The sequence below is a fragment of the Tachysurus vachellii genome, chromosome 1, assembly GCF_030014155.1.
Source record: "Tachysurus vachellii isolate PV-2020 chromosome 1, HZAU_Pvac_v1, whole genome shotgun sequence".
Classification (NCBI taxonomy): domain Eukaryota; kingdom Metazoa; phylum Chordata; class Actinopteri; order Siluriformes; family Bagridae; genus Tachysurus; species Tachysurus vachellii.
In genome coordinates this window covers 26738778-26809239 of record NC_083460.1, presented here as the reverse complement: position 1 = coordinate 26809239, position 70462 = coordinate 26738778, and the positions used below count along the sequence as shown (strand labels likewise).

Genomic DNA, 70462 nt, shown 5'->3' with positions numbered 1-70462 from the left:
ATTAAGCCTATGGTGAATATCAAGCAGCAGGAAAAAGTGGGATTCACGGAGGCTTTGTAATGCAAAACAGAGTCAAATAGTGTGTCATTATTTGTTTTTTAGGTTGTATATTAGAAGGTTAATTTGCAGTGTTTACCCTTCCTTACATACAACAGGTTCAACATTCAAACCTGCTTCATTTATTTATGGTGCTACATAAGCTCTTTATGTCAACTGATATGATATGAATTAACATTTATTAAGACGTATTCCAACAAGATTCACCAAGACCATCAATCTATTTTAGATAGATAGATAGATAGATAGATAGATAGATAGATAGATAGATAGATAGATAGATAGTGCTAGTTGTATATACAGAACAATATGTGTAAAAAAATAAGATAATTATATGCATCTGTGCAAATGTGTGCGTTATGTACATTGTATGTCCAACAGTAACCAAGATAATATACAGTGTATGTACAGACAATATACTGTACATATATGTAAGTAAACTAGTTATATACATTTATAATTTTGAAGAGAAGATGTATTAGTGAGACATCTGTGTCCTAGTGGTGTAGTGTAGAGTTCAGTAGGTTTATGGTTGTGGGGAAAAAACTGGTCCGGGACCTGCTGGTTCTGGTACAGATGGTTCTGTATCTCTTCCGGGATGGAAGGTAGTATTTTATGTACTGCTTTTACTACACAGGGCACAACCAGTGGCCACCTTGGATGAGATGTCAACCTATCTCAGGGCACAAGCACACAGACTTACACTCACTTACACACTCCCATTTACACACTATGAACAATTTAGAGATGAAACTTGGCCTACAATGTATTTTTGTTCTGTGGGACCAAAGTACCCAAAGTACTTTGGGAAAACACCAAAGCACATGCAAGCTCTGTGCATGAAGCCACCAATACCTCCCTCCAATTATTCTTTTCAATTTTGATGTCAAACTGACATAACATAAGGAAGTGCCATTCTGTTACAACATTCTCAAAGCTGATTTCTGCCATGACACCTGACTGTTTAGCTCATTGAACTTCTGCTGTGTCACATAATGGCCAAAATGTGTCACGTTAAACATCAAAATCAAACTCTATTTTGAAACTCTATACCTGTCATTACGGTGTTATTTCTTGACATGAACTGTAAATTTTAAACTTACCCATGGGACAGAAATAAATATAAATTCTGTTGATATAGTGTTGTGATGTCATTGTTACTGTCAGGAGTTATAAGCAAGTAACGACATATGACATGCAGTGCTTTTACAGGAAAATAATCCATGCCTGTGTGATGTGATCCAACACAATCCTGGATCCAACACAATCCTATAACAGCACACAATGTGTTTTATTCCCATAACCCTACATTGATTAACAGTGATAGCATTTGTTTTATTTATTAATGTTTGATGCATCACAATTTTTATCCATTTAGTTACATTGAATGTTTGTGGAAAAACATCACTTACATTATAGCAGGCTTTTAAGAGCCACTTCCTTTCCATCCTTTCACCATCTCTAGAATGTGACTGCTTTGCTGTCCTGTTCACCTAAACTCATCCGACTTGCAGATGTCATGGCAAACTTTGGCATAATAAAGATTCCCTTAGAATTCACAATGTCACTAAAGAAGATAGCTGAATGTAGGAGTAAAATTATTAAAACTGACTATTAAACCATGAACCCTGAGTAAACCACTAAAGGTTTTCTGTCAAACCAAGAATTCCAAGTAAAAGAAAGCTAAAAACCCTTCATCTAAAAAACTCCTAAAGAACATTTTTAGTCTAAAAGTTATATGAGTTATATGAATCACAAATATAGTAAATATGCCCTAATATATAATATTCACAGTTTAAGCATCCATATAGTATTAAGCTTGAGGAATGGGGTAACTTTGGGCATATTTATGTGATGTCTGGAAAAGTTTGGTCCTTTCCCTTCAGTCATGTCAGAACCAGCAAAAAACTTAATTCATAATATATACCCATGACAGTTGTTGTCTCTGCCCTACAACTAAAACAAAATGGTTTATTAACTGGGTGAGTTTTCTGGAATTTCTAAATAGCCTGTGTATATAAGATTACGTAACATTTTGGATGCTATGTGCACATGCCCGAAATGCTAAATGGAAAGAATGTGAAGATGTTGGAATGGTCAGAAATGCAATTCTTCACTCTAACATCATTTCTTGCAAATGAATTTGTGCTAATTGATTTGAAGCACAGCAAAAGTCTAAATGCACCATGATGATAAAATATTCAATAATACATTTATGATGAAGCGGTTTTACATGAAAATCTCATTAGACAGTACGAAAGAGGCACCTATAGATTTACCATCATCAAGAAACCCAGACTCTATGAATATATGAATTGTTCCATATTTGCATATTGGAATTGGATGCTGATGCTTTTGTAACTTATAATATGATAACACATCATATTTCCCCATTTTTTAATATAGACACAGATGAGTTGAGATATTCATCTTCCTCTGTAGCATCAAATTCATCTTCTTGGATGAAAGGAGTGGAACCAGATGCTTTCTTCTGTTGATGTTGCCCGTCCATCTCAAGGTTCAAAGTGTTATGCATTCTGGGATGCTTTTCTGCTCACCACAATTGTAAAGAGTGGTTATTTGTGTTACAGTAGTAAATCCTTCATGTCAGAATGGTGGTTGTCCTCTGATCTCTCTCATTAAAGATGCATGTCTGCTGCCATTTTTTTTGTTTTTCTATGCCATACTGGAAAAGTTCCAGGAGATGTGTATGATAAACTTTTTAATTATTCAGTTTTTTGTTCCTTTTTTTAAATAGAGGGAAGATCTAAAACTCCTCAGTGCAGCGCCACATGGTATTCTTATGGCAAGCCTGCACTTACTACACTGCACCTACGGTTAGGAATCTGTGTGGGCGTGAGAATGGGTGAAACAGGCTTATGCTCATTTTCCACACTGCTGTTTGTATGCATGTGTGTTTGTGTGATTAAGTCGAACTGCTATGAATGTGTTGTCTTAGAATTCGTTGCCACAAAGAACAGTTTTACTTTGTTTATTTTGCACAGGCAGATACTGTGTGTGTGTGTGTGTTCGTGTGTGTGTTTAATGCTTACTATTCATTTTGTGTAAAACATGCACCTGTTTGTTTAAGGACAACTATGTGTGTGTGCATATAGAGTACATGTTTCATGCATGCTTGGATCCAAAGCAGTTGGCCGGCAGCATCTGTGCCCCTGTCACCGATCTTCATTCCACCACACCCAGGACACATGAGGATCTTATGTTATGCCTACTATGCCTTTATTCGGTACGCACCAAACTGGAGTGTGTTTTATTCTACACACTGCCTGACAGACCATCTATGAACACTGGATCTGTTCAGATAAGCATCATACCGCTGTATTGAGTTATATATTTCACAGTATAATATTAATTATGCTATTATCTACATAAGTGTAATTAAAAACACTTAGCCAACTCAGTGTATATATATAAATATATGTATATATATATATATATATATATATATATATATATATATATATATATATAGAATTAGAGATAATTAATTGGCTGTGATTATTACTAAAGTACAAAATAAGTTTAGTTGATATAATAAATATATACAAGTGTACAGGGTCATGACCAGGATCAACATTTTAGTGAGGTCCGTGTTGCACAAAGGTTTCATAGTTTCATAGTAAAAATATGACAGTGTTGAATGTATTCTCCATCACTTACATCCAGCTCAACTACAATAACCATAAGCAAAGTGATCAAAAATAAATAACGAATTAAAACAAAAACAAATTGAGGTCTTTCATCATAACATTATCAAAAAGGTGTTTTTTTTGGAGCAATTTGTAGGAACTAGAGCTAACCCCCCACCCCCACCCCCCACCCCACACACAAACACAAACACACACATAAACCCCACCCACTCCCACTAAAAACAAACTGTGCTTACAAGGAGCAGAAACGCTGTTTCACAAAGACAATTTTCACAAACTTTAGCTATTGACCTTGTTTTTTTTTTAAATAAATAAGTGTTTTAAAGAAGTGTAGAGCAAGAAAAACAGAACAGAATTTGTATGTGTTAGTAATTTCAGAGTTGTGGGGGTTCAACTCCCACAATGCACTGCTGAATTCCTTTAACATATGGCACATCAGGAAAGGGGTGGTTGACCTCTGGCTTCTCAGAGGGTCTCGTGAGATGGTCTTGCCTGGCTATGCCATCATCACTGCAAGTCTGCTTGAGACTGCTAGAGTAATCATTCCGCATCTTCTTTCCCTTTTCCCCCAACAATGTGGACTTCCATTTGCTATCTTCATGACTTTTAAATGGATGTTCTCACTTTTTGTACTCTCTGTGCAGATGCTTTCTGTTCAGGGCCATACATCATTTTCCACACATGCGATCCATTAAGGTAGAGTCAGGAGAAAGCACAGGAAGCGGTCCCACTGAAAATGTGTTAGCCTACTTTCAACTGTTTCCAGAGGCAGTGTATGGCCCTGACTCCCCTCCACTTCCTCCCTGGGTGATTTTCTGAACATTTAGACATGAATACTGTCAGATGTCAATGAGGACTGGGTTTAGCAAGGGGAAGCAGGAAGCAAGAATCATGCAGGAAAGAAGTGACCGAATTCAAAATGGATGAGCGTTATTTTTCTTTACTGCGTCATTTAAAGTAAGCAAATAAGTCGTTTTCTTTTAAGTGATAGAGCCTTGAACTTAAACTAACCTGATCATAGAATTTATTAAAGCACTATAGTAACATACTATAATAATGAATTTGTATACATTGTAAAATCAGTATATTATGTAATGAGTAAGATTTCACATCCACCATACAAGAATTTCTTTCTCAAAGCATTTTGAAAATTTAGTTCTTAAATTAATTATGAGACGCCAATTTACTAGATATATTTACAGCATTTAGCAGACGCCTTATCCAGAGCGACTTCCATTTTTTATCTCATTTTTGTACAACTGAGCAATTGAGGGTTAAGGGCCTTGCTCAGGGGCCCAGCAGTGGCAGCTTGTTGGACGTAGGAATCAAACTCACAACCTTCCGATTGGTAGCCCAACACCTTAACCACTAGGCTACCACATCCCCTGATACATGTACCTAGAAAATGCAGTGGTAACACTTCCAATGATTCTATACTCCTAATGATTTAGAAGTAAATTAATAACATGCTATAAAGCTTAAATGCTATTATATTTACAGTAACCTGCACTCTAAGAAGCATCAGTATTCTAATGACATGACAGCGTCACAATGTCAAGTTACATAACACATGTTTACAAGAACTTTGTTGTATTGCACTAAAATGCAGGCTCGTGTTTAATATATTTACTGCAAGTTATAATACATTATAAGAATGGGAAAAAGCTTCAATTAAAGTGTGTAATGACCTGGCATAATGTGTTATATATGTGGTGCGGTATTTACTGTGTTACGTAAAAAAAAAATACATGATGTTCGGGTGTACTGTTATTGGAAAAAAAAACAGTGAGAGTGGTGCGATATGTTATCTTCCCTAATTACAACATGCAACAAAATGCTTTATTTTTCTTATTCCACTTCTTCCTGAAGTCTTTCATGCACAAAAATTCAAGTAACTTCTGACTTGTGATAAAGGACTGAGCATCCACTATCCAATGAATGCATTAATATAAATCTTGCAGCTGAAACTATGTCAGAGCTGCTGTTATAGTAACTTAATGAATACCTTTTAACCAACTAGAATCAAGCATTCAACAGCATTCTGATATAATTATGTATTTAAGACAAAATATTTTGCACATTAATGCATTTATGAACACGTGATTCATAGGAAATGTTATCAGTATCATATTTATCAAGGTGCAAGGGTGTTAGTAGATAGATGGAATAACCTTAGTGCCTTCTCAGGTTAAACAACTTGGATCAACTTTAACTATTCCCAAATGACCCATGAACTCTTTTCAGGAAGGCCATTCAACCACCAAAATATAATCAAGCCAGCATGACCCTCATCAGTACGAACCATCGATCCAAAAGTAAAGTCCTCCAACAGGTGCATTTCTCTGAGTGACCCAGGACCTCTAATTGATGACTTTGCTAATATCAAAGGCTGTACTAATAACGGCCCAGGGCAGCGTAGTGCGACTGAGGGATCCTAGAGTTGGTAGAAGAAAGGTTTGAGGGTCAGGTCCAGGGGTGGGAAAGCACCCACGGCCTCTGTTGGACAACTGTGTGTGTGTGCACCGCTGTGTGCTCATGAATGGGACAGCTGCATGAGGTTGAATAGGAGATCTCTTTGTGTCCTGAAAGACAGAAAAATCTGTGACCAATTATTTTTGCCTGTCTCCCAAGAGAAATTCTCCAACATTTTTCAAAAAGTGCTGGAAATATGGGTTTAATGCAACTTTATCTGCATTTCTATTCTGATTTAAACCCAGAGTGGGCAGGACCTAATTCTTTCTTTCTTTCTTTCTTTCTTTCTTTCTTTCTTTCTTTCTTTCTTTCTTTCTTTCTTTCTTTCTTTCTTTCATCCTTTCTTTCATCCTTTCTATCTTTCTAGCACAATGGTCCCAGTTACAATGGTAAACCTATTAAATAAATAAATAAATAAATAAATAAATAATGCCAGCACTGTCAGTATGGTCTGTGAATTCTGAACCTGACAGAACTCAAGTTCATAATTTATCTCAACTAATCTGACTAAGACGGTTATTATATTTGCCTGTACTTGATGATAGTTTATTTATGGTTTAGTTTATTTATAATTTACTCACTCACTCATTTTCTACCGCTTATCCGAACTTCTCGGGTCACGGGGAGCCTGTGCCTATCTCAGGCACCATTGGGCATCAAGGCAGGATACACCCTGGACGGAGTGCCAACCCATCGCAGGGCACACACACTCTCATTCACTCACGCAATCACACACTACGGACAATTTTCCAGAGATGCCAATCAACCTACCATGCATGTCTTTGGACTGGAGGAGGAAACCGGAGTACCCGGAGGAAACCCCCGAGGCACAGGGAGAACATGCAAACTCCACACACACAAGGCGGATGCGGGAATCGAACCCCCAACCCTGGAGGTGTGAGGCAAACGTGCTAACCACTAAGCCACCGTGCCCCCTATTTATAATTTAAATTCTGAAAATCAGATTTAAACTATGGATTTATGAATTAAAGAATGTTAAATGCAATGTAAATGCATCACACAGCTAACACACATTCATGCTAATGATCATAGAGTTTGCTAGTCACACAGGCTTCATATATGTCTGCTTGTTCACACTTTCATCTCACACAGCTTTTTTGTTGTGTCTGATGTGATTTCCAGTCCTGGTGCACACCGGTTATATTCCTAGAGTGAAAGACAGGATTTGTTGTATTCCTTATCCAATTTAATTTGATCAAATGAGACAATAAGATCCAATGTTGAGATCCAATGTTGAGAATAATGTGGCACAGTGGTCATGACAACCTAAAGCATGTGCATTCCCAAGAACATGTTGAACATATTTCCCAAAAACCTAATCAGTGAATTGATTGCTACAGAATTTCGAGATCATGTCTGAATTAATAACAGGAATGAAATAATTAGATATTTTATAGACATTTTGACAGAAAACACTCTTTCTCTGAGACTGTAGTAATTTCTGGTCAGTGAGGAGGCCCTAAGATGAGGCAGCTGAAAAAAACATTGTTTTCACTCATGTGCAAAGCATTAAGCGTTAATTGCAGTTGAAAGCACTTCACACACCCTCGTTAAGTCTATTTTACTGTCTCCAAAGAAATTTTTCAACAGTGACAGACACAATTGGCATTATTATCACTGCTAATGAACGTGTCTGAGTGCTCACCTTATTACATCCTTTTAAAGGAGACTTGCATTCATTTGGCACCATTAATCAAAAAATAAGAATTCTATCATGTAGAACTGAAAAAAAAACCCTAATAAACTTGGGCAAGAGGACAGTGTTGTGTTATGTTTTCCTTTGTAGCATTTTCAAGCCGTTGTTTTCATTCACTGTTTTGTGTTATTCAATGTATACACTGTTATTCACCACAATTTGGTGATCCTTAGCTGCTGTTTGGAGAACTTTCCGGAGAGGAAGGTATGTTGTGCATGACCTCTGACCTTGTGGGGGCTGGGCTGTATTATTGAATAGGTATAGAATGACAGAGCTGCTGGTGACCCCCTTCCGACCTCTTCCTTTCAGTCTTACATGGTGGTCAATAGTGATGGCTCCAGTTGATCTTCACCTGTCAAAGCAAAAACTCTGACCAAAGACCTGGAGGTTTGTTGAAGGAAACCAAAACAAAAAAAGAAAAAAAAGAGGGAAAGAAAAACAAAGTGTGTACACTGGCCTCTCAATGGCATGCAGATGCTTCTCTGAATTACAGTCCATGACTTTAAAACAGAAACAAAACAACTTCCAAAAATATTCACTGAATTTTGAATGTTTTCTTAAAATAGTAGGAAAAAATAGCAAAGTAGTTATCTCTCTCACACACACACACACACACACACACACACACACACACACACACACACACACACACACACACACACACACACACACACAGGGCACTATTCTGTATAAAAATGCACAAACAGTATTAAATCCAAATACAGATATGAATATTTAGACTGATAAACAGATACAGATAGTGCTATTGCATTACCCCCATATTCTGAAACCTGAAGCTCTGTGGTGTTAAATCTGAGAACTGTGTCGTATTGCAGTGGTGTTAAACATCTTTCAGTGAGCTCTAACTTGCCTTTGTAAAGGGTCTTGGGGCACCCACATGGACAGTTGAAAGATGACTTAGAGTCTGTCAGCATGGATCAAGCTTCCTCTCACCTCCTTTGTTCCTGTTTCACTGTTTGTCTTGGGGCTTCTCCTGGTCTGAGCGACCTATTTAAAAAAAGGAATAATTCACCCTAGGTAATGTCTTGAAAGCGTTAAAGAGCAGAGACCACATGGGGAATCACTAAACCAGGCAAGCTGGCTGGCAGACTTGAAAGCAACCAAGACTTTCCAACAATATAAAGGTTTAGCAGACAAATTTATCATAATTTCTATCAGACTTTTCAACACTAGTCATTGTTTCCAATCGCTTGAGCTATGGCTAAGTTGACTGTTTTCCGGCATGCTTTATCCTTGTCCCTGTTGGCCTTTCAGGGCGAACAACTTTGAAATGTTAATAGGAATCTTTTTAATAAAGCTAATCCGTTCCGGGATTATAACAATACTTTTTGGAAAAGGTAGACATGGGAAGTGACCACAGTCTTTTGGATAGCATGAGAGGCCACCTTGTAAAAAGCCAATAATCCTACAGTTCAGCTTGACTAGCTTAAGATCTCCACTTGATCAGAGAGAGGATGGTATTCCAACATTCCAATCCTTGCAATCCCAGCTGGCTGAATTATAAGAAAAATGTCAACTGTTTTCCCGTCCACTGAGTTCTGTGTGTCTGCTTGTATTTTGAAGGGATAGTTAAAAACAACTGTTTTTACCTTGGCCAGAAAGTGAATATAGGAGTGGTGTAACACAGTGCAATATGTGCTTCTGCATCTGTATCTGTTTAGTGCTTCAATTATCCATCCATATGTGTATATAAAAACAAAAAGTAGGCATGAACTAACCAAAGTTTCCTTAAATTATTAGTATATATTACATACTGATCTTACCTTAACAATTCTGGTCCAATCTCAGGCAGAATTCTGTCACATTACACAAAGTTTTTTAAATCCTGCTTGTGCAAATCTAACAAATTCAGAATTGTATTTCTCCACATTTTTAAAATCTAGTAACCTAATTTAAACCACCATTTTCATGAGTGAATGAATGAATGAATGTGGCCTTTTTTCCCTGCAAGCTTGGAAATAAAGCTTGAAATTAATCTTGGAAGTAAAAACCTCCCATTTCTGACTTTCTTTGTTGTATCCTACAGGATCTGGGTCCCAATGTACACCTCTCTCAACCAAAAAAAAAAAAAACGTGAGTTTCTCATATCCTTTTTTAAATTCCTAAATCAAAAAAATCTTCTTTGTCTCTTAATGCCAGAAAGTATTATTTGTCTGCAACATTTTAACCATATTTCATCATAGTAAAATATATTATAATCACACTAGTGCAATATCTATTAAAAACAACTAAAAAAATGGGACACCCTTTTTTACAGCACCTTACAGTATGCTTTGTTACTGGTTGTGACTCATCGCTGGTCTTTCTATGTTAAGGAAATGTGGAAGACAACTTTTACAGTGGTACTGTTTCATTTGTAAATTAATAGGTGGCTTGTTACCTACCTACTTGTCATTCATTATTTCTATACAAAACGAACAATACAATCTTAGTTCAGAGGTCATTATTCAACTCCTTATTCCCTGTGTTGGTCTAGCAGTACAACTTTAATTCCTCATCAAAAGGAATAACTTACACTTTCAATATATGGAGCATGTAAATAATTTTGTGTGTAGCCATGTTGTGTCTTGTTTCTGTGATGTATTTTTATTTTTTATTTGTTTTCATGTTAATTGTTGTTGTGCCTTAAATTGTCGTTTCTCTTGTAAAAGCGATTTAATCTAAAAGTTGTAATCCTGGTTAAATAAAGGTTAGAACTACTACTTTAATTAAAACCTATTGAATTTCTTTTTGTCTCCATGGTTCTGTGTTGTTGGAGCTTGAGGAACCTCCAGCTTTCCTATAAGCACTGTGTGTGTGTATGTGTGTGTGTGTGTGTGTGTGTGCGTGTGTGTGTGTGTGTGTGTGTGTGTGTGTGTGTGTGTGTGTGTGTGTGTGTGTGTGTGAGTGTGTGTGTGTGTGTGTGCGTGTGTGTGTGTGTGTGTGTGTGTGTGTGTGTGTGTGTGTGAAGGGGGGAGGTTACCTGTTGCCTGAAACAGTTCTGCTATTATGTGCTTCTCCCCTTGGGAGGCAGCAGTCTTGTTCCGCCGCTGCTAAAAGACTTGGCCACAGAGCCAAAGGCACATCTGGTACATCGGAGGAATGCAGATGCTGCTTCAAGGCTTCTCCTTCAAATACACTATCTGAACAACGTTGCTGTAATGGGAACTGCAATATCTTGATCATGAACAAAAATCTCTCTGAGCATTTTTTCTGTTTGTTTAAGCAGCTTTCTATCATTCAAATACTGTTTCAAAAAGATAATGATTCATATTCATGTTTGTTAGTTTCAGATCAGACCACACTAAGATTAAAAATATTGAAATACACATACAGGCATTTGGGAAGTATATGGAGGAACATAACTAAGCATGGTTAACACTGAAACAAACAAAATACAGTAAAACCAAACAGAACACACTGCATTAAGTGTTGTTTATTTTTATTATTTTTAATGTTTCTGGTGTTTTTCTAGTTTGCAGCCTGATTTGTTGCTTGCAGAAAAGAAAAAACTACTTTCTACAAAGAGATTTTTATACTATCACCCATATAAATCCTTACTTAGCTTATAAAGGCTAGCTAATATTAACTGGCGAAGAGGAAAGTGAATTATTCTTTACAGGAATTTTGGCCTATTCAGAAAACATTACGTTAATAATAAGAATAATTTCTAGAACTCACAGAGAAAGAGAAAACAATTCTACCCAGAAAATATATCCAGAATTTTCAACCTGCATAACATTTTCTAATCCCTGGGCTAATTTTCTCTTTAGGCCTGATGCAACATTGCCTACTTTATATACTTTGCTACTCAAAATATTCCTTGTGTCTAAAATTATGACTTGTAATATTGTCAGTCAGTGTTTTCACATAAAGATAAACTAACTGCCCAAAACATGAAGTGACATTTCTGTAAGCTGCCAATAACATCCTGTTACTGTACTGAGCTTATTTAAGTAAGCTTATTTATAATCCTGGGCAAGCTAGAATGCACAACTCTGTGGCTAGCGTGATTTTACTGACACGATGCTTTATTGCACTGCTTATGTTCATATGACTAAGTTTTCATCAGTCTTCAAACTTAAATAATCAGACCCTAAACAGCAGGTTTCCAGGCGACGGAGCATTGCCTCACTGCCACACAAATACAAATGCACTTTGGAAAACAGAACTGAAGGTACATTCCAATGGCCAGTGACCTGTTCTACAGTCCAGCAAACACAGGCACACTTTGTGTGGTGCAGCCGAAGGAGTGCTGAATGTGGAAGACAGGCTGAGTTCCACTTGACTCAGGAAAGCCATTGCTCTGGGATTTTGGCCTTCTCTTGCTGTTTGAACTCAGTTGGACGATTCTGTGAGGAATGCAGTCTGCTGACCATCTGCAGCAATCTGCCTCAGCCAAACAGACATACAGAATCCAGTGTCTGTTGATGGCAATGGTCCAGTTCTGACCGCTATCCTTCTATCCATACATCCATCCATCCATCCACCCATCCAACCAGCTGTCCATCCATCTGACTCTGTCCATCTGTTCAAAATGGAGGCTAAGAAAAACACTTACATCTATGTACAGTGCGAGATTATGAAGTGGGAAGCATGCAAGCAGATGAAAATTGTTCTCTTTCTTCCTATCGCAGATCTTCTCATCTGCTATTATTGTCTCCTAGACCTTTCCTTTGTGCTCTCCTGAGATGAGGGACGTGGACTACAGAGGGCCTCAGTTTGGCTGTGCTCCAGCTTTCACATCTGCTCCACTGCTGGGCTTTCTCACTCTTATGTTTTCATAATTGCTGAGCCGTTAGCTCTGAATTTGCAGCACACACGTATACACATGCTTTCAGCAAGTTCTATTCATATCCTCAGAACTGTTATGGCACATATTTAATACGTGGCACTTTTGGTTAAGTTTGAAACTGTGAAACACAAAGACACACGCTGCAAGAGTTGCGCTCTATTGAGTGTCTATAGAAGGCAAATCACTGCAATGTACTAAAGCCTTTGGAATTGACTGAGGCCTCTTTTTTGGGGTGGGGAGGTGAGGGGTCATCATATGGCAGCAATTAAACACCAAGTAACATTTTTAAAAAAAATCACACAAAACTGCCACTTTTCACACAAAAGCACAACAAAAGGCAACTGGTTTGTAGACGTATTCATACCACAGGACAGACGAAAGAAGCAGCAAATGAGAGAAGATGAGGCAAAAAAACAAACAAGGCCCTAGCCATTAACTGTGCCTAATCATCGATTGTTTAACCAAGCACATCTTTAACATTCCCTCTTCCTCTTTGTGTCTCACTGCTCCCTCCTCTTACTGCCGGTGCCAGCTATGCACTGTAGATCAGGCCGAACGCTCCTCACTGTGCCGAGCGGGAGAAGGGAGAGAGCTGCAGCCTGAACTGTTGACCTTCTTCACACACTCAGTGTCTGTTGTGGGCTTCATGAGGTGCAGGATGGGTCACTGCAAGCTGTGATGGGGACAGAGAGGAGCAGGACAGCTAGGCCTGGTCCATATGCGCCAGAAAGGGGTGCAAGGCATTCCCAATTACAGTAAACTAGCAGCAGTATGCCAGGTTTTTCAAGGTGGATTATGGTGAAACATGATAGGTGTGCTGTTCTTTGAACAAACAGTAACATCAATGACAGGGTGGTGTGATGAGTAGCTGTTATCACCTGAATAGCAGCATGTCCTGAAGCATTTTATTCCACTTATACCACCGCAATCAGAAAACAAATGAAATTAATTGAACAAACAATAAAGGTCATTTATTAATCACACTATATATACTGTTAATAGTGTTGTTGAAGATCTACAAGACTACAACGTTTACAAGTTCATATTATTGTGTTTTATTGTTTTATTGCGTTCCAATTATTTTCTGTATTTTAAAGCTAAACAGTCTCTTTTTATTCTCTTTATCCTGAAGTTACACAAATACAGTTGTCAAATTAATGAGAAACCATGAAGCATTTAGCGCATAAGGATTCATTTATCACATGAATAATTATTTTGTGTTTACATATTGTTCACATGCTGTCATGTGTTTATGTGTTAATTTGAGCTCAGGATTTAATGTTGAATTATTCATATAATCACATGTAAATTGGATGTGATTTTACATTAAGGGTTACTGTTTATTATTAAATACTTCCAGCAGGAATATGTTATTAATACACTTACTGAGTAATACATGCCATAAGTTTTTACTTTTTTGATCAGTGGTGATATGGAATATGGAAAACACTGCTGTGTTTGGGAAGATGCATGAATAAATGCATGAACACAGAAGGTCAAGGGCCATGAAAACCTGATGTGAATAAAGATAGTGGATTGGCAAATTCCCTGCAATTGCTTTTCACTCTGTCATCTTCATCTGCTTTGAGACTCGTCTTTCAAAGTAATCACTCCCAGATGGAGAATCGGAGATGCAATCACTTCCACTGAGACTGTGTGCGGTGACATTCAATCCCAGCCTCTGCTCCTCCCATACAGGGCAATTTTACCACCATCACATAGACAGGAATACAAAAACCATTGGGTATTAGACCAATAAATACGGTGTTACAAATGTATACAAGTGTCAAATCACCTTATATAGCAGTTCCGCTTGTTCCTTAGTGTGGAGATGATTGAGATGGTTGGGTTGTTGTAGTGATTATTTGGTTCTTGTAGTGATTAGTATTTTGTAGTAGTGATTATTAGGTTGTTGTAGTAAAAAGTATATGGTGGTAGTGATTATTGGATTGTTGTAGTAATTATTAGATGGTCGAACTGATTATTGGGTTGTTGTAGTGGTTAGTATATGGTTATAGTGATAATTAGATGGTTGTGGTGATTATTTGGTTGTTGTTGTGATTAGTATGTGGTGGTAGTGATTATTAGATTGTTGTAGTGATTGCTGGGTTGTTGTGGTGATTATGTTTTGGAAATGATTATTAGCCTGTTGTATCGATCATAGGGTTGTTGTAGTGATGATTATTAAATGGTTGTAGTGGTTATTACATCATTGTAGTGATTATTGGGTTGTTGTAGTGATTAGTATATGGTGGTAGTGACTATTAGATAGCTGTAGTGATTACTGGGTTGTCATGGTGATTAATATATGGTGGAAGTGATTATTAGATTGTTGTAGTTATTATTGGGCTGTTATAGTGATTAGTATATGGTGGTAGTGATTATTAGATGGCTGTAGTGATGACTAGTATATAGTGGTAGTAATTACTAGATGGTTGTAGTGATGATTATTAAATGGTTGTAGTGGTTATTACATCATTGTAGTGATTATTGGGTTGTTGTAGTGATTAGTATATGGTGGAAGTAATTACTAGATGGTTGTTGTGATGATTATTAGATGGCTGTAATGATTATTGGGTTGTTGCAATACAAAAAACTTGTGATATTGTGATATTAACTGATGAAGACAGTTTAAATGTACATTGATTTTTTTTAAACATAGACCATTTATTTGTTAAGTCCTTTTTAAAATGTTAATTAATATTGTGTCCTTAATGTCCTTATCATTAACATGGATGCCACGTTTTGTGTTTAAACCTGTTACTCATTTAGAGTAAAATGCAGTGAGAAGTGAAATATTCAGAAAAAAGGTAAAGAGAGAAATTGTTGCTTGAAATGCCTTGAATTCCATTTTTCATAGATTAGATTTTGAAAAAAAAAATCCAATAATAATTAAGTTTGATTTTTTAAAAGATAAACGGACTAAATGTTACAAAAATCATAGACTATACAGTATACATGTTGTCTTAATGCTTAAAAAAATGAATTATTTGAAAGTAGTTTCAAATGAAGAGACAAAGTGAAGATGTAAAGTGAAGGATGAAGTATTACAAAGATGAAGAAGTAAGATGACCCTCTACAGCTTGAGCTGTCCTCCAACTGACTCATGGTTCACCCCTGAACTTCTGTACTATACAAACTTCATGAATTACAGGCAGTATGTCTCTGATCAGCCTCTCTCTCTCTCTCTCTCTCTCTCTCTCTCTCTCTCTCTCTCTCTCTCTCTCTCTTTCTCTCTCTCTCAGGGCTAAACCTACCAAAGACACCTCAGACTCCAGACAGAAAAGCATTTCTCATCTGGTTTTGCTGCTTCATCCTCAAAAACAAAGAGAGGAAGTTCCAGTCTACAGAAGCAAACCACAACGTCTGGCATTCAATAAACTGCTATGCATCTCTTTTTTATCTTCTAAAAACTCATTTCAGATCCAGATGTGCGACTTTAATCAGTGTAAATTGAATGGTATGCCTTGGGATCCATCTTTAGTCATATGTAGTGTCTCTGTAGCCTTACCAATATGCAAGAGTGAAAACTGTTAAATCTCAGACATATTGTTTTTTATGGATATGAGTGATCCCGGAGCAGCTCTTGACTTGTCGAGAACCTTCAGATTGAAGCAAGTGTGTGGGATGAGGAGGTGTGTGTCTCTTCGAGCATTAACCTCTTTCACCGTCCGTTGCCTTCTCTCTTTTATTCAGCAGACTGATTTATAGGTGCTCACTGGGGAGCAAAACAAGCATGTCACTGCCGGCCCTTTGATGAACGATTCAGACCAGAGTCCCACATTCAGCAGAACCCCTTCAGGAGACAACGCACTTTAGGGTTTGGGTTTATGGGTTTCAAAGTTTGTATGTATGTGTTAGAGGAAAGTATGGATCAAGAAAACTATCATAGGATCAACATTTTGGAAAACTTCTGTATCCCCAAGTAGGTGTGAAGGTATTCTTAAGTGTAGGTATATCTATTTATAAACAAGCTGGTGATTGTGTCCAGTGGAAGGAGCTTAGAGCTTTCAGTAAAATTACTATGATTTTGATCATATAAAAGCAAAGACAAAAACCCAACACACAAATGAGATGGTGTTTAACTAAGAGAAGCATCAGTTTTTCATCTGCACCAAGGTTTATCTGTCTTCTTTCATGCCACTGCCCCACCTTAACCGGTGCAAGCCTCTGCTTCTCTCCAAATGAAAATTCTTTGTAAAGTCATTTTATATCACTCTCTTTGAACGTGCACTGAACTGTAAAACCACCCCATTGGAAACAAAATAAAGGGATTGTGGAGGAGAGGGAATGAATGAGGAAGGGAGGGAGGGAGGGAGAGATGGGGCTGAAGGAGGAGATTTATAATTCTTTGCGGGCTTTTGGTATTAACCCAAACACTATTGCTGTCAGCGGCTCAGGGAGGGAGGTGCGAGGGGCAAACATCTAGTGTTAATTGGCACTTTGTAAGCTCAGAGCCTTCTCTTTGTGCAAGGTGGAGAGGAGAGAGAAAGTGTGTGTGGGAGAGAGAGAGAGAGAGAGAGAGAGAGAGAGAGAGAGAGAGAGAGAGAGAGACAGAGAGACAGAGAGAGAGAAAGCTCTTGTTCTTGTTGGGCCTTGTTGAGTCTATTTACGGTTCACTTCTTATCCTTTGTTAATTGGTCTTTCACTGTTCTATGGAGGAGAGAGAGGAGGAAAAAAAAGAGGGAGAAAGAAGAATTCATCCATCCCCCACTTGGCAACACATTTACGCTGATCCTACTTAGAATAGCGAGAGGCAAGGAGAAGGGATGAATCTAAAAAAGTGCCTTCTAAGTTATTGTAAGAGACATAAAAAACATCTCAAATAGCAAAATAATTATCTTAGGCATGTATGATGTGATGCTATTTAGTCGACACAGTCAACCCTATCGTTTAATCCTTCTTGACTTTTCCTCTTTTTTTCACTTAAGAAAACGTCAGTTAAATCTAATCATTCTCGAAGTATTCAATCATTTACTTTTTTTTTTCTTCATATGCTTTCTAACCACAACTCCATCACAATTATGAACTATTTATTTATTAAGGTATTTTCTTTCATTTTATTCTTCTGTATGATTTTTGCACATGACATGAAGCATTTTGATATGTCACAAATTCAGATTTATTTGAATCATTACAATATAATGACACCGTACCATTCTAGCAAAAGTATTTGTGGCCTTCACAGACCTGGATTGCTTTTAGCAAATAAGTTCAAACTGTGGAGATGACAGAAAAGAGGAAGGATGGCTTAATACAAGATGCACCCGTGGTTTAATTTGGACTCAGGCGATGAAACTTAACTAGAAAGTGTGTGTGTGTGTGTGTTGGGAAGGGGGGGCTGTGAGAGAAAGAGGAAAATAGAAAAAAGAGAAAGAGATGGGGGAGCATGGCTTTGGCCTGCTTCACAGCACCTCTGGCCCTCTTCCTCCCCTCTGCTGAGCACATAAACAATAACAGTGTTCGCTCTGACAGGACACAGGTGTCAACCATTGTGCACTTTCTGAATAGCATCACGGGGGGGAAGAGAGAGAGAGAAAAGGGGGAGGAGAAGAGCCTCCTAACTCACTCCCCTACATCTCCTTGCCCTCGCTCTCAATGCTGATGTGAACCATGTTCCTGCTGAGACCTGAATACAGCTCACATTGTGGGCCTCTATTCAAAATTACTTTAGATGTAGAACAATGATTTATAATGATTTTCTCAAGAGTGAACCATATGAATGGCCCAATTTCTCTAATGAGCATGAAAAGGTTTTAGATATATTTTTAGTTTATTATCTACATAGGAAATAATATCTATCTATCTATCTATCTATCTATCTATCTATCTATCTATCTATCTATCTATCTATTTATGACCATTTCTATCTATCTATCTATCTATGGCCATTTCTATCTATCTATCTATCTATCTATCTATCTATCTATCTATCTATCTATCTATCTATCTATCTATCTATCTATCTATGACCATTTCTATCTATCTATCTATCTATCTATCTATCTATCTATCTATCTATCTATCTATCTATCTAAACCAAGTATATTTTATCACTATTTTTTATCATTTCCTAAAATTAGCAAAATAATTTGCCAGTAAAACAAACAAAAAAAAGTTAAGTTTCTACATAGTAAAATATGTTTAATATTCTTGAATTAGGATTCTTGCAGGGGGGGCACGGTGGCTTAGTGGTTAGCACGTTCGCCTCACACCTCCAGGGTTGGGGGTTCGATTCCTGCCTCCGCCTTGTGTGTGTGGAGTTTGCATGTTCTCCCCGTGCCTCGGGGGTTTCCTCCGGGTACTCCGGTTTCCTCCCCCGGTCCAAAGACATGCATGGTAGGTTGATTGGCATCTCTGGAAAATTGTCTGTAGTGTGTGATTGCGTGAGTGAATGAGTGTGTGTGCCCTGCGATGGGTTGGCACTCCGTCCAGGGTGTATCCTGCCTTGATGCCCGATGACGCCTGAGATAGGCACAGGCTTCCCGTGACCTGAGGTAGTTCGGATAAGCGGTAGAAGATGAGTGAGTGAGTGAGTGAGGATTCTTGCAGTCCTTTAAACAGGTAATAGTTAATACAATACAATATCTTCAGATGTTCAAAATGTCTTAACTTGTCATTTTTAAAATATTTTTTTCAGTGTAATATTTCTTCTTGTTAAATTGTTTTAAACAAATAGTTTGAAATTTCTTTATTCCACTCTTGTATAATTTAGTTTATTTTCAGCATTTATTTCTAGAAAGTGACAAGAAATAATCAAGAAATAGAATGAGACCATTTCAAGCTAGAATAAGAAAGAATGTCTACAAATTGGCTTAGTATTCTTATATTTGCTATATAATAATCCCGTAATGAGAAATATAAGTAAGATAGCATTATTCATGATGTGTGCAGCGCTCTCACAGGTGAACTGACCATACAGGTGCATAGTGTAGGCTTAGTGTTACTGACTATACTGTAGCAGCTCTTTTGCTATACAGTTCGTCTCCCTCCACCTCATTCATCAGCAGAAAGAAACAACCACAATGTTAAACCAGATATCATTTATATTAACACAACAGTACTGTTCAAGTGTTGAATCTGATAGGTAGGTTGAATCCTAATGTGCTCGTTTTAATATGTTATTGTTTCTATAGCAACAAAGTACATACAGACTTGTTGATAAGGATGATTAAAGAAAGGTGAGTAAGGCAGTGATTTTCAACCTTTTTTGAGCCGGGGCACATTTTTTACATTTACAAAATCCTGGGGCACACCACCAACCAAAATGACAGAAAATGACACTCTAACACAGTACATATAATACATATAGTTAATAATATAGTTTTTTAATGTATTTATACTCACTTAGTGTGAAACCTGGGGCTGTTTTGATGAACACAAAATGGACACACAATATTCTGGCAGTAATCGTAGAAAGACACACATGAAGCTCTTGCTCAACAGCTCTCAGTCTCTCTCTCTTTTTAGTTTTTATCGCAGTCAAGCTTGAGAAGCTCAGCTCACACAGAAATGTAGTTGAAAACGGGAGCAATGTCAAAATAGCTTTGTTGGCCAGAATGGGGAACTCCTTGGCAACAGATAACCAAAAACTGTCCAAAGGAAGATCAGCAAAGTTTAGCTTTAAACCACGATCTTGTTTCAGTTCGTTGAGTTCCTCTTGCTCCTTTAAAGTCATGTCCTTTCCAGCAACTGATGCTGAGCTGTATGGGTCCCTAACCCAGTCAAGGCATTCTGTGAAGGCTGAAGAGAAATAAAATGACAACTTCTCCTCAAGAGTTTTCAAATGTCTGCCAATCACCTCGCATATAGCAGCAGTGTTGCCATCATGCAGTTTCTCGGTGAGTGGGAACATCTTAAGGTTGCCACGCTGCAAATGTTGTTGCCAGAGCTGCAACTTTAAACAGAATCCGTTCACTTTATCAGTGCTTGTAAGGAGGTTTTCATTTCGGCCTTGCATCCGTGTGTTCAGTTCATTCAGATGATGAAATATATCAGCCAGGTATGCCCGCTTTGCACACCACTCATCACTTGCAAGCAGCTTTGAGAAATCGGACCTCTCGTTTGTCAGAAAAACTTTAAGTTCCTCTCGCAGCTCATACACACGGGCCAGCACTTTGCCGCACGACAGCCACCGGACCTCCATGTGGAGCAATAAGACTTTATGCTTTTAAGACATTTCCTCACACAAAGAAGCAAATAAACGACATTTCAAAGGTCGCGTCTTCACAAAGTTCACTATGCGCACAACATCATCCAGCACAGGAGCTAGATCTGCTGGTAAGGTCTTTGCAACGAAGGCCTCACGGTGCAAAAAACAGTGCGTAACAATAACATCTGGATTTTTTTTATCTTTGACCCTACTTACGAAGCCTTTGGTGCGCCCGACCATGGCTGCGGCTCCATCAGTGCTGACACCTATGCAGTTTTCCCACGTAAGCCCGCGTTTGTCAAGATATTCCAACGTGACCCGAAATATTTCCTCTCCTGTTGATTTTTCTGGCAGTGTCTTGCAAAATAGGAAGTTTTCTATAATGGCTTCTCCATCCACAAAACGAACGTTGGCCAAGAGCTGACAATGTCCACTAATATCCGTCGACTTATCAAGTTGCAAGGCAAATTTCTTACTGATGCGCATCTTTTCTAAAACAACAGTTTCGATATCCGCAGACATGTCATCAATACGTCTGGCAATTGTGTTATCTGAGAGAGGCACTTTAGCTATCTCTTTGGCCGCGTCAGGGCCGAGCATCTCATTTACAATGGCTTTACAAGCTGGCAGTATTAATGTTTCTGCCACAGTGTGGGACTTTTTTGATTTAGCTACGAGTTCAGCAACAAGGTAGCTAGCTTTGAGGGCTCTCTCGTTTACCTTTGTGGTTTTTCTCAAAAAAATTGCCTGTTTGTCATTGTTTGTACGTAAGCGTAAAACATAGTCCATCGGCTTGTTTTGAACGGAAGGGTGTTTCGTTTGGAAATGCCGTTTAAGCTTGCTTGGCACCATGGCGCTATTGGATAGCTTCTCGCCACACACCAAGCACAGCGGAGTCGGTGCTGTTGCATCCCCGGTGAAAGTGAATCCAAATGAAAGATAGCTTTCGCTGTATTGCCATCGCTGTCTTTTCTTTTTTCTTTTGTCGAGCACTCATACTAGGGCCTTCATCTGGGTCATAATTTTGTCCAGGGCCCTGTTCGGCATTTGCATTTTCCCTTCTCAAAAACTTCTCCATCACTGTCACTCGCTCATCTAGCTGTGACCCCAAACTGCCACTGTCACGTGTCACGCAGCACTAACTAACTAATTAACATTGTTTCTAACTTAGCATCTGAGCGAATCCAAGATGGCGCGACACATGTGTGTGTAACCTGTACATTATCGCGTCACAGACATGATGACGTAGCAAGCGGTGTTCCATTTAGGGACAGATGCGCCTTATAGTTCGGTGCGCTTTATATATGAAAAATAGACCATTCATTGACAGTGCGCCTTATAATACAGTGCGCCCTGATAATTTCCCATGCCACACCTGATGATCTCTTACGGGACACTAGTGTGCCGCAGCACAGTGGTTGAAAATCACTGGAGTAAGGGAATGACTGTTTATAGTGTTGTGAAAAATCTTAGTAAAAATAATTAAAGTATCACTCCTTACAATACTATAGCCACAGTAAAGTATTAAGCCTTGCAAAATATTACAATTGGTGTCATAAGACATACGTAGGCGAGGTTGTAGTTAATGACAGATGTTGTAATAGTTTTAAGGTAATATATGACTAACATATAAATGGCCACACCTGAGTCAAACAAGAAAAGAAGTTTATTGTGATCATAAACTTAGTAAAAGTAACCAGACTCAGTGCTATCAGGCCTAGTCAGTCTGAGCTCTCTGATCAACAATGTGTGAGGAAGTGAAAGTCAAAAGTTCAGCTGAAACAGGCCTCATGTAGGGAGTAGGGAGAGACAGCTGAATCAGGCGACAAGCTGGACGGACCTGCTGATTCTGAGATTGAGGGTCTAAGGGAAACGGGGAACCTGACCTTTAGTAGAAAGAGAGAAGCTAAGGCTTAAAATATGCATGTGCAAGTCCAGTCTGGAAAGTGACAGACTGAGATCATAACAATGGTTTAGTAAGCTTAAGGAGTCAACATAGAACTCACTTATATACAAAGCAACATTATAACACCAAGGGCTTAGCAAAAACAGCAATACAACATAACCAGTATAATCGAGAACTTTTATCATAATTCAAACTCATAAAGATAACATATAATCAATCAATTATATAATCAGGGATGAGGGATGTGATAGCCTGGTGGTTAAGGTGTTGGATTACCAATCGGAAGGTTGCGAGTTCGATTCCTGCGTCCACCAGGCTGCCACTGCTGGGCCCCTGAGCAAGGCCCTTAACCCTCAATTGCTCAGTGGTATAAAAATGAGATAAAATGTAAGTCGCTTTGGATAAGGGCGTCTGCTAAATGCTGCAAATGTAAATATAATCAGTAGAAATCATATACAGTTTAGAATAGCAAGAAATAAAATGAGGAAACTTACTCATTGTAAGCTGTAAAAGAGGATTAATACACAAGACATCTGTGTTATGGAAGATTGAGTTAATGACAAGGAGGGGTAGGGACAAGAAGATCTCTGGAGCCCATTTTAAACAAGATTTTTAACAATGAAGCATATTTTTTAATAACAATGCAGAAGTATGTCTGGAAAAACAACAGAAAAAATTAAGAGGCAGACTTGTTTCTCTTGCATTACGGCAAAATTAAAAGGGCAGACGTGTTTTTTTTAGAAATAAGGGGAAGTCACTTAGAGATTTTGAAGTCAGGAGAATTTGGAAAGGTCAGGCGGATTACGTAATAAGGAGACATTACCTGAATGAATAGAAGGCATCTAGAGGTGCCAGGGTATATATTGAGGAGATTTCATGGGGAGAGGGGCTTTTTTGCTTGCTTTTTTGTGTTCAAACTTTTTGGGTTGCAGGGGGATGCTCGCTTGGTTTTTACATTTGATTGCTTTTGACTTAGAAATTTTTCCTTGAGCTCAATTGAACTGTTGGCTGCAATAAAGAAGTTTGCTCATTCTCATCCAAGTCTGGAAAGTCTTCTCATTGTTTTATTTGTATCAATTATAGTGTTATCAGTAAAGTTTAGTTTAAATAGTTAATATTCGGTTAAAAGTCTAAAAGTGTGGTTCACCCTGCGATGTGTCCACCCGGAGGCAGGCTCTGAGTTCCGACAATAGCTGTTATATCATTAGTGACTCAAAGTAACTGATTATGTGGACATTCTATAACATTAACAAGTTCACGTAATTGTCATTTTTACCAATATAATTTGCAATTATTGTCAAATTGCTGTGATGTTATATGTGCTACAATCTTATGTCTGTAACTGACTCAAATGATTAATAAAGTACTTTTAGGTTGAGTAATATTTTAAACAAATCTAGGAACTTGAATGCTATTTTACACTTGCACACTTACCCTAATTTGCACTCTAATGTTAAGTTAAACCCTTTACACTTTTTTTTTCTTTCTTCATCCCTAAAGCTAAATCTTACACCTCAAAAAATCAAAACAAAGATCACACATTGACTTCACTGCAGTTAGATTACAGTGTTCAGGGTCACATGGGAAAAGACGCATGAGCAGGGCCCACAGTGACATGCGTTTACAGCACAGACAGTGATGTATGAGCCGTAGCATTGCCTCTCCAGCAGCTCCTCTCTTCCTCACGCTCTCACAGGAGATTCATGGGGTTCAACCTCAGAATTGTTTTACCAGCTGCTTCTTTAGAAGTACACAAACCTGCAGTGACCGGGCTAACCTAAAGAGCAGATATAGAATAACCTAACTGCAGAGTAATTGCAGTGGTGTAGTAAATAATGCTAACGTGAAAAAGTCGTACTCAGAAGCACAATCTTACAGTGTTTTGGCCTCAAAGGAGTCAATCAGCTCATACTGACAGACAGACAAAAAAAGCAGCTATAGATACACAAGGACAAGCAGATACTTAAGCAAAGAGACAAATTCTGTATGCATAAAAATATGATTTCAGTGCTTTGGCAAAGCTGGACGGACAGACAGACAGACAGACAGACAAATCTGTATGTTATGCTAGTGGTGATTTTTGAGACAGGGACATCTTGCCCAATATTAGAAGCACTAATCTGTTGCAGGTGTTATGGGCTGCTTGCTGCTGCAATGAGGCCTGCAGTCGTACCCCATGAGGCCCCACCATACATGTGTAAGTGTGAATGAACAAGAGAAAGTTTGTGAAAAAGTTTTTTGGTCATGAATATATCTCCATGAGTTGTGTAAAACGTGCAGATTCTGTTTTTTTTTTTTTCCCTTTGCAAAGCCAAGTGTTTTCAGGTTTCTTTCAAATTTTTTTTTTTATCACATCAGAATGAATACATGTACACGTTCATAAATAATATACACACAGTCCGATTATAATTGCTCTACATTCTACATTCTGGCCTAAAAGGTGGCTGGATGCTTGAGACCATAGACCATGTCACTATTATAATAAACTACTGCCTCCTAGTGGATATATTTAATCATTGCAATTAACTAGGTGATTCATGGTAAAAAAAAAAAAAAAATAGGCTAGCGTCTGACAAAACAAACAAATATTATTTCAGTTGAATATAGTACATGTATCACTAAAGAAAAAATCTCAATTTAATTCCTGATGAAACTCATAAAAAATTAAATCTTAATAAGCGGAAATAGACTATACATCTGTTTGATGTTTTCCTGCTGTCTTGCTGCTAACAAGCTTTTAACTAAAAGCTAAAATTAGCAAAATCAAGCTAAAATAATGAGCTAGCTGAATTTACCTCAGGCTGACCTGTGTACTTCACAAGCATAAGAGATTATAAATACATTTTTTACAGTTTCTAGGATCCACAATATCATGAATTAAGATATGTTTCCTTTGAAAAGAGAATGAACTATGCTAATAATGCTAATGACTAAAGACATCACATTAATTTAATTGACAGATTTATATCTGAAAAAACTGATTGGTACATAGGTGAGAGCGCTTCCTATTTAAGGTGAAAGTCAAAAAAAACTTTCGTCCTTCTGCTACAATATCTAATCAGTAATGTGATAAGAATAACTGGCAATTTGATCATTTCTGTATGGTATCTCAATCAGCACACCTCAGAACTGTGATTCAGTTTGTTTATTCAAAGGCATTGCATTTGTTAATAACACACAAGTGTTACATTTACAGCTTGAATATGTATTTCCTCAGAATTTTCGTAAAGGTTTGATAAATTTTAAGACAGACCAAAGAATAGACAACTAAAGAAAAAAAAAACATGATACAAAGAGCTACAGTGAACATTAAGTCAGCGAGTATATTATGTAAGAAATCATAAATACGTTTACCCTCTGCACCATTAAAACCAACTGCATAAGCAAAAGTATTGCTTATGTGTTGAGCACATCTATCAGATAATCTAGTATGGGAATGATCCCACATTTTTAAGTTATTTCCATTACCAGTGAAATAAACTGTACCATAAACAAGTATACATGCTGACTTTGGGTACCCTTGTTGTCTGGGTACTAAGAGTTCTAAACATTTGGCACAATTCTCTCAAATTACAAAATAAAAGAAATCCAGAGGCCATCCTGAGAACACTGGTCATGTGACAGGTATGCACTCTGAACGGGACACCAGTCCACACTCATTCATACCTACAGGCAATTTAGTGTAGACAATCCTCCAAATGCATGTTTTTCATAGTTGGAAGATGTATCATGCACAACTCGACATAATAACACAATACAACCGTAGGGTAGCACGTGACCCAATGACACCCTTGACAACCCAAAAATTCCTACTACTAATCATGTGTACTGTTATGTGATGGGAAATGAACACAGGTACTCAATCTAGGTACAGCAAGTTCTAATTTTAATTTAAAGCAAATTTTAATTAGAAAAGACATCCATTTCAACTCATATAAGTGGTGGATACAAAGAGCTCAAATACTTTAAAAGTCCATTTAAGATTTCCTTCATGTTGTACTTAATTACATGACTGGACTGTTGTAGGAAAATAATCAGCAGTGGGATGGAGTGAGGCGGCATGCAAGTTACAAGCTGGTATAAAAGCACATACTGAGGTGTTTTAGCTGGTATAAAACAGCTGGTATAAAAGCACAGATACTTCTCACAAATATTTCTCTCAATAAACATCATTTTCCCTTCACATTGTACTATACCACTGTTCTTTCATATTTATCCAGAGCTTAAAAATGAACACTCTATGATGTCTAAGTGACCAGTGGTCATCACCTTATTATGGCTTGTACTTGTAAAATTTCCTAATGACCTGGTCTCTATATGAAGGGAACCAGTCTCTGAAAAATGAGGCGTAGAAAGTGTACCAGGGATAGAAGGCCTCATTCTCACGAAGTGCTCCAGCCTTGATGATCTGATATGCAGCCTCATGGGCAGGGTAGGCAGGCATGTCGATGTAGCCTCTGTATTAAAATACAAAAGATATGGTGTCATTTTGTAGTGTTACAACCAGGAAATTAATCAGACTGAATTTGGACATACTATATGTATTTCATAAAGCATCACAAATTAGCTCATAATTTTAAAGGGGGATGAAAAATCAATATACCTTGCAAAAATATTTTTAAATAAAAAATATATAACATCTTAAAAAGTAGTATTTACTTCGGTTGCTATGAAATGTAAATTAGTTTGTCACAAGCAGTTACCATCAGAAGTGACATAATTTGTTGTATGAAATCTGACTGTGTGTAATTATAGTAGTCTATAAAGAAAGTCCCAAGCTTTGCATATCCTGTTGAGCTTTATTACTTCCATTATTGAAATATCGAAAGAATGGCAGTAGAATGCTACAGAAGGCTGTCCACCAAAAGCCAGTGAAATAGTAGGAAGGTTATAAGTCAGAAGCAACCAAGAGGCCAAGAACAATCCTGAAGGACCTGATCCACAGTTCAAATCGGAAGAGCTGGTAACAGGACAACTATAGCATGGACACTCCATAAAATTAAGCTTTATTGAAGATTGGTTAGTCATAAGAAACCCTGCTTAAAATTTGCCAACAAAAAAACCTCTCTGATACATAAAAATGTGGCAAAATATTTTCAGATCTGCATTGAAGGCTTTGGACTTGCATAAAGCACTATGTTTTTTGGTAGAAACCCAACACTGCTCATTACCCTGAGAAAACCATCCCCAAAGCAAAGCATGGTGCTGGTAGCATTACTGTTACTCCTATTCAGTGCACCAAGTTGATCAGTTTTTTCTAAATAGAATAAAAGGTCTGTATTTAACCAGGGCTCACTTGATTTTCTCCATAGCTGTCTCCGTGTCAATGAGGCCCAGGGTGCAGACAGTGACAGATACGTTGCTTTGCTTCATATATAGCTCATGCTGGAGACTGCCGAAGAAGCCATTCAGGGCAAATTTGGTAGCAGAGTACGGCAGAGCATAAGGCAAACACATTTTACCTGCAAAATTCAACAACATTCAAAAGACTGCTTTGTCAGAACAGACCTCTGACTTAGACTTAAAAAGTTCTTTACTCACCTTGCAAGGAAGAGACAACAATTATTGATCCATTAGTCTTCTCTAAGGCAGGTAAAGCTTTCACAGCCATTTTCACATAACTGTGGAAATTCACCTTCACATGGTACAAATAAAGGAAAAAATGCAATAAATCAAAGCAATAGTTACACATGAAGGTAGATTAATGTCCATTTATTTTCTGTCCCTGGTGTCTTTTTCCAGGGGACTTGGGTCACAAGGCAGGGGACACCCTGGATGGGGTGCCAACTTATTGCAGGGCACAACTGCGATTGTGTAAGAGATTGTGTAATTTGCACACCCCAACATCCATAAAATAACTGACCCCAAGCGATTCAACTTGTGTAGCATGAAACATTGAGAATCGAGTAGAGTGTATTTGGCTTTTTTGTGTTGCAGCTCCACTACTTTGCCTCACCTGCATGAGCCATTGAACATGAGCCACATCACCATCCCACATCCCATACTGACTCGATCCGATATGGTTAAGTACTATGTAGTCCAGCCCGTGAAGCTGCTCTTCAGCAAAGGCCACTACCCTTTCTGCATCAGCCATTTCAGCCATGTCTGCTGCAACATACAGGGCTTTCTGAGCTCCCAGATCCAGACACTTCTTTACAACCTGCAATCAGATAATCTTCAAGAATTATTCTGTTATGACTGTTCAAACTGCCATGTTCAAAGTGCCATGACACTTTTTTGTGGCCCTTATTGTGCTTAAGTGTTTTATTATATGCTATACTAGGTTATATTAGATACATTGTTTGGTATTTTTCCTATCCATTACCTGTTCTGTAAAAGTCAACAATGATATATTTTGTCTGTTTTTGAAATTTGTTAAAAGCAACAACAAAGTTTCTGCAGACTGAGAGCAAGTGAATAATTTGCAATTATTTTAAACATTTCTCAATAATTAAATCACAATAATTTAGGAACAAACATATTCTGAGAAAGTATTTACCCTAAAAATTTCTAGTGAGACAAATATTTGTGTTTGAACAAAGAAAACTGGTTTTCCTGACATTGAAATCAATGACATTGATGTCATGTGGATTTTTACGAAGGGTGCCAATCATTTGAGGGTACTGTTTGTGTTAAACTCATCTCAAATAAGAAATGTTCCGCCCGCTGACCTCTTTTAATACATGTTCTCTTCTTGCTGTGATGACGATCTGAGCACCCATGCGGGCGTAATGATATGCCAGCTGCTCTCCGATGCCAGTGCTCGCACCAGTCACCAGCACTCTCATGCCTTTCAGAGACTCTGAGGAAAGGGGGAGGTGGAAAAGTGGGAGGTTTGAATGCAGGGAACAAAAATGTAAACATTCAGGTTTTCACATTCATGCAACTGTGACTTTACTACAATAAACCAGTGTCATGTCTGAAATAATAGTTACAAGCTGAGCAAAAAAACCTTTTGCCCCCTTCTGTAAACATTTAATATGTATAGATATATTATTAAAACTGGCGAAGGTCAGTTCAAGATTTGTCTATCTGTTTTTTGGTTTGTTTTTAATTTATAGTGTCTCAAATAAAGTAATAAAGCTACTAATGAGTGCATTTGTCATAATATCCTAGTCACAATTTAACTTCTTACATAACATGCACTTCTATCGCTTGCACTCATTGCTCATAAGTGTGATTTATACAGAAATGCATTCATATTCTAAATTGTCCCTAGTGTGTGATTGCGTGAGTGAATGAGAGTGTGTGTGTGCCCTGCGATGGGTTGGCACTCCGTCCAGGGTGAATCCTGCCTTGATGCCCGATGACGCCTGAGATAGGCACAGGCTCCCCGTGACCCGAGGTAGTTCGGATAAGCGGTAGAAGATGAAGATGAATGCATTCATATTCTTAAACACTTCCTGTATTTCTTAAGGCAGTTTAAACCGCGCGACTTGTTTTACAGGAAGTAAAATGCAAGGAAAATGGTTTAAACACAATAAAACCCAAAACTCACCTTCACTAAATGTGGGGCCGCTCAATTGAAGCGCAATTAAAGCTGCGCACAGACTCCCGAATAAAAAGAGTTTCACGGGAAACTTCATTGTGAAGAAGCTGTGATCAGAGCAGAATAAACTCTGAGTGTACTTTCTGCCCTCAGGTCAAAGTGTAACCTGCCTGGATTCTGCTTCAAAGACGGAAGTTGGGACTAACACAACATCTGACATGTCCAACTGGCTTATTATAAAAGCTTATTCGTAATAATAATAACAATAATAATAATAATAATAATAATAATAATAATAATAATAATAATAATAATAATAAAAAATAATAATAATAATAATAATGGGGGGGCACGGTGGCTTAGTGGTTAGCACGTTCGCCTCACACCTCCAGAGTTGGGGGTTTGATTCCCGCCTCCACCTTGTGTGTGTGTGGAGTTTGCATGTTCTCCCCGTGCCTCGAGGGTTTTCTCCGGGTACTCCGGTTTCCTCCCCCGGTCCAAAGACATGCATGGTAGGTTGATTGGCATCTCTGGAAAATTGTCCGTAGTGTGTGATTGCGTGTGTGTGTGTGTGTGTGTGTGTGTGTGTGTGTGTGTGTGCCCTGCGATGGGTTGGCACTCCGTCCAGGGTGTATCCTGCCTTGATGCCCAATGACGCCTGAGATAGGCACAGGCTCCCCGTGACGCGAGGTAGTTCGGATAAGCGGTAGAAAATGAGTGAGTGAATAATAATAATAATAATAATAATAATAATAATAATAATAATTAGTAATACCTGTTGGCAAAATATACAGAACTAGAATAACGATAACTTTTATTAATACTACTTATTGTTTGTTGATTTATTTATTTGTTTATAAATTAGCTGAATTCTATTGGATTTCTATTGCAATACCGTGCAAACAATACTCAGGAAGAATTGTTCCTTCCTGCTGCACAATAAAATGTACATATGGTCGAGCAGACTTTAAAGTCTTTAAATTAAAGTTTGTTAAAGGTTGTTAAATTAAACTAAATTATATCAGTATACAGCAGGGATTAAGTGAGAGTGTGGTGATTGGTTTTATTCCAGAGCTTTAAAAATATATCAATGTCGGTTGCAACACTCTGCATTCACGTGGAATAAATGTACATATTTAAATAAATAAATATGCATGTAGTCTAATGAGAAAAATGACATTTTAAAACGCTTACTTCTTATTCAGACGATGATTTATTAGTTTTGTTTTAATTGCGGATTTTTCTGATGCACTTTTCTTTCTTTTTTCTGGGTCGAAAGAATGAGGCAATCACCATAACTATCTATTTGTCAATTGATATTAAAGTGGGCGGTGCTCTTGAAGTTAGCCACGCCCACATCATGTCTGCAGAGGGACAGACAGACAGAGGGCGCTGCTGCACTGCTCTGAATTTCCAGCACAATCTTGTGTTCTACCATTTCATATATTAAAAACACACACAGATTATATTGAAGATGCGGTGCACGATGTTTCAAAAATGCTTTAGAAAACTGAGTCGGCCGACTAACAAAACAAACGTGTAGCCAATGAGCAGAAAGGGGCGTGTCTTGTCAATATGCGGTGGAGAGAGTGTTCAGTGCGCATGTGTAACATCAGCCGAAAGCGATTGAAAGATTGACATGGCGGATAAAAATGAAAAGTGAAAAAAGGCTTACGATAAGACAAGCAGGTGTTGAACGTCGTCTTCTGCATGAAACGGAGCTAAACCTTTCATGGTACAACACACAGTACTACAAAAACACATTTGTATTACCATAGTATTACTCATTGAGTTCATTTATTGATAAAAATAAATGCCAGCTGCCCCAACAGGTTCCGCCATAACAGTTGCCTGGGTTACGTATGTATGTGTGGGGGAGGAGCTATAAAACAGGGGTGACACCCATTTGGGTTAGGGGCGTGTTTGTTTTGGTGATTTCAAATGTCGATCAACATTGGCTTTCAGAGATCGTGCACCCCGCCTTTAAACAAGCAGTGGACAAAGTGTTCCATGGTTAAATATTCGTGTTTGAAAAAGTTTTCACACAGACACAAACACAGAAACACACTCACACACACTCACACACACACAGAGACTCACAAACACAGACACAAACACAGACACACTCACAAACACACACACAGACACACAAATACAAACACATACAGACATACACACAAATACAAACACACACAGACACACTCACACACAGAGACAAACACAGACACACTCACAAACACACACACAAACACACAGACACACAAACACAGACACAAATACAAACACATACACACACATTCACACACACACACACACACAGACAGACACACAGAACACAAACACACACACAGACACAAACACACACAGACACAAACACACAGACAGACACACACACAATCACACATTACCTGCCGAATCGACCCGATAAATAAATCAGAATCAGATTGTACATTAAATTATACATAATTACTATATTATTATTAATAATCATATTATTATCACAATTTCTATATTATTATTATTATTATTATTATTATTATTATTATTATTATTATTATTATCATTATTATTATTAAAACGTGTAACGAAAAGAAATTGTGACAGAACATATTATTTGTAAGAGCATATTATCTCCGCTATTCTAAATGTGACATAAAACTTTATTCAAACTTCCGTTTCCGGTGTCGCCATCACTGCCCTTCTGGATGGGCTTGCTAGCTTTTCTGGTCGAATTTATCCTGTAGTACCGGCTTCCTTTACATAGATCTATATACATATAACTGTACACATAGCTGGATCCAGGTGTGGACCGTGCGGCGACATGGCAGCTAGGATTTTTCCAGTAGTCAAGTAAGTTTTAATGAAAAGTGGAGGGAACTAAACACTTAGCCTGCTGGCTAATCAGTAAGCAGCTTGTTGTGTGGCGACACAATCTATAGGTGTATTTTATAGACACACAAACTAACAGTCAGTGTTCCATTATGTACCGGAATTATGGTACATTTTTATGTTGAATAATGTAACCTTGTTGTAAAATAAGGCTTTATCCAATAAGGTTTGTTAGGAGACGTTCAAGGACGATGTTTGTGATACTCATTTATACACATATGTAATGCATTCAATTCTATATTTCCTGTAAAGCTACGTGTTACGAAAGCATTATCTTTTATATATCATGACCTCGGCGATCTGTGGTTCTATCTTTTGATTAAGTTAACGCTGTGTGTGTGTGTGTCTGTCTGTGTGTGTGTGTGTCTGTCTGTCTCTGTGTGTGTCTGTCTGTCTCTGTGTGTGTCTGTCTGTCTCTGTGTGTGTCTGTCTGTCTGTGTGTGTCTGTCTGTCTGTGTGTGTCTGTCTGTCTGTCTGTGTGTGTCTGTCTGTCTGTCTGTGTGTGTCTGTCTGTCTGTGTGTGTCTGTGTGTGTCTGTGTGTGTCTGTCTGTCTCTGTGTGTGTGTGTCTGTGTGTGTGTGTCTGTCTGTGTGTGTCTGTCTGTCTGTCTGTCTCTGTGTGTGTCTGTCTGTCTCTGTGTGTGTCTGTTTGTCTCTGTGTGTGTCTGTCTCTGTGTGTGTGTGTGTGTCTGTCTGTGTGTGTGTGTCTGTCTGTCTGTGTGTGTGTGTCTGTCTGTCTGTCTGTGTGTGTGTGTCTGTCTGTCTGTGTGTGTGTGTGTCTGTCTGTCTGTGTGTGTGTGTGTCTGTCTGTCTGTCTGTGTGTGTGTCTGTCTGTCTGTGTGTGTTAGTGTGAGAGAGAAAAAGTAAAACCCCAGATCCACTTTGCAGATATTCTTTAAAGTGTACAGTAGCTAATGCGCTCTAAAAGTCTCCTTCTACTAGTTTGCATATTCAGAAAATCGTCATACTAATTTGCATAGGTACCTGGATGCTACTATTTTCTGTAGATTTTTATATTTTCTATAGATTTTATTTATTTTTTTTTTTCTTGCTTGAGAGAAGTTTTTTTTTTTTGCTTCACTGTATTGTAGAGAGATGTGAATGAAATGTAAAAGTGTAAATGTTCTATTTTCTTTTAAGGTTGGCCACAAAAGTGGGTATTGCTGGAGGGGCAGTGTACGTGGCCTACGATTCAGGACTCCTCAGTGGCAGTGCTGATGGTGCTGAGGCTCTAAGCAAAGCCAAAGCAGTCATTCCACCTGCTGTGGAAGAATGGTCTAAATACTTTGGTTTGGAGGTAAAGTACATCGGACATATAAATGAGCTGCATTCCAATTTGATGTGCCGTACTAGAAGATGGCAAAGTATTTTGTTGTACAGCTCTTAACAGTCTGGTTTTTCATTTCAGCTTCCAGCTGCACCCAAAATCGAGTTTTCCCCAGGTGATGCTTGGAATTCAGGTAAACCTTCATCAGCTCTTCAGCGCTGTGAGATGTCTCAGCTCATAACTGTAGAATATTTTCTTCTGAAGAATTATCTTAGAAATACAAGAAAGAAAGAACAACACGAAATCAGAAATCAAAGTTTATATGAATAAATAAATTTCACAATTATTGGAACCTTTGTAGCAGTATTTAATGGTACATTGAAATGATGTTATAAGGCAGATCTGGCTATAGTTTGGTTTCTTTTACTTCTGTTGTCTCCACTGATGTATTTTAGGCGTATGTCTAAAATCACGTTTGAATCATTAGCTACAGTTCACCTTTTTTTTACAGCATGTACTGATCAGTATACATTTGTGGCCTGAATACAAAACAAACATGCTACATCCACCATGTTAGCGTGGTCATTTTATCACCTTCATAATAATAATAATAAAAAAAAAATAATTTTTTTTCTCGTTTAAACCATTAACATCAATTTACTCTGGTGTTCATTAACAGTTTAACCACAAGGAACAACATATAGAATCTCAGCAGGAGCAGTAGATCATCCAGTGGTTTCTCACATACTGTTTTATTAATACTGAGAATTCATACTACTCATGAAATCCTGCTTTATGTCTACTTTATCGTAGAGTAGTAGGGATATTAGGACAAGCTAAGGTTTCTCAAACTGATAGAAAATGTCTCTTAATAACTGGTCATTTTATGAACACTGAAAATGGTATACATGGAATACAAGTATGCTGAAATATGGCTTTTTACATTTTTCCACACAGGAGTCCGGAAGTCCATCCATGCTTTATCGGTTGCCCCGACTGTGCTGTGCGAGTACAGCAGTCAAGGCATGCAGTATGTTAAAGAACTTTTTAAATGAACATTTGGTTCTTCATGCATATAGTTGACTGTAATTGCGATTCCTGTGTGTAAGCTGAACATCGAATATTGCACATGGAAAATCCCACATGACTAAAGTACAATGCTTTAGTCATGTACTTTAAAAGGCAAAGACTAAAGTCGTGGCTAAATTACAATGCAAGTTGTTTTTCAATTTTGAGAAATACCTGTTCTGAAGGTATTTAAGTTAAATAAATATAGTTTTATGAACATGGCATAGGCTATATTATTATTATTATTATAGTATTTATCTTTTCCCTTTATTTCATGAGACCATCTGCTATGTCAGCTAATGTAATTAAATGTTAATTTAGTTTGTAAAATAAACCCTAAACTTATTTGTTGTGTTTTTTGTGTCTGTGTATATTTGTATGTTAAGTCTATAATCTGGGGTAAAACTAAAGCATCTTTTTTTGCTTGCAGCATGTAAGGCTCTGATGCACAAAGCAGTGAGTGTCCAAACTTTACTCGCATCTGCTCCACTGTTTTTGAAACTAATTACAGTATAGCACATTTGGACAGCACTTATTATATTAGTTGTTGCCATAAATGTGGAATTTCCAACATTTACGTTTTCCCATGCAGAAGGCATGATCACTGTGGTTACACGTGCAACAAGATCCCATGTCGGACCAACTGTTTATATACTATTATATAATGTGTGTGTGAGAGAAATTTTCAATTCGATTTAGTTGTATAGCGTTTTTAACAATTGACATTGTCTCAACGCAGCTTAACCGAAGCATGGTAGCGACAGAATAGTTTAAAATTAAGTTACTATTTATCTCTGATATCTATACCTAATAAGCAAGCCTGAGGTGATGGTTGCAAGGAAAAACTCCCTGAGAAGATATGAGGAAGAAACCTTGAGAGGAACCAGTCTCAGAAGGGAACCCATCCTCATCTGGGTGACATTCTACATACAGTAAATAATGTAACTGTAAATAATGTCTTTTCTACAACAGCTTGTAGTCGAGCGGAAAGTTTGTAACAAATAATTGTCCTTGTGATTGCTTGTTTTGTTTTTCTAATGAACATAACGAACGAGTTTTTTTTTTTTTATGAGCATGCAAAAAAGTAAACAGATTCATCTTTTAGATACAGCAATATTTACAATATTTAAATACAGTAACTATTAACACAGATTCAAGAAATACTCCAGAAGTCGGTCTCTTTATTCTAATTCAAGGATTAAACTTTAATGCAATGATAAAATGACTTCAGGTTAATCAACAAGAAAAAGAAATACACTCTTAGCGATCTGCTTTGATCACACTATTAATCCAGTCGGTGTAAGCTGAAATGTCGGTGTAGACATTCGGCAACTCTGGATAGCTGCAATTGTTACGATGATTGAAGGACACGATGCCCACTGCCACCCCATTACAGACCAGAGGCCCACCGGAATCAAACTGTCAAAACAGGACACATGTTGCCCTCTCATTATTCAAGAAATATCTGAAGCAAGCATACACTTAATGTCTGTCCACTTTAATAGGAACATCTGTAGACTTGCATATTCATGCAGTTATTTATTTCAGCCTTTTATGTGGCAGCAGCACAATACACAAAATTGTGCACATACAGCTCAAGCAAAATAAATGTGATCAATGTGATCTGTGGCCTGGATCTCTGTACCAGATTGGCTGGTTTGGGTTTCTCAGAAACTTCTGCCCTGGCATTTGCACACACAACAGTTTCTAAAGTTTACTCAGAATGTTCCATGAATTGCCACTTTCTTATCAAACCTGGCTCATTGAAGAATAGAAAGAACTTCTTCCAAGTCTTCAACTGCCTAGTTTCTTTTCACCATTCTTCTCTGATATCTCTCAACAAAGTGTTGAGATAGGATGTTTTTTTTCTCTCGCATCATTCTGTGTAAACCACAGAGACTGTTGTGTGTGAAATTCCCAGATTTGCAGTTTCTGAAATACTCAAACTAGTCAAACAGGATAATCATGGAACCACCAACCATACCATGACTATAATAACAGAGAAGACACTTTTCCCCATATATTGACCTGTATCTGCATGATTTTATGTATTGTGTTAATGAGACATAATTGTCTGATGGGATAACTAAATATATGATCAGGACGTTTATCTGCATCATCGTACCTGGCACGCTCCACTTTTAGTTTTATAGCCTCCTGCACACAGAATGTTATCTGGGAGTTTATGCAAGTCCACTTTAAACCACTCCTTCTTACACACTGTGATGTTAATGATGGTCACATAAGTTTCCATGAGGTCATGAGACCAACCGACTTGGTTTTCAGTTTTTCCCCATCCTGCGACTTGGCACGTTATATTGTTATCCAGATGCTTGCTTGAGATTTTGATGGTCTTCACATGTGCATCATTTGGACTGATTTTCGATGAAATCTGCTTTTTACAAGAGAATTCATGTGTTATGTAAAGAGTCAAACAGCTGTGTTGATATACAGCACCACAGCCACATTATAATTAAATGTTATTGATTTTTTTTTTAATTTTATTAACAAGCAGTTAACATTGAGTGACGGAAATTTCTGACACAATTTGGAGACATTTTTTTTTTTCACTAATGGAAATAAATCCCAAAGAAGCCACCGATGGAGAGAACCAGTAACTAGTCCCAAAAATCAATAGAATTATTTTCTTGAAAAGAACAAAACATAAGAGCAACAATATTTGCCCATATTGTGTCTGAAATGCCAGTTACTCAATATTAATTTTGTGTTTCTAGAGCTTCTGTTTATATGGTTACATTCACAGTCACACTGTTATATTGCGTTGATATGAAGTACAGTACAACAGCACCTTTGCGTACCTTCAGGAGCATGATGTCATACCCGAAATCTGGGAATATTTTGTATAAAGGGTGGACGTGCACACTTTCCACTTTGTATCTTCTCAGATCATTTCGTGTCGGATTGATGTTGTGACTCCCAAGGACCACAGTAAGGAATTTATAGAAATGCCTGTATTTAGGATGGGACAAATAATTAATCACATTAAAATGAATAAAACCACACTTCTGCTTATTAAGAAAAACACATCACGAGTAACCTACTTATAATAACAGTGTGCTGCAGAAACCACATAGCTGGGGTTTATGAGAAATCCTCCACATTTATGATTGCTGTGATACTGCACAGATGCCATGTACTGCAGTGAGTTCTTTTTGGCTTTTTGGCCATTGATGATTTCTTCGCCATGAGTGCCTGGAAAAAGTTTTATATAAAAGAAAGTGTTTTATTGGTAAGATTCAGTTTGACTTGATTCAGTTTTACGATTCAGTGACACTTAAGTGAAGATGAGAAGATTAAATAGTTATTGATTTACTATGACAATATCTGAGATTTTTAATTTTAAGATTCGTTATCAACGTATATAGAGCTGAGCATTTAGAAAAGAAAAAAAAAGAATCTGCAGTATTTTTCATTATTCTTCAGAAGTGAGCACTTACCCTTAAAAGTGAGGATGCTGAAAGCTGCAGCAAGCAGCAGGATATGCAACACTTTCATCTTGCCAATAACACACTCACAAAGACTCACCCCTCTTATATCACTGCGTTTCATCACCTGTTGACAGTGGTTTTCTTTATTAGGCAACAAAATGTGTTCATGTTCCTGCCCCTTTGCTTAGAGTAAAGTGCCAAGAATTTATAGATACATATTAGAATAAATATGCTAATAACGTATTTTTTGAACACATAGAAAGAAACAGCCATGAGGTTCGCTTATCCATGTGGTGCTCAAAAATGAAAGAAAACAAAAGAATAGAAATCAAATACTTAAATATTCACAAAGCTTACAATATTTTTTTTGCCTAAATTTTTAAATGAAACATCTGAAGAGGAGGAAAACCCATTCTTTATTATTATTATTATTTTTTTTTATGCGGAAAAAAAATCCCTTTTGGTTCTACCTTAGTTTTTTGTTTTTAGGAGTGTTGGGGCATGATTAGAGTTTTAAGTTTCAATAACATGATGTACTGCATAAAAGTAGAAAAAAAACCTCAGACACTGATATCTTAAGGAAATCCTGTGTTGTTGATATCTTAACTTTTTCATCTTCTCAGTACCAAGATGTATTGCATCTTTCATATGACGAAGCTTCGGACTTAATGGTTGGTGGCTGTTGTGCTAGTGGGTAAGAAATGTAAATGGCAAACCTGACATGACAATTGGGTAAAGATCAAAAAGAATGAAGAAATTGGACGAACGAATGAATAAGTTGTACCTGATTGTCTATAATTTATTTTATGATCACAGAACAGATAGGATCAACATGATGAGCATGATGTACTGCATGAAGCTTGAAGCAAAACCTCAGATGCATGGTAAGACATGCATGGTAGGTTGATTGGCATCTCTGGAAAATTGTCCCTAGTGTGTGATTGTGTGAGTGAATGAGTGTGTGTGTGTGTGTGTGTGTGTGTGTGTGTGTGTGTGTGCCCTGCGATGGGTTGGCACTCCGTCCAGGGTGTATCCTGCCTTGATGCCCGATGACGCCTGAGATAGCCACAGGCTCCCCGTGACCCGAGGTAGTTCGGATAAGCGGTAGAAGATGAATGAATGAATCATGATATTGCCTGCAAATATGTTACAATTACTATAGTTAACAGAGCAAATGGGTTTTAATCTGCGGAGAGATTTAAATCAGCACAGTGGAGAGCTTCATTCTCAAATATGATACAGACTGTACAGTAAAATCACATAAATCACATTAAATTACATTAATCTGTATATTGTTATATTGTATTTGTACTATGAGTAGCTTTTGTTTGCGTGCTGTATTTCCCTTGTTTTGACCTTTTGCTTTGATATAGATTTTCTGGTTTGTGGTCTGTTTACTTTTGTGTTTTGTTATTAATTAATTTATTTTTCATTAGTAAAGACCTGCTGCATTTGCATTCGTCTCCCTGGATATTTTGGCAGCTATGACCCACTGAGCAACGCTTTGACACACAGTAAAAAATACGTCCCATAAGGAGACAGAATAGGATCATTGGATCCCCTTTAGCTCTCAGAAGAGTCTCAGTTCTTTGGCAGTGACCAATAATTTGTGTTCCAAGTCAAGACAAAACGATGATCTAATCACTGCAGATTTGTCAGCTGCACATTCACACTGAATATTCTACAGCACTGCATCCTAATGGTGCTCTGATCTATTCATACCATTGTGAATGGTCAGGGCTATTCATGAACACACAATACACACTGTTTTTATTCTATTCAGCAGAAAAGTGAGAGTTTATTTTAAGCCATGGATTTCATCCTGTCATCCTACTCCAGGTTAAACCCTAGCCCTGTTTAAATGATGTGCTGTAACTTTAGAGTGGTTTCTTCTGAACAGTCTAGGTGTGAAGTTTCTGTTTCTTTGGGGTGTTAGATTATTAAAACAGCCCTGCATCCATCCCTGTGTGTGAATTTGAGTCTTTTTCAGACAACTATAACAGGCCCATGTGGATGCCACCTGGCTCCTTCTCTATCTGAATTTTTCAGCCTGTGTGAGCCATGTGTCCAAAACTTTAATCATTTTAAATTCATTCATTCATTCATCTTCTACCGCTTATCCGAACTACCTCGGGTCACGGGGAGCCTGTGCCAATCTCAGGCGTCATCGGGCATCAAGGCAGGATACACCCTGGACGGAGTGCCAACCCATCGCAGGGCACACACACACACACACACACACACACACACACACACACACACACACACACACACTCTCATTCACTCACGCAATCACACACTAGGGACAATTTTCCAGAGATGCCAATCAACCTACCATGCATGTCTTTGGACCGGGGGAGGAAACCGGAGTACCCGGAGGAAACCCCCGAGGCACGGGGAGAACATGCAAACTCCACACACACAAGGTGGAGGCGGGAATCGAACCCCGACCCTGGAGGTGTGAGGCGAACGTGCTAACCACTAAGCCACCGTGCCCCCCTCATTTTAAATTATATTATTTTATTTTTATTTAATTAAAATAAAAATACTATTTGATTGACTATTTGATTTGATTTAATACACGTTGAGCTACAAGTACATTATTATTATTATTATTATTATTATTATTATTATTATTATTGATTCTTTTTGTTGTTGTAGTACAGTTATTACTGTTATGTAAGTGCATTGCATGAAGACCTGAAAAAAACTATGTGCACAGGCATGATGTGGCTGTTTTAAGGACAAGTCATGTCAAGAAGCTTTTATTGTCATTACAAACAGTGACTGAAACAGCGTTCCTCCAAAACCCTGGTGCTACATAAAACACAGAGCTACATATAACAACACAGAACTAAGGTCTAAAATTCACATATTTTCACATATAACACATGGATACAGGTCTTTATAGTTATAAGTGCAAATGAGAAAGCTTGTGTGTGTGTGTGTGTGTGTGTGTGTGTGTGTGTGTGTGTGTGTGTGTGTGTGTGTGTGTGTGTGTGTGTGTGTGTGTGTGCGTGCGTGCGTGCGTGCGTGCGTGCGTGCGTGCGTGCGTGCGTGCGTGCGTGTGTGTGTGTTGTCAGTCCAGTCAATAGGAATTAATGATTCTGAGTAAGCTGTTTAAATGACATGTGCTGTGGTGGTGTGACTTTACTGTGGTTTCTACAGAACTCTCTTCAGTTTGACTTCAGTTGTAACCAGACTGTTTGCACTTTGTCTCACCTTTCATGAGAATTTTTTTAATCGTCATGATATTGCTACAAAAAAAAATCAATCAGCTTTATATTACCTTTCACATGAGAAGCATGAGAAATTGTTTTCTTTGTGACTTAAGACTCAAGAAATCAACATTCTTGTTCTGCCTCTATGTCTTTATTTAAGAATCACATATTTTGGGGCCATTACATGATATCAAGTTACTCGACACATATAAAACACACCTTAAGCATCTCTTTTGATCACGTTCTTAATCCAGTCAGAGTAAGCTGAAATGTCAGTGTAGACATTAGGAAAATTTGGATAGGTGCAATTTTTGTTATAATTGAATGACACAATGCCCACTGCCACACCTTTGCAGATCAGAGGCCCACCAGAATCACCCTGTCAAAACAGGACAATGTATTTTTTCAGCCTTCTTATTGTTCAAGAAATATATGGAGTAAACATGACTTTGTTCTCATACCTGGCACGCTCCACTTTTGGTGTTGTAGCCTCCGGCACACAGAATGTTATTTGGAAGAACCACATTCACTTTATTCCACTCCTTCTTACAAACTGCGATATTAATGGTTGATACACCAGCCACCAGGAGGTCATTCACACTTTTCTGGTTTTCAGTTGTTCCCCATCCTGCGACCTGGCACTTGTTATTGGACTTAACCTGTTTGCCCTTGCTTGAGAATTTGATGATCTTCACACCCTTATTCACACTGACTTTCTCTGAAAGCTTATTTTTATGCAGAATACACATTATATATAAATATTACAATATGACAGGGTTTGTGTTAAAAATTGTGGTTATATATGAGTTCTGTAAGTTGTAAGTGAATATAGTTTAATAAATGATTCATCTTTACCTTCAGTAGCATGATGTCAGATCCATTACGAGGTGTTCCCTTGTAAGATGGGTGGATGTGCACACTTTTCACTGTGTACCTTCTCAGATTATTTCTTTTCGAATCGATGTTGTGAGTCCCGAGGACCACACTAAGGTCACTGTATAAGAACAGAGCAGATATCAAACATTCTATATTATATTAAGGCAAATAAATCCACAAATTTCTGCTTATTAACAAACACACACCATGAGAACGTACCTATATTTACAGTGTGCTGCTGTAAGCACGTAGCTGGGGTTTATGAGGACTCCTCCACATATGTGCTTCATTTTAAACTGCACAGATGCCATGTACTGCAGTGAGTTCTTCTTGGCTTTTTGGCCATTGATGATTTTCTCTCCATGTGTGCCTGGAAGAACTTTTATTAGTCTAATAAGATTCAGTTTGATATTTTCTCCTTTTTACACAACATGACACAAAAATGAAGATAGAGAATAAATAAAAAGTTGTGCATTTTCAGGATAAGAATATACAAAGTAGACAACATGCAAGTGGAAAAAATGTATGTGCAGTATTCTTCATTATTATTCATATGTGAGCACTGACCGTTACAAATGAGGATGCTGAAAGCTGCAGCAAGCAGCAGCATGTGTGACATCTTCATCCTGCAGCTAACACACACTGAGACAAAGACTCACACCCCGTATATAAGGTCTCACTGCATGACCTGCTTATTGTTTGTGGTTTTGTTTTTGTTTTTTTTTCCTTTGTGAGGCAATAAGGTTCAGCCCACTACATTTTATGTGCTATTAAATACTAAAATCATGACACGACAAACATTAACTATCACTTTAAATGATTCATTTATTATTAAAATTATTAGTATTAGGACAAAATCATTTATGACATTGAAAATCAAACTTCACATTCAAACATTTACACTGTATACATAATCATATGAGTAGGTTACAATATGCTTTAATTGTTTAACTAAGATTAAACTTTATTATTTGCAACAATAATCCATGACAAAGTGTTCTCTTCATGCTGTATACTGTATTCTTCTACATGTTGACTGATATGTGCAGGCAGTCTTGACCTAAAGACAGACAAAATCCCAAACGGTAATTTTGGAGTTTTTTCTATATAATCTGATGCTTTGCCTTGTGTGAAAAAAAAAATGCTTTACCTGCCATTGTATCTGTCTCAGCCCCTCACTCGTGACAATTATACAGCACTTTTAGCTGCAACATATTTTAAAATCGCTCTATATTATTATTATTATTATTACTATTATTATTATTATTATTATTATTGTAGCAGAGATGTTGAGGTTATCTTTACGAGTGATAAGGATGGACAGGATTAAGAACGAGTACATCAGAGGGACAACTCAGGTTGGCTGTTTTGGGGACGAGGTCAGAGATTGAGATGGTTTGGACATGTGCAGAGGATGAAGATGGTTATATTGGTAGAAGGATGTTGGAGATGTAGCTGCCAAGTAAGAGGTCAAGAGGAAGGCCAAAGAGGAGATATAAGGTTGTGTTAAAAGAGGATATGAAGGTAGTTGGTGCGAGAGTAGAGGATGTCGAGGATAGTTATGTGGAAACAGATGATTGTTATTATTAATTTGATTGTATGTTGAATTCTATTTTATTTTGTTTTTATTGTTCAGTTATTACCTTTATGTGTATGCATTACATGAAGAGAAACTGTGTGCACTGTGTGAATTGTGTGAAACGTGCTCAGTATGAGAGCTCAAGCTGCGCTGTAAGAACTAAGTGCAAATTTCACACAAGCAGAATGTGGCTGTTTAAAAAAGCCAACAGTGACACAAGTGAGGGATACCACATTATAACAATCTTTCTGCTTTTATACCAATGTGATAGTCTAAATGTCATTAAGTAATTGTCTTTTGCCTGCTAATAAAAGCTGTTTAAATGACATGTGCTGTGGTGGTGTGACTTTACTGTGGTTTCTACACAACTCTCTTCAGTTTGACTTCAGTTGTAACCAGACTGTTTGCACTTTGTCTCACCTTTCATGAGTATTTTTAATCGTCATGATATTGCTATAATCAAACACATTTCTGACAGCTTTATATTACCTTTCAAATGAGAAGCATGAGAAATTGTTTTCTTTGTGACTTAAGACTCAAGAAATCAACATTCTTGTTCTGCCTCTATGTCTTTATTTAAGAATCACATATTTTGGAGCCATTACATGATATCAAGTTACTCGACACATATAAAACACACCTTAAGCATCTCTTTTGATCACGTTCTTAATCCAGTCAGAGTAAGCTGAAATGTCAGTGTAGACATTAGGAAAATTTGGATAGGTGCAATTTTTATCATAGTTGAATGACACAATGCCCACTGCCACACCTTTGCAGATCAGAGGCCCACCAGAATCACCCTGTCAAAACAGGACAAATAGCACAAATGTTTGTAATGTGGAATCTTCTAACACCATTAAGAGGCAAACATTAATGTATCTCCATCATTGTACCTGGCATGCTCCACTTTTTGTTTTATAGGCTCCTGCACAAAGAATGCCAGGTGGGAGCGGAAACACTTTGGCCCACTCCTCCTTGCAGACTGCAATATTTATAGTTGACACATCAGCCACCCGGAGGTCATTCACATTGTTACCCACAGTTTTAGTTTTTCCCCATCCTGCAACCTGGCACTTGCTGTTAGGCTTGACTGGCTGCTGCTTGTTTGGAATTTTGGCAATTTTCACCTTTTCATTCATCACGACGTCCTTTGAAAGCTTGTTTTTGTAACAAAAAATACATGCTATATGTTAGCAATACAATATGACAAGGCTTAATGTTACTGGAAAATGGTTAACACTAGTGTAACATTATAGCACCATAATCTAAACAGCTTGTGCCACAAGCACCAGACAACCAGACAGCATAACTTGTCACTTTACAGATGAAGTTCATCTGTCCTGAAGTAAGTGGAACACTTACTGACTTACAAAACACTGACACTGGAGATTTTGTCGATAAATGTTAAATGCACAGCTCCTGAAAATCCTTTCACTACTTTTCATCAAACGTTTAATCAACAATTATTAAAAAATATGAACACAAACTTTGTTTGCTTTGTTAAATACCAGCACATTTTATCTGTTTTTTTATATTATTATTAGGTGTACATTATGTGAATTGTCCACCACCGAATGAGTTCTAACTATAGACTTTTACTATAGTTGGTAATATAACCCTGTGATTGGAAATACAGTCTGAATCACTGTCAATGTCAAAGCTCTGGCTAATCAGATTCAAGAATCCAACAGCACTTATAAAGATGAATACACAACAGATAATTGTGTCCTAATGATATTATGTTCTGGTTCTGGTGATTTTTAGATAATTATAAAGATCTTATAGCTTATTCAGTACAACAGCACTCTTGCTCATGCAAATTAGCTTAATAATTCTGTATCATAACTAATATACAGAAGGCTCTGTGAATGCTATGGTTGTTCAGTGGATTTATCCATACCTTTAGTAGCATGATGTCAAAGCCATTAAGGGGTCGTTCCTCGTAAAAAGGGTGGACGTGCACGCTTTCCACTTCGTATCTTCTCAGATCATTTCGTGTCGGATTGATGTTGTGACTCCCAAGGACCACACTAAGGAATTTATGGTAATTCCTGTATTTAGGATGGGACAAATAATTAATCACATTAAAATGAATAAAACCACACTTCTGCTTATTAAGAAAAACACATCACGAGTAACCTACTTATAATAACAGTGTGCTGCAGAAACCACATAGCTGGGGTTTATGAGAAATCCTCCACATTCATGATTGCTTTTATACTGTACAGATGCCATGTACAGCAGTGAGTTCTTTTTGGCTTTTTGGCCATTGATGATTTCTTCTCCATGTGTGCCTGGAAGAACTTTTATTAGTCTAGATTCAGTTTCTCACATTTACTCACATTTACATATCATGACACAAAAATTATTATATTTAGAAGATAGAGAATGAATCAGAAGTTGTGCATTTTCACTATAAGAATATGAAAAGTACACAATATGCAAGGAGCTCAGCATATAAAATAAAAAAATAAAAGTTCAGAAGTGAGCACTTACTATTACAAGTGAGAATGCTGAAAGCTGCCGCAAGCAGCACAATGTGCAACATCATTCTGCAGCACTGAGGCACACACTGAGACAAAGACTAATTTCATGACCTGCTTATTGTGGTTTTCTTTTTCAGGTAAAAGGGTTCACTCATCTCTGGTTTGAGTGAAGTGCTGTTAAATTGGAAGTGATATATATATATATAAATTGTCAGTAACACTAGACACTGCACTACCATGACACCCAGGTGGAGGACAAGTATTTTAGAAATTGTTTCACAATCAAATTAATTTGGGTCTCTGATCCGAGAATAAAGACATGGAGCTGAGTCCTGTTTCTCATTGTGCAGAAACAAGCACATCAACATCAGATTGTCCTTAGCCTACACCATAAGGATGTAGCCAAATGCAAATATGTCACTCTGAATGAACAGATAACGTGAGCATCATTGCGCATTACCTGCCGGTTCCACTCTCCTTGTCTCCTTCCACAGATGTTGCTCGTAAGCTATAGATTTGTTAAAGTAATATACGATGTTGTGACAATTACTACTTTTGTAACCAGAACCATCTCCTGTTTGATTAGAAATGTGTGTGACTCAATAGAATGCAGTAAAAATCAATGTGTTTCATTGAAGCCTGTCACTAACACACTGAGAGACAGAGGCAAGTGAGAGGACAGAAGTGCAATGGCTCTCAGCACCAAAGACTGTCCCGTCTATCTCCGGCTTTCCAAGATGGCGGCGCGGCAGTAGCACGCAGCGACCACTCCGGATTCAATCCCCTCACACACACTCTTCACTCACCTGCCATCTGGAAAAAGGTACCGAAGCATTCGGGCCCTCACGACCAGACTGTGTAACAGTTTCTTTATACAAGTCATCAGACTCCTTAATAACTGAACTGAACTGTACTGAGCACCAAATACACACACTTCCAATATACATCCATCAACCTGTTTACATGCTGTTTTGCACACTGTTTTTTGCTCTTTGCACATGCTGTCTGACATTTCAGTCATCCTTTACAATATCTCAGGTAACTGCTGCTATAATACTGTGTTCATTCCAGTATTTCTGCACATGCAATATTGTTGAACATACAGTATTTTCACTGTTTGGCTTCTTTTGTGTATTGACCGTCTTGTTTGTCTTGTCCTGCACTGTTTGCACCAGGTTGAACAGATGCACTTTATTTATCTAGAACTACTTACTAAGTCCTTATAGCTCTGTATATGTTGTATGTAGCACCATGATCCTGGAGAAACGTTGTCTCATTTCACTGTGTACTGCAACAGCTATATATGGTTGAAATGACAATAAAAGCTTCTTGACTCTTGACTTGACTTGCAGGGAATTTGAGAGGAGGGGAGGCTACCAAATTTACCTTAGTAGGTTGTCATACTGCTCAGGGTTAGGGTTAGTATTCGTCTGTCTCGCCTCAGGAGCTGTTCAAGGTTTCTCCCAGGCCTCCTAATGGCCAATCAGAGATGACAGTAGGAACTCCAGCCACTGTGGATTGGGGTCCACCATGCTCTTGAAATAGGGCTGGCCCTGAAGCAAACAATGAGCAGCCATCATCACTGCTGAAGAGGGCCATGGGTTACAAGTTTCACAACTGCTGGAAGCAGATGGTGTCAGGCATAATCATAGTCAGGGTGCCATGCCACTCTTGCCCTCCTGTTGTGTCCATTTGTCAGTCAAGTATTCTGTCCTGAGGCACACTGTAATACAGAGGCAGGTTGACAGGACACAAGTGCAGATGGGATTTTTATTCAACACAAACTGATGAGTCCTAAAACAAATCTGTAAGCAATGCTCTGTATATTATGTGGAAAAATGCAGCATTTTTATTCTTAGATGCACATGGTGAGCTATGAGCACATAGTGTACTATGACCTGAAAGCCACCGGAAGTAGCAGAAAGATTGTGCATGTTTGTCATGCCACAAACACACAGTTGCCTCTTACTCATTACTTATACACATTGTATGACTTGATCGTTAAACAGCTTTTTTTTAACAGAATGTTTGCCTTTTTTTCTCTTTGACCTCAATTGGGTCAAAACAACACATTGCTTCTTTGGATACAAAAGTAATATGTTCAGTCTTTTCACAGATTTCATGGTTAAGAGAGTTGTTGAAATTTGAACATTTTATTGTCAATGTTGGGCTAAGGATAATCTGCACCCCAGACATGTCTGTACATGTTGAGGCTGGACAATGTCATGTGCAGGAGAAAAAAAAACAGACAAGGTAGCCATCAGTACAATAAAGAACACTGCTTAAAAACCTCAGCAACAATGCTCTGACTGATATACTTTCACACACACACACACACACACACACACACACACACACACACACACACACACACACACACACACACACACACAGTTCAGTGGTGGCCTCTTGCATCAGAATGGGGTACAGGTTTGATCATTTGTGCTTTAGTGCACTCCATATTCCAAGTTCAGCTGATAAAATGCTCAGCAGTTAAATATGAGTGTGAATACATGCAGATAGGTGTACCTAATAAACTGACAACTCATGCTGTATCTCCATGCATATTTATAGGTCTCTTTCATGGTTTAGTTTCTTGGGCATTACTCATTTATTCATTCATCTTCACTACCTACTTTATTTTGGTTAGGGTTGCTGTTGACCTTTCCCAGGAATACACGCACAAGGTAGGAATACACACTAGATGAGAGACACACACACCTTCACACCTAATGTAGCCAATTCATCTATCAGAGGAACCTGAACCCAGAAGAAACCCACACCAGAGACGGTAACCCAATCTCTAGATCAAAACAGTTTTTGGAACTACCAAGTTTTAGATCAAATCTACACATTTTGCAGTGCATATTAATTTTGTGCCCTGCTACATTAATATGGGATGTCTTGTCTAGTCCATTTCAGGTCCAGTTTGTAGTAAACAAAAAGATGAAAAAGTACTAAGACCTGCTGGGGTTATTGTTCTAAATCAGTTAAAAAGTACATAGCTTTACCAGTGGCTTCAATGTACAATATGCTGCAATTTTAAGAGTTACATGTACAATCATACTAAATATTGTGTTGTTGACTCATAACAGGAAATATAAGGGGCCTCTGTAGAAATGAACGGAATTTGTATGGACAAAACAAATAACCATTAGTGTGATCAAAGTGTTTTTATTACATGCATCAGATTTTTTTTATTACTAAACTGCGCTCTGTTTGTTGTTTTATGCATTATCAGTGAGTAAGTATCAATAATGAGATCTGTGGCCCCTTTGTCATGACCATGTAATGCTGAGTAAGAAATTCTCACCACAAACCATTTTCCTGTGTAGGCTTATGGTAAGCAGTTCATATCTGCTTAGACATTCTGAGACATTCTGATTCTAGACCACCAACCTTTTTTTAAAACGACCCTGCAGTGCAAAACTAACCACATCTTTCCAACGATAAACTTCTGATGACGTGGCTAAAGTTAACATGAGACGTGGTGGTCTGTTTCAGCAGTAAAGGCTGAAAGGGCCTCACATGATTAGCCTCAATGAACATGATAATGTATTCATTAATGTATTTTATCACATTAATGAATATCATATTATTAGTTTATCACAGCTTCATGGCCCTTCTTTAATCAGAAAAGAGTAACCCATGGAAACAACTTCCAGACAAAATGTTTACTCAAACACATTTCAGGGCTCTCAAGTTTTGAAGACAGGAAAGAGTGAAATATTTTAAATATGTCAAGCCCCCCAACCAACCAACCAACCCCCCCACCCACCACCCCCACCCCCACCCCCCACACACACACAAATTAAAAAACATAACAAAACATATTAAATTCAATGAACTGATGCAGTCAAAATGTCATTGTTTGTGTAAAACAAGTTGTGAATTTGTTGTAACATTAAAACAGGAAGGAGATCATGACTTACTCTGTGCTCAAAGTGATGCTCGCAGCTCGAGTGGTTTTCTCTGTGGATGAAAGAGGATGATGCTGAACAATTCCAGGATATGTTTTTTTTTTCATTGATTGTTGCGTTAAATCTTACCCATTATACAATAGTGCTATTTTCTGATTGGCTATTGTGTAGCCTCTTTTTTTGATTGGCATATAAATGTCAGGCTCAACTAAGAACTCCAGGGGAGACGCAATTGATTCCTGCCCGGTTCCATAGAGACAACGGTGCGGACAGATACAATTTGGGCGCTGCGGCATATTAAATATATGATAAATAGTAAGTTTTCCTGCATGACAAATACATTGTGTGGCGGGAGAGCATGACAAAAGACCGAAATGAGTGACTGTCACTCTCAATGCGTGACACTTGAGAGACCTGCATTTATTTCATTGGTAGGTACAGTTTTACAAACCAATACATACAACAGTTGTTGGTTATGGCGTCAAGAGCCTAATATCAGATGCTAGTATTTAATCTCACAACCTTTCAGTAACTAGCACATACAGTATTTAACCAAAACTACCATTAAAACTCTAATTATAGTTCTAGACAGTGACTCAGTAACAGAGATCAACAAATCAACACAAGCAAACTTGATGATCAAAGCTGCAAAGCTCTTTACAAACTTTCCACAAATAAATTTCACAACTGTCATAAGTCCACTTACATTAAAACATTCTTAAATCATTTCTACTTAAACGATTCTTTTTAGTAGAGGCTTTATCCTGTTTCAAGTGAAACACAGGATATGACGCCAGACACACAACCTTACACACATAAACACACAGAGGGGTTACTTATTATAGCCATCCAACTTACTAGTACAGGGCTGACAAATGTCACGCATTGAGAGTGACAGTCACGCATTTCGGTCTTTTCTCCCTCTCTCCCGCCACACATTGTATTTGTCACGCAGAAAAACTTCTATTTATCATATACTTAATATGCCGCATCGCCCAAAATGTATCAGTCCGCACCGCTGTCTCTATGGAACCGGGCAGGAACCAAGTGCGTCTCCCCTGGAGTTCTTAGTCGAGCCTGACACTTATCAGCCAATCAAAAAAAGAGGCTACACAATAGCCAATCAGAAAAGAGCACTATCTGGGTAAGCTTTAATGCAACAACCAATGAAATAAAAAAAAAAAAACATTCATTAGAGAGGGTATTTTCGATGGTCGGTTTAAACAAAACTCAACACGAAACAGCTTGTCTCTGGTTGGGACATTGTCCTCAATCATGACACTAAATCATGACACTGGCTGTGCTTGAGCCGAACTGTTTTAAATGGGAGCAACATTACAAATGATAAAGGAGTCCAAACGCTTATAATAAAGAACACCAGTCATAATCTCTCTCTCTCTCTCTCTCTCTCTCTCTCTCTCTCTCTCTCTCTCACGCACACACACACACACACACACACACACACACACACACACACAAATTAATAAATGGAAATTAAGCAAATACTTAAACCTAATTCTTTTTTTTTTTTTTTTTTTTTTGGGTGTCCACGCTTACCTGTCTTCAAAACTTGAGAGCCCTGCTAACATGTTTCTGGGAGCTGTACGTGAGATTCCTGTGAAAACGTGCCACGTGAAAACTTGCCATGTGCCGCACACTAAAATAATTCATTTATTTTTGAAAAGACAAAATGTAATATGGGAATTATGATGACCTCCTGCCTGTTCATTTGTCTCCTCTTGTAGTTGTAAGGACTCTGCCCGGACTCTGGCCACGTGCGTTTGTTTACGTTTCTCGTCACGTGTCTGCCCCGCCTTCGTCTGCTCCTCCCTGTCATCACACCTGATCCTTATTGTGTCATTGTCCTTTTTTGTATTTAACTGTGCCGCGTTGCCTCGTGCAGCGCGGCATCTACTGTGGTCTTAGTTCTGTTTAGTCCCGTCTCGAGTCTGTGTTCCTGTTTTGTGTTCTGTCATTAAACCCTGTTTATTTATGCTATCCTGCGTTTGGGTCCGCTCTGTTTCGTGTTCATTACAGTAGTGAAATAGTTATCTGTGTATCTCTCAGTTTACTCATCTGAGTCACCCTGTCAGGGTGAGATACGAGCAATTTCTTCTACTTGTCTTTAAAACAAAGAGGTTCTGTTACAGCAAACATTTTATACAAACAGAAAGTAAATTAGATATTATTTAGCTATTTAAATTTTATTTAGCTATGTTAATTTTGCTCAGATTTTATAGATTCTTCTTTTTTTCATAAGTCAGTGAAGTCTGAGACAAGTTCAAATATTTGAGTTAAAATAATAGCCCATTTTTAAATGTCCATAACAGATTATCTTCATGCAGTTGATATTAAATTGTCAATGGCTGTGGTATGGATTAAAAACAAAGCCTTTATTAATGCATGGACAAGCAAACAACATATAAATGCATGAACAAAAAGACAAAAAAAAAAAACTGACAAAGTAATAATGATTTTCTAAAAATAATATCTGAAAATATGTGGAGATTTGGTTATTTCGTAATTCCCTTATTTATTTATTCATAATTGTGATTTGTACAACAAAGTGACAAAATGTTTTTTTTTTTTTTTTTTTTGCAGTTCTGTTTTACAATGCCTTTAACTGTCCATGAGCTTAGCTGCTTCAGATACAAGAGATAAATTCAAACCCACATGCTGACTTAAGATTTTATTTTCATGAAATAATGGGAGGGATTTAAACATAAAATATGAAATAATAGCCAAGTGTTTACTTAATTTGTCCTGAAATACACTTAATCCATGACAGATATTTCGATATTTTGGTGTAAACATAGGGCAACTGAGTTTTTTTGTCCTTTTTTGGATTATAGAATGAAATAATCCCGACAGCTGTGTTCTTACACACCAAAGGACCTCCAGAGTCCCCCTGCAAAAAGATGCATGTCATGAATTTCTTTCCATTTAGCCTGTGTGATAAGAGTAACATCTGTATTTGTACATGTTTTTATACCTCAAGAAATCCTCCGTGACCATTAGTGCACACCATACTTGAGATAGAGAATTGGTCTTTCCAAGATAGCTTGCAGAATTTTGTGTCCATGATGTTGACATCGACCTCCATGAGACGATCACTTGTTCTACTGTTGTTAGACTGTCTCCCCCAGCCTGCAATGCTGCAGACCTGCTTGGCCTTAACATTCTGATCCTGTTTTTTTGGTATAGAGATCCAACTGATATGCTTGGTCTTTTTGATAGTTTTGTTCAACTGTAATAAAAAAAAAATAGTGTTTGATTTAGCATTATTCAAATATCATAAACTGTAGAGTTAAACAAAACAGGGAGTGTTGTTATTTTTATATTGTGGAATGTTTAGTAGACAAATTATTTCCTGTTATTACTTGTGTTATAGATGCTATAAATAGAAATTCAGACACTGGCCTATTTTTGTCTTTTTCATTAAAATAATTTCCCATGGCAGAAAACATACTGACTTTTACATTAAGTGCTGCCGCTATATCAGTGTTTTGTTTTGTTATAGAAAAATAATCCTTCTGTCCAGTCAAATTCAAGAATTTAACAATCACATAATCACATTCATAAAAAATGATAACATTCACTTGCAGTTATTAAGATACTTTAACGTTATCATTATAAACTATTAGCAGATTTTTTTTGGATTTTAGCAAAACTGTAGGCTGTAGGAACATTCGCACTCTCCATAAATGATATTCCTGTTTTTTATTTTCATCACACTTAAAAACATAATGTGTCTGGAAGTTTACCTGCAACAGCATGATATCGCTGAACAGCGTCTTTGAGTCATACATCGGGTGGATGTGGTAAAGTTTCACCTCTGTACGGGTAAAAGTTGACCGGTCCTTTTTTAGATCATGAGCACCCAATACAACGGTCAGCTTCGTCCCTCTGTTAGTAAGAATATGAGGGCCACATATTATTTGACAGTATACTTTATAGTATATAGCATATAGTATCACTTTTATAAGTAAATGGGCACCAAGCATGAGGAGGTGTATACCTTGCTACATGTATGTACATGTGATTGCAAAAGTTTGCATCCCCTGTTGGTTTATCATTTAGAGACATTTACAAATAAGAGTTTTATCATAGACATTTTATTACAGACAACCATATATTAAACTAACCATTAATAATATCTGAAATAATTTTACTTCAGGTTCAATCCTGAGCTTCCTGTTCATCCTATAGTAATGTGAGTTTCCACAGAATTTGCTGGTTTCCTCATGCCGATAAAAAACATGCATTTGCTGGACTGGCTATGCTAAATTGCCGATAAGTGTCGATAGGTGTGAAAATGTGTGCGTGCATGATGCTCTGCAATTATGTGCCTTTCCATTCAGGGTATTTTCAAAGCTACAGAGTGTGTATAAGCTACAAAGTGCATAAACTGCAGCATGTGTGTTATAAGCTATAAGCTCATAAATAATCACTCTCTAAGCTAGAATGAAACTGTCATCCTGATAACAACAGCTTCTCTTTTGAGTCTAGTTCCTTTCTAGGTTTTTTCTTCATATCATCTTAGGGAGATTTTTCTTGCCACCACTGCCTCTGCTCATTAGGGATAAATATACATTATTAATAAATATTGTAAATATTGTTATTTTAGCTGAAGTAGCAGATCATATTTCTGCCTGCCGTTACATGTAATTATGAAACCAATTGCAAAGGTGTGAGGACCCTTTTCTCAGAAGTCCTCAGTCACATCATTTCAAAGTTTACCCAACCCTCTGAGATTCAGGGTGTAACAATGACTCAGAAAATTACTAAGCTTACGGATTCCAGCAGTGTGCAGCCGTCATGACCAAGTTCTCCGTCACAAGGAAGCCCCCGCAAATATGCGTTTTGTTTTGTTGTACAGATACGATGTAGGGTCTGGAATGGGCTTTAACCTCCGAGCCATTCACTATGCCCACGTTAACGTAAGCTTTTTCAAAAGAGAGACAGATAAAAAACAAAATGCAATGGTTCATTAATAAAAAAAAAACGATTCTTTCAAATTCTTTCAAGTATTGACATGCGTAATATATCGTTGTGTATTAAGCAGATATTAAACATGCAATAATGTCCTGTCAAAACTGTCAAAGAAAATCCTTGGTCGATTTTATTCTACATTTATCCCAATTCAATGCAATACTCTATTCACCAACAGAACATTCCATATATATAGTGGAAAAAAAACAAACAAAAAACTTACCACAGTGTCCTATTTGAGACAGGAGAGAGGTGAGTAGAAGCAGTAGGAGGAGAGCCATCGTAAGTGAGAGACAATGAGTTCTTCTCTCAGAGAAACAAAGGTTTAAATACCATTATGCACAGATCAGCACAAACCACAAACACCACTTATTCACACATTCTCTAGAGCAATGCTTATGCAGACAGTTGCCTTTGTAGAGCTATTCTCCAAAACGTCAACTTCCACCCATACTTCACAAGTGTCCCACATGCTGCCAGGTGTACTTTGGTTCTTTCCCCTAGTAAAAAAAAAAGGTGTTTCAAAGGCAAATTGGCATCTTTAAATTGTCTGTACTGTGTGAATAAGTGTGTGTCTAATGGCCTAGTAGAGCAGGCAAATCAGGATGTCAGCTGTTCCCTGCATTCTGTACAGTATATTCTGCAGCTCCAACCCTGAGGACTAGGCCCAGAGAATCTTTCAGAGATTTCACCATGGTTGACGGTTTTAGCACACCAAGCAGGTGTGGGAGGCTGCCAACTGAAGGATCCTTGTGTGGGCTACCCAGACCCACAAGACAAAGCCAACAGCCTCCATGAATACTCAGTACCATCAGGAGTCCAAGAGCTTGCACAGCAATGCTTGCAAAAAACTCAACCCCTGGTACATCAGCCCTTTCTGCATCAGCATACAAGTTAATTCCATTTACCTACAAGCTCGACCTGACTCACCATCAGTTCATCACCTTGTCATTCATTGTTTCCCCTCTAAAGTCAGATCAGGTTTCCTGGCCACTAACCTACCTGCCCCCCATCCCCTTCTTATACACACACACCCTTCCCGTTTGCCCCAGTTCTTGATTTTTTGCACTGTTTCTAATTTTATGACTTTTGTTATTAAAAGCCCTCCACTTGCATCTAACCCTCTGTGTCTGCTTTGTGACACAATGAAGTCTGAGACGAGTTCAGATATTTCAGGTAAAATAATAGCCCATTTATAAATGTCCATAATAAACTGTCTTAGTTCAGTTAATTTAAAAACTCCAAAAAACCCAAACAAACAGTTTTCATAGATTTGTTTAAAGAATATTTACATATTTAATTTGATCCTTTTTAAATCGATTGATTTCTTTATGAGACATTGTGATTTGCAGACATATACAGTAAGTACAACAAATGTGACAAAATGATCTGTAAGATTCTTTTGCTGCACCAGTTTTATAATGCCTTTAATTTACATTGACATTTTGCATAGTTTCAGATCAAACACATATTTACTCTCCATGAGCTTAGCTGCTTCAGATACAAGAGATAAATACAAACCCACATGCTGACTTAAGGTTTTTCATGAAAATAAAAGAGTAGATTAAACACTAAATATTAAATAATAGCCAAGTGCTCACTCCATTTGTCCTAAAATACAATTAATCCAAGGTAGATATTTAGAAATTTTGGTATAAACATAGGGCAACTGTGGCGTTTTGCATTTTCCATCCTGGTAGAATGAAACAATCCCGACAGCAGTGTTCTTACACACCAAAGGACCTCCAGAGTCTCCCTGTAAAAAAATACGCGTATCATCAATTTCTCTCCATCTAGCTTGTGTAATAAGTGTAATGTCTGTGTGAAAAAGGTTGTAAAGTACATGGATTTATACCTCGCAAAACCCTCCAGGGCGACTAGTGCACACCACACTTGAGACAGAAAAAGGCTCTCCCCATTTTTTCTCACAGGCATTTGTGTCCATAACAGTGACGTCGACCTCCATGAGACGATCACTTGTTCTACTGTTGTCAGACTGTCTCCCCCAGCCTGCAATGCTGCAGACCTGCTTGGCCTTAACATCCTGATTCTGTTTTTTTGGTATAGAGATCCAACTGATATGCTTGGTCTTTTTGATAGTTTTGTTCAACTGTAATAAAAAAATAGTGTTTGATTTAGCATTATTCAAATATCATAAACTGTAGAGCTAAACAAAACAGGGAGTGCTGTTATAGGGAATGATCAACCACTGCCATTAAAAACAAGATTTTTATTTATTAATACCTCACATGGCTTAATTGTAAGTATTTGTATTTTTATATTGTGGAATGTTCATTAGACAAATTAGTTCCTGATATCAATTGTGTTATATAGTAGAAGCTATAAATAGAAATTCACACACTGGCCTATTTTTTTCTTTTTCGTTATGTTAATGATACAAAACCAAAATCTCAGCATCTTGTCAATTTCTGAGAATCTGTGCAAACTATTGCAAAACCTTCTCTTATAGAAAAATAATCCTTCTGATATTCTAATGTTATCACTATAAACTATTAGCAGTTTTGTTGGATTTTATCCAAACTGTTGGCCAGTAAGAACACATATCTTTAAAGCACACTGCAGCTGCTTTGGAATTCTATAAAGCGTATCAGGACACAGCCAGCTACAGCACACGTTCACACTTTCCATCAATGGTATTTGCGTCTTTCATTTTCATCATACTGAGAAACATATGGTGCCTGGTGGTTTACCTGCAGCAGCATGATATCACCAAGCAGATTCTCAGAGTCATACATCGGGTGGATGTGGTAAAGTTTCACCTCTGTACGGGTAAAAGCTGACCGGTCCTTTTTTAGATTATGAGCACCCAATACAACGGTCAGCTTCGTCCCTCTGTTAGAAAGAAAAAGAGGGCAATATATAATTTGACCAGTGTTGTGCTAGTTACTAAGAAATAATAACTAGTTACAGTTACTAGTTACTTCATTCAAAAAGTAACTCAATTACTTTGTTGATTACTTACATCAAAAAGTGTTACTTTTTAAAAAAGCGTTACTGTTAAAAGTAACTTTTTAAGTTTTTAAAAGAACGTTCTTTAATGTTCCCATTAATGCTCTTTTATGCGTTATGGTCTATACAAAAACAAATCTGTCCCTGGCTAAAAGTCCAGTTAAAATCTAGTCGCTGTTGTTTGGCTGGAGGGGCTTGACTCACTTCGAGTGTGTCCACTGACACCGGGTTAGATTCTAGCTTTGTCGAGGCATGTAGTTTCTACCTCCAGATTGGAGTTGCTGTTTATTGCAGTAGATAGGATCTTCGAACCAGAAAGACACAGCTTACATTTGACTAAAAGGTTTTTGTCTTTATGCTCAGCTAAAGTGAAATAATGAGCATATTTCCACTTTGAGAAACTCATCTTGCTCTCGCCTTGACTCGCCATTACTGCCGCACATACTTGAATAAACGGAAACACGCCCACAGTGTGGCGTCTTCGTGTTTACAGTGGTTGGCATCCACCAATCCTACAATGCATCGCAGCTGTAAACAGGTTAGGCTGTAGGCTACACTTCAGCCTAAATGAATTAATTTAAAAAAAGTAATGGACAAATGCACCATATTGTAACGGTAACGGAGTTACTTTATTTAAAAAGTAATGCGTTAGAGTATTAGTTACTGTAAAAAGTAACTGCGTTACTAGTAACGCGTTACTGCCCAACACTGAATTTGACAGTATACTTATACTTTGTTACATCTGTGAGAACAAAAATTCCCAACCCACAGACCAAAAATGTGCAAGTTAAAAGTAACCCAAAAGTTTTAAGAGTTAAAGCTATAGAATGTGTTAGCTATTGAATGTATATTTTAATCTACTGAGTGTGTGAGCCACTGAATGTATACGCTACAATAGCTTGTAAATAATAGATTACACAAGCTACAGAGTGTATATAAACTGAAGAGTATATATATATATATATATATATATATATATATATATATATATATATATATATATATATAATAAAAATACATAAATATACATCACTTATTTTTGTTTATACAAATTTATAAATTTATAATGTTAGTTACTCATTGCTTGTTGTATTGTAGGTGTAGCAGATCATATTTCTGCTTAATGTTGCATGTAATTATGAAACTAATTGCAAAGATGTGAAGACCCTTTTCTCAGAAATCTTCAGCCACATCATTTCAAATGAAAAGGTGAAACAACCCTCTCAGATACCCCACTGATTCAGTTTGCAACAATGACTCAGCAAATTACTAAGCTTACGGATTCCAGCAGTGTGCAGCCGTCATGACCAAGTTCTCTGACACCAGGAAGCCCCCGCAAATATGCATTTTGTCTTTTTGGACGGAAACCATGTAGGGTCTGGAATGGGCTTTAACCTCCGTGCCATTCACTATGCCCATGTTAACGTAAGCTTTTTTAAAAGAGAGACAGATAAAAAAACAAAATGCAATGGTTTATTCTTCTCTTTAGACATTCCATAACATTCCATACGTATTGAACAAAATAATAAACAACAAAAAAAACTTACCACAGTGTCCTATTTGAGACAGGAGAGAGATGAGCAGGAGCAGTTGGAGGAGAGCCATGGGGAATGAGAGACAATGAGTTCTTCTCTCAGAGAAACAAAGGTTTAAATACTATGATGCACAGATCAGAACAAACCACAAACACCACTTATTCACACATTCCCTAGAGCAATGCTTATGCAGACAGTTGCACTTGTAGAGCTCTTCCCCTTTAAGCCATACGTTTCACTTTCAAGCTATACGTTTACATTTGTATTTATAAACATTAGAATAATATCAAGCTTGTATTTTATGTGATGGTGGGGTGCAAACCAAAAAAAAGCACATCTGTCCCTCTAGAATTCTTAAACAGTTTCCAAGTTGCATTGTGCACTATGAATTTAAATGTGTAAAAAAACATACAAATGTGCCTGATCAAAAGAGGCCGTTATTTGGGGAAAGTAAAGTACTGAACATTACAAATCCTATGTACAGTAGATTTTAAACAACATAAGTCTGAGGTTTTGGTGAAAACTGGCAAAACGTTTTACAAACTCATTCATGTTGAGGGACCGTGCCCTACTTAACTCAACACTACGAACTCCCAGGTGATTTAGACTGTCATCAACCATTGTAATTCTGAGCTGAGTTTTAATCAGTTTTAAAGCTGAGACGCTTCTCTCACAAGAAGCATTGCTGACTGGTGTGACAACAGAAATCTATCAAAACCTATAAGAGCTCATGAAACAAATCTTAAACACAACAAAAATTCAAGGAGAGTAGATGTTCTATCCCTTCCTCTATTTTTTCTCCTATCAAGAAGTTGCTTAGTTTGATGAACCTCATTTTTGTGGTCCTCTATATTTGACTCAAAAATAGGTTCTTCTTTGAAAAACACCTCTGCAGCTCAGCTGTGAGACTGTCAAGCACTTGATAAAATATAGCTCTTTGGAAGCTCTCACCATCACTCTGGTCACTCTTTCTTTGTCCCACAGTGCCCATCATCAATAAATCATGAAAGCTTATGCTTGTTTTAGGTTGTCTTTTACACACTGTTTGTATGCTTGTTTTGCACTGATCTGCAATCTCAATCTCTCCAGAGTTCCCTAAAGTAAACCTCACTTCTATAGTCCTGTAATGTATCTGTAAGGCTACCTACTAGATCCACAGCCCTTGCCAGGTCAGGAGAGCTTCACTGGAGCATGTCAGAAAGATATTTTGCATCACCAAAAACTTTAAAAAAGGTAACCAAAAGCCCTATGAACTGTATATCTATCTGAGAAAGAATTTTCAAGTGCTACAGTATACCCTGTAGCATTCTCAGCATTGCTGGAAGCATGTCTCTCAGACTACAGCATGCCTTGTATCTGCATGCCCACCTTACATCTGTAAGTTTCTGCAGTTCCCTGGGCTGCTGCGGTGGATACAATTATTTCTGAACTGCAACCCAGTAGAGATGAACATACCAGTCAGATACAAAGTTAGAAAGTTTTTGCAGGAGAGATTCCAACAATGTGCATTACAGTATAGATCAAATGCAAATCTTGCATCACTTTTTAACCGTGCAAACAGATGCACCATCATAACCTTATAAACTTGATTATTTCTGTAGTCCAGTTCATGTTTTTCATGGCACAGTAATTATTTTTGTGAGACCTGCTGCATCTAAGATTTCAACTGACTGATAGTGTAAAATGATTTCATGGATGGCCCCATTGTAGTTATATGTCAAGACTAAAGACAACTCTTGTTTTTTCATTAAATCTCTGGTTTAGTCTGCAGTCACACTAAAAACCTCACTTTCTTTTACTTCTCTTATCAGTCACTTTGAACCATTCCAGCCATTCCAACAATTCCAGACCTCAAAAATTTCATTCTGGTTTTGGTGGCTTGTCTACTTAGCATTGCCACATCCTTTTCTTCAATGAGAGGACCATGTTTTGCTATTTCTTCTAAGATTGTCAAAAATGTTCCTTTGTAGTAAGAGTCATCAGTCTCCCGATGACCTCTCTGTGCTATATTTTGCGTGGCAGTTAAAAGTAGTACATCTGCAATGGCTTTTTCACAATTTTCCTCCACTTTCTTTTTACAAGCCTTATTTATGACACCTAACATTGATCTAGCACTGATGATTCAACATTTTTTTTCTTTTATACTGATTCCAAGCATACATGGCATTGATGTGATGTTCTGCTTTTATAGAAGATAGACAGAAGTGTTTATTTCATCACATAAACATTACAGCGCAGTGAAATTCTTTCTTCGCATATCCCAACTTTGAAGGTTGGGGTCGGAGCGCAGAGTCAGTCACGATACAGCGCCCTGAAGCAGTAAGGGTTACGGGCCTTGCTCAAGGGCCCAACAGTCTATGGTTACATTTGTGCATCCAATACAGACAATTTTCCATTCAAATTAAATTTAAATGACAAATCTCATCATAAAAATCTTAAATTTCATCATGAACCCTAAAATCAACAAACAGCATAAATTACTAATAACATCATGGTTAGCACTACTAATTGTTATTATTAAACTAATCACTGTAGCCTACTGACCCTCACTGCATATGTGTGTATTACTAGCACAAATGTATACCATGCAGTCGCATCTCTCTCTTATGCGAGATTAGAAAGATGTGCGGTGGCGCCGCCGACGGTTCGAACGCCACCTGAAGGCTTAAAGAAGTGCTGAACTGAAATGAAACGTCATTCAGCATCAAACTGTCAATACTGAGAATAAAAAAAATACATAATCAGATGTCAGGGTTGTCTATACATATATATATATATATATATATATATATATATATATATATATATATATATATATATATATATATATATAATTGTTTTTTTTTCAGGATGGAAAAAAATGTATATATGAAATGAAAAGTGCTCTGTAAACGAAGCTATTGATGATGATGATGATGATGATGATGATGATGATGATGATGATGATGACTGCTGTTCTAACTGTATTATACATCGGGTTGTACTTTATAAACCAAACGCAAAGTAATATATAATATATAAAACCAAAACAAACGAATTAATCCAATGAATTCATATAAATACATGTTTGCCGAAGAAAATGCTTGCTGTTAAGTAATGTTCATTAGACGCTGCACTGCGACGTCATTATGACTCGCTTATTATAATGTATATTAGATTAGAGCGATACTATAATGACGTCATGTATTCAGGATTCTGTTCTAGAATGCATTTAGAATGCGTGCATTTAGTGCTGGCTTTGCGTTCATCTGCGTTAAGATTAAGAGAAAAATGTTGTGCGATGTTAAAGTCATTGAGATTTTTTCAGTTTGTAAGGAGGGTAAGAATGGATCAGAGATACTGATTTACAAACAATACATTAGAAGGCTTTGGAGAAATGTCTGTATTTTTGTTTTCTTGGTCAGAATGAGAAACTTGGACTGGAGTGTGTTTGAAATTTGATAATATATAATACCTAAAACTATAGTGTATGTAATATACTGTCTAAAACTGATAATTGTTGTATTTGTGAGCAGAAAAAGAAGGATAAAGTGAAGCCGGGGGCAGAGGATCAAACCCAGACCATCACATATAAAAGGTAAATAATTAAAATAATTAATAAGCAAACAAGCAAACATGAAAATGTCAAGTTAGCACGGTTTCCATGGTCACCATACTTAAATGAAGCTTTGGAAGTAGAAGTTTTTTTTTTGTTTGTTTGTTTGTTTTTATTGAAAAAAACTGTTATGTTACTCAAATCACTATGTCAATGTATCAGAATGGCCTTAAAAGATAAAAAAAATGTCAGACAGAAAGGATTCAAGCTTGAACAATAATCATTGTTGATTGTTTGAATGCTGGGACAAGTGAAAGCACAGGTGGAAGAATAATAATCTTTCTGTTTGTTGAGTTCATATTTTAGGCTGGAAGCAGATTACCGAATTAACGTTCAGAAAATGTTGGAGAAACAGCAATATGAAGCTAAATGAATTCCACTGCTTTATTCTCCCATGAAAAAGTTTTCAGGGAACTTTTCCATACCAGAGATTTGGTCAGGTATCTTTACTCTAACAAAACCAGCTCTTTTTGTCAGCACTAATTAATTTTTCCATCAAAATCGTTCCCTTTTCCAGCACTTACACGTTCTGAAAACTTCCCCTTGAATTTCAAGTAAAATCTCTCTGTCGTCTAGCTAACCTTCTGCTAATCTGTAGCCAGTAATGTACCAATGTAGCTAATAGCTGGTAAGGTAACATTCTGTGACTATGCTAATGCTAACATGAAGTCATGAAGAATGAAGTCAGATTGTAAAATTCCTTTATACCATGAAATGCTCACTAAATAAATGTACATAAGTTTAGTTTACGTTAAATGTATTAATAGCTCTGGAATATGCAGGCTGTTAGACAATAAAATGTGATGAAACTAAGGGAAATGTTTGCTTTAGCAGCTAAAACCCAGAGAAATTTGAATGATTTATGCAATTACTATGAAAATGCATCTATGCTCTCTGACTATATGCTGTCCTATATATGTCGACCTCCAAAATTAAGCATTTATCATAATAACATATTTAACAGGGTTCAAACTCAGAAATATATTCTACATCAAATATTAGCTACACCTTTTATATCATATCCTAACTGAAAACCCCATACCTCAAATGGAGAATAAATAGTATGTGGTCCCCAGTCCAAGCAAGTGCAATTATGTTCATTTGTTCCTAATTTTGGAATTGCCGGACAGTATCGGTATCAAAACTCTACCACCAGTGTCATCTCTGACAGAAAAAAGAAAAATAGCAGAAATACTATTCTAATATATAGAAGTTGTAAATCTGCTGTGTTCGTTTCTCCATTGCAGTACGAAGATACTGAATACAAATGGCAAAGGTGCAGAAACTCCGAAACAACCACTGGAGGCTCACTTGGGATCAGGCACACGTGACAGAGACATAATACCACCGTCGCTTGATCACATCGAGGAAGTGCAGATAGTAGAGCCAACTCCATCTCTGAATGAGGATGGTTTACAGAAGAGCAATGTAGAGGTGCAACTCATAAATCAGCAACAGAAAACAAGTAGCAAAGGTGCAGAAACTCCTAAACAACCAAGGGAGACTCACTTGGGATCAGGAACACGTGACAGAGATATAATACCACCGTCCCTTGATCACATCAAGGAAGTACAGATAGCAGAGACAAGTCCATCCTTGAATGAGGATGGTTTAAAAATTAACAGTGTAGAGGTGCAGGTTAAAGATAAGAGTCTAGAAAATTTCATGTTCCACAAAGTGCTTGGAAGGGGTGGATATGGCAAGGTTGTTCTGGCTGAACTCAGAGGCACAGGTGAGGTTTTTGCGTTAAAGATGCTGAGGAAAGACAAAATTCTGAATTATAAACATATGCGCCAAACTCTGCTGGAGAGAGATATCCTGGTTATGACTGCAGAACACCCCTATCTAGTCCAACTCTGCTTCTGCTTCCAGACAAGTGATCTCTTGTGCTTTGCTTTGGAGTACCTGAATGGAGGTGATCTTGATTACCACCTTGCACACACTCGATTCACAGAATCACACTCCTGCATTTATGCTGCTGAGATCACCTCTGCTCTCATGTTTCTCCACCGTAACGGGATCATTCATAGAGACCTCAAACCTAGCAATGTCCTGTTAGATGCCGATGGCCACTGCAAGCTTGCTGACTTTGGCTTGTGCAAAAAGGACATTCTAGATGGCAAGACCACCAACACATTATGTGGTACACCTCAGTACATGGCACCTGAGATACTGATGAAATATAAATATGGTGCTTCGGTGGACTGGTGGTGTCTAGGTGTTATCATGTATGAGATGATGGTGGGCTATCCTCCGTTTATTGCTTCAAATGAGAAAAAGGTGTTCAAGTCGATCCTTATGGATAGTCCTTGCTATCCTTTTTTTCTGAGCAGAGAGGCGAAAGAAATTCTCAAGGCATTCCTAGTGAAGATTCCTAAGGCTCGGCTTGGCTGCGTGGTGTCCCAGGGCCAGGAGGAAGCCATCAAAGTTCATCCATTCTTTAAGAAGATTGACTGGGTGCTTTTGGAACAGAGGAAGATCAAGACCCCTTTTAAACCAAAAATGAATGCCAATAACTTTAAAGGACCCCTCAGTCATCAGGTGGTCAGGCTTACTCCCATTGATGATTCAAAAATTACGCCAAATTTGCAGAGGTTCTTTAATAACTTCTCCTACTGTAACCCCAAATATCGATAAGATTTTTTTCTTATTCATGTATTAAACTTTCCCCTGACAAGCATGTACTAATCAGGGGACTTTTATCCACAACTCTCCAGGTATTTGGATAAATCTATACTCTATTAATTTATAATGAGATTTCTGATGTTAAAACAAGATAAGCCTGCACTCAGGTGTAAGAAAAGTCCACTGAGAGGATTTGGGCTAAACGTAATATCCTATGCAATGTTTATAAACACACCATATTACAACGTGGCAACCACAGGCATAAAGCACTAAACTATATGTACTGTGTATGCCCATTTATGTGACAAATAAAATTCGAATTTGACATAGATCATGTCTTGAAGGAGTTGACTTTGTGCACAGATGCATTGTCATACTGGAATAGGTTTAGGCCCTTTAGTCCCAGTAAAGAGAAATTGCTTAAAAAGACATGAATTTGCAATTCTTCTTTAGTGCTGATTTTGTTAAATCTCTCTATTTGGTAATTCACACTATTTCACTGTAGCTTCTAGGTCTTAAGTTTCAAACAGAGCAGTCTGTAGTCATTACATCATAAACTGATTTTGTTACAGATTTGGTGAGTTAAGTTACACTACACAATGCAAAGGTTTGTGTATGATTAGGGTACCTGAGAAATGACATGAATGAGAGCAATTTGTTCCTATAGTTGTGATAAACATATTGATATAAATGACAAAATATTTTACAAAAGATCTTTACAACATAATTATAATATTTCTATTTTATAGCATAGAAGTGGAAAAAGATCAAATAATGCGTTGAAAAGTATAGTCCCAAACTCAGTCGGTGCACTTTCAATCAGACCCCTTATCATTATGTGGCTTAAACCTGTTAGATGTGAAGAAAACCAGGACCCATGCCGTGGACTAAAGAATGTGAACAAGCAGATCTACCAATACGTCCTCTCCCTCGATTTTTCTGTTCACTCCTGCACGCTCCCGCAAACATTCTGTCACAGCTTATAAACTTTGTGTAAAAATGTACACAAAAGTTGGGGCTTAGATTAACCCACATAATAATAACAGACATAAACTATTAAACTGGAGAAGGTAAGATGGCGGCCAACGAGTAACAGCAAGGTTCATCAGCTCCCGCACCACTCAATTAACTATTGGCATTTTTTTCAATGATTCATCTGTGGCTTTCAGCTCATCTGCATTTTTGGGTCTCTTGTTTCTCATTTTCCTCTTGACAATACCCTTATAGATTCTTTATGGGGTTCAAGTCTGGTGAGTATGCTGGTTAGTCAAGCACACTAACACCATTGTCATTTAATTTACTTTTGGTGCTTTTGGCAGTGTGGGCAGGTGCTAAATCCTGTTGGAAAATGAAATGAGCATCTTTAAAAAAAACTGGTCAGCAGAAGGAAGCATGAACTGCTCTAAAATTTATTGTTAAATGGGTGCAGTGACATTGGTTTTCAATGGTTGTTTGAAAAGGTTTGTTTGATTGGTTTTCAATGGTTCTCGGTTGGTTGTGCATCTTTTTCTTCCACACTTTTTCCTTCAACTCAACTTTCTGTTCCTTTGTTATTGGTGAAACGGTGCTCAGGAGGAATATCTGTAGTCAGCAGAGGAAAGGAGGAAAGTTAGACAGAGATTTGCTTGGACCTTTTATAATTTCATCACTGTAAGGCAAAAGTGCAGCTGTAATTAATGAAGATGGTGTAAAATTAACAAAAATGAAATTGAACCAATTAATTTAATTTGGATCCTGTGTGGAATACGACTTTCCTTTTCCACAAATGGCATGACTCTTGGACATAGCACACCTTGAACCTGGCAGAGAACTGGAGAGTGTGGTAAAGAATTCTGCATAAATTGCCATTAAATGATATTAATTGCATTAATTTAAAATGGGAGTTGAACACTTTCAATAACAAGTTAGTTAAAAATCTGCCTCGCAGAGAAAGTACAGATGGACCAAGTTCATCCAACTCTGACCCTTGTTGTTTGTGGTAAGTTAATTTTTTTCTTTCTTTAAATTTCTCTTGCATCTTTAATTTTTTCTTCCTCTCTCTTTTTGGAGTTTAACACAGATTCTTGTTGCACAATGTCTTTTACTGAAATATATGTTTATAGTAATTTATTTAGATTTTTTTTTCTAGGTCGATCCTGCTTTTCTGCGAAGCGGTTAAGGCTGTATGTATTGTTCTCAACAATATCCTCTCCTTCATTTCTGCAGTGTTTACTATATTTGGCAGCTATTACTGCTTTAATATACATTACCCATCTCAGTTGGCATCAACTTATAATAATAATAATAATAATAATAATAATAATAATAATAATAATAATAATAATAATAATAATAATAATAAAAGAAGAAGAAAAAATTGTATTAGGCAAATGGATTTAAGGATTTGTGTGATTTTTTTTTTTTTTTTTGGTGAAAATAAATTTAAGATAAAAGTGTTATATTTGAGTAAGAAGCACTAACTGAAAAGTTAAATAGAATTATTTCTAAACGAGTTTTTTAAAAAAAAAAGGCTACTATTCGCACTTGTTCACCGAATAACTCTCTCGAGTTAGTCTTCTGTTATTCTTTATTTTTTTGACATTTCAGAGTAAGCCAGGAGAAGCAAAGCAGTCATACAAATCATTAAAACTCATACATAAAATATGTACACACATACACACAAACTAACTGCACCGAATAATACTGCTCGAGTTAGTCTTCTGCGCATGTGCGAACAACACCTAATCTCAGCTGCAATCTGAAATGTAATGCATCGATTGTACCAGAATGTGGAGCCACAGAGGTGGTGAAGAAGGCCTCACTATTTAATGCACCGTGAATGAAATGACGCGTTAACACGATATCAGATATAGACACGTTGTGAGATTTGAGAATAACACTACAGTTAAATATTTAATGTCTAAAGACCTGTCACAGATTAAGGATTTTGGCACCAAGAATTAATTACTTGACAAAAATCAAAACGCAACATATGAAACAACTATACCAGAAATATTTATTCTTATTTTATTTTATAGTATGCTATGATGTTTGATCCCATGTTTGCTATTGCAATAGTATTAAAAAAAAAAAGAAAATATGTCTGATATTTATTGTTTTGTGTGTGTAGGTGTGTGCGAGTGAGAGACAAAGCATACAGGAACAAATACCTGAAGTTAGTGGGGTAGTTCAGCAGCACAGAAGTACCTCCTGTCTGCTCTCCCTTGTCCTTTCATTTCATACACAGGCACACAGATTCTCTCTCTCTCTCTCTCTCTCTCTCTCTCTCTCTCTCTCTCTCTCTCTCTCTCTCTCTCTCTCTCACTCTCATCTCCGAACCCTGTCCATGGAAATAGAAGGCCCTCTAATACTATAATTGGATGGCTGTATAGATTAGGGCAGGCTTTCTCTCTTATCTCAAGCTTTGATACTGCCAGAATCCCATTAAATGTCTGACGAGTGCTGTCCACTCATGTTTTGTTTCATGTTACTGCAAAACATTAAAAACATTATTTAAAGTAGTCATTGCTTATATTGTTAGGAACGTTGTGTAGCTCAGGAGTTCTTAAACTTTTTGCAGCCTCAACATCATTTCGATGTGAATACCCAGCCACAGAGCCCTTTATGATAACAGCACAGATTTATTTTATACGCATAAAAGGAAGGAGATTTAGTAGTTATAACCAGCGCTGCTGCTATAAATGAGCTAGAAAAGGGACAAGCCTTTGCCTGTCTTTCAAAGATTTCATTTTG

The 70462-nt window shown here is 37.5% G+C and overlaps 8 protein-coding genes across 8 annotated transcripts; 2 read left to right on the top strand and 6 right to left on the bottom strand.

Moving 5' to 3' along the window:
- Window positions 1-26639: 26639 nt before the first annotated feature.
- hsd11b1la (hydroxysteroid (11-beta) dehydrogenase 1-like a) lies at window positions 26640-30428 on the bottom strand. Its single transcript, XM_060880421.1, has 6 exons — window positions 30269-30428; window positions 29442-29572; window positions 28727-28930; window positions 28312-28405; window positions 28067-28232; window positions 26640-27227 (listed from the first exon to the last, which is right to left on the bottom strand). Exons 1-6 carry the CDS (start codon window positions 30354-30356, stop codon window positions 27044-27046), a joined length of 867 nt encoding a protein of 288 aa, XP_060736404.1. The 5' UTR covers window positions 30357-30428; the 3' UTR covers window positions 26640-27043.
- A 2515-nt stretch (window positions 30429-32943) lies between these two features.
- On the top strand, window positions 32944-35827 carry micos13 (mitochondrial contact site and cristae organizing system subunit 13). Its single transcript, XM_060864720.1, has 4 exons — window positions 32944-33109; window positions 34288-34444; window positions 34556-34607; window positions 35372-35827. The coding sequence occupies exons 1-4, from the start codon at window positions 33081-33083 to the stop codon at window positions 35467-35469; spliced, it is 336 nt and encodes a 111-aa protein (XP_060720703.1). The 5' UTR covers window positions 32944-33080; the 3' UTR covers window positions 35470-35827.
- Window positions 35828-36412: 585 nt separating this feature from the next.
- LOC132842017 (mast cell protease 2-like) lies at window positions 36413-39571 on the bottom strand. The gene is made up of 5 exons (XM_060864707.1): window positions 38941-39571; window positions 38545-38695; window positions 38302-38452; window positions 37608-37874; window positions 36413-36901 (listed from the first exon to the last, which is right to left on the bottom strand). The coding sequence occupies exons 1-5, from the start codon at window positions 39050-39052 to the stop codon at window positions 36743-36745; spliced, it is 840 nt and encodes a 279-aa protein (XP_060720690.1). The 5' UTR covers window positions 39053-39571; the 3' UTR covers window positions 36413-36742.
- Window positions 39572-41665: 2094 nt separating this feature from the next.
- LOC132842007 (granzyme A-like) lies at window positions 41666-43717 on the bottom strand. The gene is made up of 5 exons (XM_060864695.1): window positions 43596-43717; window positions 43248-43398; window positions 43008-43146; window positions 42614-42877; window positions 41666-42531 (listed from the first exon to the last, which is right to left on the bottom strand). Exons 1-5 carry the CDS (start codon window positions 43651-43653, stop codon window positions 42373-42375), a joined length of 771 nt encoding a protein of 256 aa, XP_060720678.1. The 5' UTR covers window positions 43654-43717; the 3' UTR covers window positions 41666-42372.
- Window positions 43718-45157: 1440 nt separating this feature from the next.
- On the bottom strand, window positions 45158-47219 carry LOC132842001 (mast cell protease 2-like). Its single transcript, XM_060864683.1, has 5 exons — window positions 47104-47219; window positions 46751-46901; window positions 46508-46658; window positions 45501-45764; window positions 45158-45407 (listed from the first exon to the last, which is right to left on the bottom strand). Exons 1-5 carry the CDS (start codon window positions 47156-47158, stop codon window positions 45249-45251), a joined length of 780 nt encoding a protein of 259 aa, XP_060720666.1. The 5' UTR covers window positions 47159-47219; the 3' UTR covers window positions 45158-45248.
- Window positions 47220-53520: 6301 nt separating this feature from the next.
- LOC132841994 (granzyme-like protein 1) lies at window positions 53521-56349 on the bottom strand. Its single transcript, XM_060864669.1, has 5 exons — window positions 56229-56349; window positions 55808-55958; window positions 54778-54919; window positions 54006-54260; window positions 53521-53921 (listed from the first exon to the last, which is right to left on the bottom strand). The coding sequence occupies exons 1-5, from the start codon at window positions 56284-56286 to the stop codon at window positions 53763-53765; spliced, it is 765 nt and encodes a 254-aa protein (XP_060720652.1). The 5' UTR covers window positions 56287-56349; the 3' UTR covers window positions 53521-53762.
- Window positions 56350-57431: 1082 nt separating this feature from the next.
- Window positions 57432-60610, bottom strand: LOC132841985 (mast cell protease 4-like). Its single transcript, XM_060864657.1, has 5 exons — window positions 60523-60610; window positions 60255-60405; window positions 58717-58858; window positions 57861-58115; window positions 57432-57761 (listed from the first exon to the last, which is right to left on the bottom strand). Exons 1-5 carry the CDS (start codon window positions 60578-60580, stop codon window positions 57603-57605), a joined length of 765 nt encoding a protein of 254 aa, XP_060720640.1. The 5' UTR covers window positions 60581-60610; the 3' UTR covers window positions 57432-57602.
- A 3180-nt stretch (window positions 60611-63790) lies between these two features.
- LOC132853428 (protein kinase C epsilon type-like) lies at window positions 63791-66742 on the top strand. Its single transcript, XM_060881224.1, has 3 exons — window positions 63791-63829; window positions 64026-64087; window positions 65353-66742. Exons 1-3 carry the CDS (start codon window positions 63791-63793, stop codon window positions 66740-66742), a joined length of 1491 nt encoding a protein of 496 aa, XP_060737207.1.
- Window positions 66743-70462: the final 3720 nt, after the last annotated feature.

Coding starts and splice junctions, on each gene's coding strand:
- hsd11b1la (XM_060880421.1), bottom strand. CDS start 30,356: ATGAAGTTTCCCGTGAAACTCTTTTTATTCGGGAGTCTGTGCGCAGCT. Junction 28,406..28,726: donor ATGTTCAATGGCTCATGCAG/GTGAGGCAAAGT, acceptor TACCATGTGAAG/GTGAATTTCCACAGTTATGT. Junction 28,233..28,311: donor TGTTGTCTCTTCCTTGCAAG/GTGAGTAAAGAA, acceptor TGAATTTTGCAG/GTAAAATGTGTTTGCCTTAT.
- micos13 (XM_060864720.1), top strand. CDS start 33,081: ATGGCAGCTAGGATTTTTCCAGTAGTCAA. Junction 34,445..34,555: donor CTAAATACTTTGGTTTGGAG/GTAAAGTACATC, acceptor TTTTCATTTCAG/CTTCCAGCTGCACCCAAAAT. Junction 34,608..35,371: donor AGGTGATGCTTGGAATTCAG/GTAAACCTTCAT, acceptor TTTTCCACACAG/GAGTCCGGAAGTCCATCCAT.
- LOC132842017 (XM_060864707.1), bottom strand. CDS start 39,052: ATGAAACGCAGTGATATAAGAGGGGTGAGTCTTTGTGAGTGTGTTATT. Junction 37,875..38,301: donor ATGACATCATGCTCCTGAAG/GTACGCAAAGGT, acceptor TGTAAAAAGCAG/ATTTCATCGAAAATCAGTCC. Junction 36,902..37,607: donor CTAAAAGTGGAGCGTGCCAG/GTACGATGATGC, acceptor CTGTTTTGACAG/TTTGATTCCGGTGGGCCTCT.
- LOC132842007 (XM_060864695.1), bottom strand. CDS start 43,653: ATGAAGATGTCACACATGCTGCTGCTTGCTGCAGCTTTCAGCATCCTC. Junction 43,147..43,247: donor GCAGCACACTGTAAATATAG/GTACGTTCTCAT, acceptor GTTCTTATACAG/TGACCTTAGTGTGGTCCTCG. Junction 42,878..43,007: donor CTGACATCATGCTACTGAAG/GTAAAGATGAAT, acceptor CATAAAAATAAG/CTTTCAGAGAAAGTCAGTGT.
- LOC132842001 (XM_060864683.1), bottom strand. CDS start 47,158: ATGATGTTGCACATTGTGCTGCTTGCGGCAGCTTTCAGCATTCTCACT. Junction 46,902..47,103: donor CAGCATTCTCACTTGTAATA/GTAAGTGCTCAC, acceptor AAGTTCTTCCAG/GCACACATGGAGAAGAAATC. Junction 45,765..46,507: donor TTGACATCATGCTACTAAAG/GTATGGATAAAT, acceptor TACAAAAACAAG/CTTTCAAAGGACGTCGTGAT.
- LOC132841994 (XM_060864669.1), bottom strand. CDS start 56,286: ATGGCTCTCCTCCTACTGCTTCTACTCACCTCTCTCCTGTCTCAAATA. Junction 54,920..55,807: donor GCTGCACACTGCTGGAATCC/GTAAGCTTAGTA, acceptor TCTTACTAACAG/AGGGACGAAGCTGACCGTTG. Junction 53,922..54,005: donor GTCACGGAGGATTTCTTGAG/GTATAAAAACAT, acceptor ATCTTTTTGCAG/GGGGACTCTGGAGGTCCTTT.
- LOC132841985 (XM_060864657.1), bottom strand. CDS start 60,580: ATGGCTCTCCTCCAACTGCTCCTGCTCATCTCTCTCCTGTCTCAAATA. Junction 58,859..60,254: donor GCTGCACACTGCTGGAATCC/GTAAGCTTAGTA, acceptor TCTTTCTAACAG/AGGGACGAAGCTGACCGTTG. Junction 57,762..57,860: donor GCCCTGGAGGGTTTTGCGAG/GTATAAATCCAT, acceptor ATTTTTTTACAG/GGAGACTCTGGAGGTCCTTT.
- LOC132853428 (XM_060881224.1), top strand. CDS start 63,791: ATGTTAAAGTCATTGAGATTTTTTCAGTTTGTAAGGAGG. Junction 63,830..64,025: donor TTTTTCAGTTTGTAAGGAGG/GTAAGAATGGAT, acceptor ATTTGTGAGCAG/AAAAAGAAGGATAAAGTGAA. Junction 64,088..65,352: donor CAGACCATCACATATAAAAG/GTAAATAATTAA, acceptor TCTCCATTGCAG/TACGAAGATACTGAATACAA.